Source organism: Protopterus annectens, chromosome 15.part0 (genome assembly GCF_019279795.1).
Source record: "Protopterus annectens isolate FY-2018-M chromosome 15.part0, PAN1.0, whole genome shotgun sequence".
NCBI classification, from domain to species: domain Eukaryota; kingdom Metazoa; phylum Chordata; order Ceratodontiformes; family Protopteridae; genus Protopterus; species Protopterus annectens.
In genome coordinates this window covers 644,069,765-644,141,853 of record NC_056749.1, presented here as the reverse complement: position 1 = coordinate 644,141,853, position 72,089 = coordinate 644,069,765, and positions in this window count along the sequence as shown.

The window sequence follows — 72,089 nt, the reverse complement described above, 5'->3', positions numbered from 1 at the left end:
TTATATTAGATTGTTCATGTATTTATTAAAAGTTTTTTGGATTTAGTGATTTCAGTCAGTAGCTAGGCCCACTCCTCTATTCCATGTATCTCTCATGAGATGAATGTAAGACAGAGCATATAACTCTGGGGACATGTCATATCTTCCTTGTTGGTTCCATCCTTCATTCCTGACCACCTAGCTTAACAGTTGTTCTCTCCCATGTCTCCTGTGTCCCAAACTTCAAGACCATCTGCCAGTGGTAAGCCTTCCATGGGATGGTGATGTATGTTGTTAGGTGGAATCCTAAGATGTATCTAGGTATTTCTGTCAGCCCCCATCTTCTGTAACAGCTGTTAGCCTGCCATGCTGCCAGTGTCCATCCTGCTGTACCTGATACTGCCTTCACCAACATCTGCTATATTCTAACCATTCATTACTTTTCAGGGTCTATTGGAAGATTTTTAATAGCACAGAAAATGTGTAGGATCATCATTGCACTAATACTAAAGATTTTCCTTTGCCTGATTTTGAAGCGGTCAAGTTTAGGTATAAAACTTTCTCTAATTTTCCTTTCTAAATTCTCAAGATCTGTGTTGAAGGTCTCCTCTCATGACCTACCCCACTACATCCAAGCTGAAATAATTAGCACGAGACACCTCCTTAAGGGTTGGTATAGGAAAGGCGCATGAGACGCCTCCTTAAGGGTCGGTATAGGAAAGGCTATCAGACTTCCCTTCCCTGCCCTGATCTTTGCCATTTTGTTCATGTTACATTTTAATACTGAGGCCATACAGCACTCTTTGAAGATATTCAGTACTCTTACTAAATCAAAGTTTTCTGCCAGAAGCGTATAATTATCTACAAATAAATAAAATTTACATTTCACCTGATTACACTCCTATTGCTCCTTTCAATATTGCCTTACTTTATGTGCTAGATCCTCTATCACCAATATACATAGGCAGGTATTACTATTTCACTACATCAAACTGTCACTTCAGTGAATGGCATTTTATTGGCAATGCCATTCATTGAATTCCCCTCATGTGGGGGGGCTGCATCCCCCCACCCCCGCTAATTATATATACCAACTCCGAGATTGCATTACAGTGGGGAAAGGGCAAATGTCTTGATCCACATTGTACCGCAGTCTCAGTATGAACAGTTTGACAAAAGGCAAGTTCAATGTAAGTGCACAGAAAATGCCATTCTCTGAGCTGATTTTTCACTGAACTGATAGGGACCCAGGCAAGTAAGAGGGGGGCTCCTCTAGTTTTCTCTATCTAATCCTTACTATTTCAAGAGAAGAAGGATTAACATATAGCTGTTCTATCCACTGTAGTAAGAGTGATGGCATCCCTCTATAACATAATACTACCTAAAATGGAAAGCAACAGTTGAGAGTACCAAATGCTTCTATGATAATAAATAGTTCTATATCTGCACTGGTATCTGTCTGGGTATATTTTTCTAGGAATTTTGCCAGAGCCCACCAATTAGTTGGGCATTGCTTTCCCAGGATAAAGCCATTTTAACCATGAGTCACTAAATTAGGTAAGTACTTATCTAGACAATCCTCATGCCAAAATTGATTATGGATAGTGGTCTAAAAGTGTTTGGTGTTGGAGTCTTTGAGATACCTTTGGGAATAATTGTAGTTACAGCTTGGTTTCATTCCTGAGAAGCATTTATTTCCCCTCTCATGTTATTAAATAGCCAGACTAGGACCTCTATCAGTATCTCATATCAAGCTTTTACAGTTCAGCAGGAAAGCCATACTGCCCTGAAGCCTTATGTGCATGAAGGTGTTTTATAGCTTTTCTCATCCCCTGAAATGCTATGCTCATATCTAACTCTTCTGCCATTTATTTCTCCATCTTGTGATTGCTGCTTTATATTCCCATTTCTCTAGGTTAATAGTGGAGTTTTAACTGTATACATTGTTATAATACTTTCTAAATTCTTTCCTTATATCATTTTCTTTTATAAAAAGACTGTTTCTTATTCTGTTAACAGAATTTATTATGTTAATGACTTGTATTGTTTAAAGACCTGCAGGATTCCCCTAAGGTATATCTCTCCCTTAAATCACTAGTAATCTCCCTTCCTTCTCAGTTCTTCCTCACTGTGTACTTCCAAAAAATCAGTTTGAGTTTTCAGTTGTTCTCTTTCCTCCTTTAGGCCTTCCATGCATATACCTGCATCAATAACAACAGTCTGTAGTTCAGAGCGTTATTGCCCTTTCTGGGTTATAATGCCCTGCAATTTGTTTTTTCTTTCCCATCTGTTCTCCTCTTAAAGTTGCTTTATAACCTTCTCACCACTTAATCTCCATGCCATCCATAACTTTCATATTTCTTTTGATAACATCTTCTATAGTTTGTTTCAGCTTTGTCTGTTTCCCTTTTGACTGCCATTTGTAGTGTGCACACCTCCATCTCCTTCCCTTCTTTATGGTTTATGGTTATAATTGGCACTATTTTAAAATCTCCTATTAGCATTGAGTAAAACACACTATTGCAAATTTTCCCTGTTAGCATTTTTTGGAAAAAGGATATTCTGCCTTCATTTGGGTGTATATTTTGCTTATGGCTCATTTATTCCATTAATAAGTTGTATCCACAGTACGCACCTCCTAGTCTCACTCCTTTTCCATTCTTTTGCACTGATATCTATGCTTCTATGAGACATAATTATCACTCCCTTTCTTCCCACCCACCCCCTCAGTTTATGATCTACAAATATATTGGGGTACTGTCTTGATCTGAATTTGTTGCTTTTATTTTTTAACTTTGCTCCTCCTAAAACACAATTTGATATCCTTCTTTTTATATCTTCTGCAATACCCACTTTGTCCACACTGGATGGCAATCCCCTCCAATATTCCATGTCAATACTTTAAGTTTATTACAGTCTTGCCTTTTATATTGCTACCTGCTCTTGTTCTATTTGGTCTTTCCTAGTGGCACACATCCTCTACTCCCCTATCTTCCTCCTCCTGGAACTGCCCTAGTGCTGATTGTAGATTTGGTGTAGCCATACAAATGCATTCAATTCAGTGGCACAAGTAGCTATGCTTTAGTGAAGAAACTAAACAGAAGAAAGGATAACCTACTAGTTCCTACAAGGTCTTTCTGCACTTCAGTTTAATTTCTCAGGGCATTATGCCATACTCATTTGTATATGATACATTATGAACTTTAAGAGGTAATTATTAAGTGAAACATTTTAACATGTGTCAATAAACATCATGTCTTACATGCAGCACTTGAGCTGTGGTAGTTACACATATTGGAAGTTACCTTTTTTCATACTGTTGTGTGTGTGAGTACTGTGGATAAAAGGTGTGGGGGGGGGGGAGGTGTATGGCCTGCTACTAATGACACATATTTACATACATACCTAAATTCAGTATACAGATTGTTTCCTTAAAATGGCTTGGCTTTCTTGGGTATTTGACCAGACAATCACTTCCTGTAAACAGTAAATAGAATTCTACTACTTCCAGGTATGAATTATTTTCTGCTTTCATAGATATCTTAGTTTACCTAGGATAGAAAGATTGCACTGTTGGTAACCCCCCCCCCCCCACCTTAACACTTCCCTCACCCATTTGGAGTCCTTTTGCTCACCAACAGTGTTCACCTGCTGTTTTGGAAAACCCAGAAAATATCTCCAACCAAGTTTTCTCTCCATCATTTCACTTATTTGAAATTACTCTGAGTCTCTCAGGTTGGGTTACTTTCTATACCCATTTTTATTCCAGTCAATAAACTGGCTTCCTCCCTATCTCTCCATTTCTGTTCTGAGGCAGAATATCTCTGGTCTGCTGTAGTGGTTTCATTTTGCATTTTAGATGTGGTTGAAATGGGGTTTTCTTGACACTTGGTTTTGCACTCCTCCTTTTTCAGTATGCATGGTTTTACTTTCCTCACACACAAAATGGTCTAGGCCTACATCCACAGCTCTGTGAGGAATTTTTGATCTTAGCTGTCTTGTCACCTTATTTTCATAGGGGAGCCCATCTTTCTATTCTACCTGTGCAACTCCCATTTCATCTCTGATACATAATCCTCATGGTCTGAGCCCCTGTTCAAGTGTACTTGTGTTCATATTTTATCTAGGAGAGCCTGTATTTATGACTCTTTATGTAGATATAAGTTTTGCCTGTTTGACTTTCCCCTACTATTATGGCTGAGTACATCCTGTAGTGCAACTGTTCTAGCTGCTGTCTGTAGCGCAACATTTTTTGCCTTAAGGCAAACATGGTCAGGGAGTAATGTGTCTTCCCCATGTTATTTACTTTGTTCTCCTACTTGTGTTGAAAATCCAATCTCAGGTACGTGACTATTGCATAGCCATTAGTACATGGCAAGGAGAACCATTGTCTACCTTCTTCCCTTTCCTAACTATATGAATAGTTTCTAAGCCAAGCTTTAAGCAGACAGGGATGTGGAGTCTGTCCTGTAATATTTTTTTCCAAGAACTGTTTCTGGCAACCCTTTCACCTGTGCGTTGACTGTCCTTGATCTATTTTCTAGATCGTCTTTTTTTTTTGTGACTGCTGTTGAATGTTCTCAATCAGCTTCTGTAAATTGTCACATGATTGTGTCAGTATTTTGCTGTGTTTGGTGAACCGCTTGATTGTGCTGCCATATTTTATGCTCTAGCACAACAATTCAGTCTTGCTGTTCCTCCATGGCTGCATGGTAGCCTCTATATCTGCAATTGCAAGTGCCAGCCTCTCAAACAGAAGCAGTAATTGTTCATCCGCTGTGGCATTTTTGCACATTTCGATCAGGTGACTTTGATCCTTGTCCTTTTCCCCCTCCAGCGGCCATGTTCCAATCCAAATTTAAACTGCACAACACCATAATTTTAACTGCTTTGTGCATTGCCGTTACAGAGCGTCTTTCTCAAGTGCCAGTCTTTGCCACAGCTAGCCAAAGAGTATGATTCTTGATTATACTTGTGAAGAAGGCAAAAACAGGGTAAATTACAATAAAATCCATACTGCCAAAATAATTTATTGCATTAAATATGCCAGATTCCAAGGTATAAGATATTACACTATGATATACAGTTTTAAGGAGTTGATTAAGCTATTGATGAAAGAAGATGATAGATATGATAGCTGTACCTTTTGTTTATTATATCAAAAAAGTAGAAGAACTATATGTGATGAGAGAGGCCAGAATTTTATGCATCCTCTGTAAAATATTTGGGTAACTTATTTGCTTCCTGTAAGAGAAAATAGGCTGATAAGAAAAGGATGAGCCATTGGAGAGACAGAAAAATGTCAGTACGTTTCTGAGAACAATTAAAATGGAATAAGGACTAGTGCAGTTGGGCCGAGGTGCAACAGTAATATAGGTTAAAGATTTTTATGCAAATTAAGCACAATGCTTGATTAACATGGCTTGACAGTGTAGGGTTAACAGATTTATTAAAAAGAGCATAGTGGCTTAATATTATTATTGGGTGCTAGAGGAGATATTCCACTTGCAAAGATGTTGGTTAAGAGGGCATATAAGGTACTGAGGGAGATCACTGTAAAAAAGTGGCAAAGATTAAGGAAGAGATGAGGCATTTAGAAGTAAAAGTTGGTATGAATACAAGAAAGACTGTTTTATGCCTAGAAATTATACTAATCTGTGTCCTTTATGGAAGCATCTTCACAAGTATTTTAATACACCTTGGATAATGAAAAAGGGATTCATAAATAAAGCTATTCAATGTTGGAGGTGTGAACATGTGCAGGTACAAGGGAAAAAGAAGTTATGTACTCACCATAATGTTTCATCTGTCTTGTTCATTTTCATTCTTCCTCAACTGATAGATTCAGATCTGATCACTCAGATCCAATTCGGCTGTTGTTAATGCTCATGGAGACCTGTAACTCGCGAGCTTCTCCTTACCCACAATGCATCAACCCAAGTTACCTCAAATCTTGTTTGCTGCCTTACTAAAAGATAAAGACAGAAATAATAATGGAAAAGGCTATGTCTGGAGTTATATACATATATGGTTAGGACACACCTCCTGTAAGTACTTATTCTTCCAGAAGTTTTAAAGGATGAGGGTTGGTGAGTTGAGCAAGAATGAAAATGGACAACACAGAACATTATGCTGAGTACATAACTTCTTTATCTGATGTTGTCAGTTTTCATTGTGTCCTCAACTGATGGGACAGAGTCCCAAGCTACCTAATTTCCAGGGCGGACTCAAGAAAGGATATTCCTGAGCACCATAGAACCAAAATATGCCCTTCCTCTGGAGACCATATCTAAGTTGTAATGAGTAATAAAGGCATGGGGAGTAGCCCAAGTAGCCACTGCACAAATATCATCCATGGACATTCTGGACTGAAATACTGAGGAAGTTACCATGGATCTAGTAGAATGAGCATGAATCATTTTTGTCAGAATGATCCCAATTTGTTATACACAAAGGAAATGCATTTTGTTATACATTGTAACTTTGGTAACTGGTTTACCCAATGTGGGTTCTGTAAATGAAATAAACAGTTGATTCAATTTCCTGATGTCTTTAGTCCTATTCAAATAAAAATGCAACTACTTAGGGACATCCAGTAAGTATAGTGCATATTCACATTGGTTGGAAAATTTGGGGAAAAACACAGGTAAATTAATAGATTGATTAATATTTGATTCTAACACCACCTTTGGAAGAAATGATGGATTGGTATGTAAAGTTACTCTGTCCCTATGAAAAATCAAGTATGGGGGGTTTTGAGAATAATGCTTGGATCTCAGAAATTTTCTGGCTGAAGAAATGGATGCTAAGAAAATTGTCTTCAATGAAAGGAATTGAAAGTCACAGGTAGCTGCAGGTTCAAATGGGAGTTGAATAAGACACTGCAGCACTAAATTCATGTCCCAAGGAGGAGTAGAATATTTAAAGGGAGACCTTAAGAGTAGTATGCCTCTTACAAATGCTTTGCTTAACTTAGGAGAAGCTACAGACAAGCCATTTATCCTAACATGAACAAAGATGTTTCTATCTCTTTCTAACATGAACATTTGATATTCCTGTTAACTGGGCTCTAACTGTGAAAGAACTAGCTCCTTCATCAAAGAGATGTGACAAAATAATCTAATATATTATGCATGGGAGTTGTAAAAGGTTCTTTGTTATGTTTTTGAGCCCAAAATCTTTTCCATTTTCTGGAGTAGAGTTTTCTGGTATGGGAAGACATCAAAATATGATGGGCAGGAGAAGGTAGCATTGGCTGCCTGGCTATCAATGGAATTGGAGAAGCCAAGCAGTCAGCCTGAGGTTTGCCAAATTGGGTGTATCATATCTGTTGGGTGAGACAGAAGGTCTGGAGTTGGATCCAGAAACCAAGATGGTTGAATCAGGTGAGGCCAAAGAAAAAGAAACCAAATATGTTTAGGCCAATATGGAGCAGTGAGGATGACCTTGGTCTTCAACCTGGAAGCTTTCTGAAGAAATTTGTGAATTAAAGGATTGGGCAGATATGCATACAGGAGACCAGGGGAGCCAATCATAAAGTACATCATCCCCCTCTGGGAGGGATTAGGGCAAACTAGCTGCTGCACTTTTTATTCAGGGGATAAATGAATAGATCACAGCAAGGCTGGCCCCATTGACAGAAGATCTTGTTCACAATTTTCTTGTTGAGGGACCATTCATGGTGTAGAAGAATGAACCTGCTCAATTTGCCTGCTATCACATTGGATTTCCCTGGGTTGTGTGTTGCTAAGTGAAAGCGTTTGGAAGAGCTCTCCCACGGACGTACCCTGAAAGCTTCTTAACACAATGGATAGAATTTGGTTCTTCCTTGTTTGTTGATGTACCAGACCATTGATGTGTTGTCTGTTTGTATTGCAATGGTCCCTACAGGGACAGCAATTTGGTATGCTTGCAATGTAAACAGCACTGCTGTCATCTCTAGAACATTATGCAATTTGGCCTTCTTGGAGGAAAAGGTGCCTTGGATTGTCTTCCCCAGATAATGCCCCACACCCTAACTGGAAAGTGGCCATGGTCACTATGGCCTTGGGCTGTGGTGGCTGAATGGACAGCCTAGAAGAACTTGATCTGAATGAATCCACCATTCCAGGTGTCTCTTGCATGTCTGGGTGATTCTTATCTGATAAGACATAGAGTGATAAAGAAATGACCATTGTGGGACTAGTATCCATTGAAGAATTCTCATGTAAAATCTGGCTAGCAGCACTAATGTTATAGCTGCTGCCATTGATCCTAGGGCTTGAAGGATCAGATGGACCAAACTCGTGGAGTTGCAGATAATCCTTTTGACTTGTGACCTTATTGTTTGGACTTTCAATAGTGGCAGGGGTGCAATGCTAGTTTTCATATTGAGAATTGCTCCTATAAACTCTATGATCTGAGTAGGTTGTAGATGATTTTTCATAGTTTATGGTTATTCCCATAAATGAACAAGTCTGGAGAACCTGGTTCTTTGCCAATATTAGTTGATGCCTGATCAAAGCAGATATGAGCCAGTCATCTAAATATGGAAACCCTCAGAATCTCTACAGTCTGAGATGAGCTGCTATTACTGCCATGCATTTGGTGAACACCCTGGCAGCTGTGTTGAGTCCAAAGGACAGTACTCTGAATTGGTAATGACTGTCTCTCAGCCAGCAGGGTAAATACCTTCTGGATCATCCGTTCATCTTTATATGATAGTATGCATCCTGAAGATCTGTTGAGCACATCCAGTCTTCCTTGCTCAAAAAAGAGAGAACGGACTGAACTGTGACCTTCTTAAACTTGGTTCTTTGAACTGCCTTGTTTAGTTTAGTTTGGTGAGATCCAGAACTGGTGTCCAGTCCTCTGTCTTCTTTGGCACTAAAAAGAACCTTGAGTAAGTTCGGGACTCTATCTGGTCTGGCGGGACCGCTTGGATTACTCTTTTTTGTAGCAGATGTTGTATTTGAATCACTGCTTGTTTCTTCTGACTGGGTGGAACATCGCAATTTTTCTTGAGATTGGAGATAGAAGGGAAAAGGGTATTATATATCTTCTAAAAATAATCCTCTGCACCCATGTATCTTTTGTTATATCTAGCCAGGCTCTCTGGTGCAGGGAAAATCACCATTGACTGCCTCCAGAGGTGGGAAATTGGGATTCCTTTCAGGAGTGCTGATAGGGCATGTCAGAGAATGAATCTCTGGCACTCTGATTCTGTGGGCCACCTCTGCTGAATGGCCGGCGACATCCATTAGAGCTTTCTCCTCTGCCTCTGGGGGAACCTCCTCTATGTGTATCCTGGAACAGACCTTGAGACTTTTCAAACCACATTTTCTGACCACCTCGCTGATTCCTGGAAAAGATTAATTGAGAGATCAAAATATGTTTGCTTACACAGACAGGGTCTTTCCATCCTTCTCACACCTGGAGACCATGTCCTTTACCTTGCTGCCAAATAAGGATGTTCTGTCAAAGAGAGCATTGATGAAAGAGGACTTAAAGGGCTCCACAAACTCACAAAGGTATGTCCAGGCATCTCTCCTTATAGAAATGCCTGAATCTACCACCCTTGATGTTCCCTATGCTATGTTTGAGCTCAGCCTCATTGATGAATTGGATATGGACTGAATGGTAGTCAGCTGGTAAGGTACAGAGGCCTGAACTTGCTCAGAAACAGTACCCAAGAGGTATCTGATAACTCCTTAATTAAATCCCTTTGTAATCTTGTAAAATGTGCCAAGTAGTTGACAGATCTCAGCACAAAAGTGGATGATGCATATACATGCTTCCCAAATCTGTTCATCGTCCATGACTCCCTGTTGGGGGATAGACAGTGGAACCTCCTTTGTCTAGTTCCTTCTTGGTGGCTGTCACAATGACCATGGTATCAACAGGGACCCATTTATCCAGAAATGTTTGTCTGTGAGTGGTGCCATTATCCTGCCCAGTCTCCAAGGAATGGGTTCTATGGTATCTGGATCCTTCCATGCTTGCCATGAAATCAAGGGGTAGACTGTCCTCTAGGAGAACAGATTCCTCAGATGTTGGGTTGCTGGCTGTCCAGCCACCTGACTGTGGGGACCTTTGCCCTCTTTGAAATCTGTCTCTTCAGTGATGGACTCCTCTGTGGTGTCTAAATGCTTCCTCTTGCAGTTCTTCTTCTTAGGAACCTCTTCATGCTCTGGAGAGGTATCAGAAGAAAAAAAATCAAAATTTCCTGTTGGGAAGCTTGGGGTCTTGGTACTGACTGATCAAGTGGAAAGAACTGGTGAGACTCTGAATGCTGAGACATCAGGGTTAGTGATCTAGGATCTGATGGTGGTAGATCCATCTGTTCTGTCAAAGCAGAGAAAGCTCTCTTTGCAACCTTGAAAGCAGACCACCCCAGAGAAGGAAAAGGCCCTGGAACCAAGAAGGCAAGCTTCCAGAGCTCGGTCCCCCTCCCCACTCCGCAGACAACAACCTTGAGGTTGAAGCAAGAATGGAGCCATCCAATGCTGATGCTGAGAGGTGGAGGGATCAAACTCTCAGAGTCGACCGCAACACCTCGGATCCAATATTTAAGTTTTTGCTCCAAGAGCTCTCCAGATCCAGCAAGGTTGGAGTGCTCAGAGTGAGCTTTTGATCTGAGGGTACAGAGATCCTCAGATCTGAGGTAGACAGATCCAGTTAGGATCCAAGGACTCCAAAACCCCTGAGGGATTCAGAGAAGGAAATTGTAAAGGGGGTGTAGTACTAGAACAGACCTCCTGACCCAGATGGGTAGGAGCTGAAGTGACATCCAACTGTCCCTGCACCACTCTTTCCACTACTTCTTCAGTAAGACTTCTGGAAGAATGAGTTGACAAAACTGAAGGGGATTTTGGTCTATCCAAAAGACGCAAAAGTGCCTGAGGGGGTACCAGATCTAGAAAGGGCAAATACCTCATCCTAGGTAAAGAAGCAGGTTTAGCTGTACTGGATAAATTCAGATCAGAGGATGACTGCATCTGATCCGAAGAAGTCGGATCAATTTTTTTTGTTTCTTTGGATCTGAGGTTGTCAGATCCGATCATTTTAATTTTCTCGCATCTGAGGTTTTTCCTTATACAAGAAAACTCCAAAGCCAATGAAGACGAAGAAGACTTTGGAGATACTGCTGTAACCTTTCCTTTTGATTTGGGGAACTTGACTCCAGAAATGACCTCCAAAGAAAAGGGAAGTAATCCCTTTAATTTCAGTTTATTTTTTCATTCTACAAGGGCCCTGGGATTAAAAGTATGACAAATAGAACAGTCTTCTTGTAGATGCAGAGACCCTAAGCAATAAACATATAAACTATGTGCATCTGAAAGAGTCATTTTATGTCTGCATTTAAAGCACTTTTTAAACCCAGCAACCCCTTTTTCAGAAATGATCTTAATTTTAAACATGACTACCAATGACAGGTGAAAAACAATAACAACTAATGTAAGTCGACACTACAAAAAGAAAAATGTATAAAAGTGTTTTTGTCTGTTTGTTTGTTTTAGAAAAAAGGATAGAGAAGAAATAACAACAATGGTACAAAAGGCTCCAATAATGTAGAAAGGAAGAAGAGTTACTAATGATAGTAACAAAGATTACCAAACATGTAAGAAAGACAACAGGAGAAATCTATATTAACGATAGAATCAAGAACTACTACTGGAAGGTAAGATAAAGGGCGAGGGAGTAAAAGGCTAACAAGATAACAGACTTTTATAAAATATTTAGAAGATAAAGTTTTAAAGCACTTATCATAACCCAAACTTGAGAGAACCAAGAACCACATCTTTCACTGGAAGTAGCAAATGAGATCTGAGGTAATTGGGTTTGGTGCATTGTGGGTAAGGGAAAAGCTCAAGGAGTTCTAGGTTGCCATGAGCTTTAGCAATGGCTGAGTCAGATTTAAGGGACTGGATCCAAACCCATCAGTTGAAACTAGAATGAAAGTCGACAACATTAGATCATATATTCTAATGTCTTTCTCATGTTTATTAACATTTAAAGATGAATTGGCAGATTTAATATCTCGTTTTCTAGAAAAGGACCTGTGGATCCTAACTTATATTACTGGGATGGGATAAAATATTCAGTGTAATTTTAAAAAGAATATAATGCTGCTTTGTTTGTAAATGTTAGTGGATGTGAAAATAATCAAATGACAATCCAAATCTATCTCAGTAGTTGGAGATGTTATAATGAATGTAGATGAATTAGAATTTACAGAATGTTTAATAGCAAAATAAACAACATGGCAAAGTATGTATCTTAGTGGTTACCTTGTAAACACTAAAGAGGAAAAACAAGGGGCTGCCATGAATTACAGGAGGGCAATTAAGTACTGCTAGAACCATTTAATTAGTAAATATGGATTTTATCCTTTATTTATTTGCTAGTATTGAAAATCTTACTGAACCTTTGCTGCAATAAAATTGATGCAGATTATTGTGAAATTCTATATAAAAGACCAACTAATATAAAGGCCAAAACTTTCTAAGAATTATATCAAAAAAATTGTACTGGCTAATTGTTGTTCAGACATGGGGCTGGATTGAAAAATAACCCAGCAATGAGAGTTAACTGCTGTAGCAAAAAGAATCATTTAACGTAATTGTGAAAAACTTGAATTCAAAAGATACTAACTGCAGTCTGGAAAGACCTCATTATCAGTTAATTTGTAAGTGTCTGAATTACACCTTGATCGCTGCAAGTGCAAATAATCACTTTGCTGCAATAATCTCTCCTGACTGCCTATGCATAATGTTGACACAAGTACTATTCACTGACCCCTCACATATGCACAAATTCAAACACACACACACACACACACACACACACACACACACCACTTTAACTTTCAACCACCCCTGCAGTTACAGAATGCCTATGAATTTGCCTCCTTATTACTGCTTTTGTCTCTCCTCATGAACTATTACAGTCTGTCTGTTAAGCCAGACATTACAGTTTCATACTTTGAATGGTTTGGAATATGCTTCATGCTGCCAAAATTGTTGTTTTATTAACATGTGCATCTTTGAGTAATATTGAAAAGTCCCTGATGTCTAGAGATCTACTCCTAGTATTATAGGCTTTGCTTGTTAGTCTAGAGGAGTTTAAGCATACGGCAACTACTCCCCCCATACACACACACACACACACACACACACACACTCACTGCAGATCAGACACACTCATCCTCACCCGATCCCACACTCAAGGACCCACTCACCCATTCTCCCATGTAAACGTATACTCCCCTGAGACCACTCAAATCTACATACATGCACACTCATTGTTGCACAAAAACACACACACCACTGCATCTCCATTAAACTCCCTGACAGTTTCCTCTAAAGTGGTCTCTCTCCTTGAACATAATGGATAAATACAAAGTTTTGGCTGTGCACATGGCTGGAGCTGCTGATTAATGCAGCTGAGCAGTACTGTGCATCAGCTGGCTGCATAAATCACTTACTGCAGATATTTTTTTTCAGATATAATTTTTATTGATTTTGCTTTAAGAAATAACACAAAACAAAGATGATTGTGGTTACAACAATACATTAAAACAGCAGGTATCATTGAATAATAATAACTATCTACACTATATACAGTAGTGCTGTCAGAGGATATTTCAAAGCATGAGGATAATCATACTAAAGGAAAGAAAGTATGCAGGTGGTAAGTTAAGTTTTCTTGAGCCTCGAAGATGGGGGGAATTTAGAGAAGCAGTGATATTTAGGTGAGGAGAGGAAGGGGTATGTGAAAGCGGAGCAAGTAGTAATAGTGTGTAGTCTGATATTTTGATACTTCGTTATCAGCCAAAAGTTCAAAAATGACCTCCCAAAATTTTTGAAAGTATGTGCACTTACATGCATTGGTAATAATGAGCTTTTGAGAAGTAATGTATTTAACAGCCAGATTTTTAAACTCCTCCCAAGTCATTTTAGAGTGGTCTAACCAATTTTTGGAGATATAATATTTAACTAGAAGGCACAGTGTAATTAGGATGTGGAATCTTAATTTTGAAATTTCAAGGTTAGTAATGTGTAATACAGCCATTTCCCAAGAGAGAGTTGATTTGTGGTAACCCACCTTTTCAAGTCTCACCTTTAGAGAGCACCAAATACTGTGAGAGTAGTGGCAGAACCAAATTATATGTAAGATATCAGCCTGGGGTAAAGAACAGCAGGGACAGGCAGGGGATATATTAGGATTAAAGTTGTTTAAATGACTAGGAGTGGTAGTATAGGTTGTTGTTAATTATGAATTGATTACAGATGAGCTTTTTGAAAGGGGAAAATATGAGAGTAGATTTAATAGCTGACACTTTCTGCTCATCTATTAAGATAATTCCTTGTTGATCCCAGAATTTTGCATATACCAATTTATCTTCAAACCTGATTGTATCTATAAGTTTACAAGAGTGTGATAGCATATTCTTATTGTCTGATAAGACCTGAATCAGATTAGAAACCTGTGTGAAATCATGGTCTAGAATCGTGAGGTCTTGAATTAGAGATGTAATAAACTCCTTGATTTGACGCAGGATTATAATGTATTTCTTAAATACTTTTAAGGTGTCTCTTAATTCTACTGGTGAAAGAGCTTTATGTTTGTGGATATCTCATAGCGAGTAGTCTTTTATTAAAGGAAAGTCATCAAGGTTGATCATATTATTATTTAATTTGATATTTGGGTTTAGATGAATGGGATGAAATAGGAGGAGAGCTTTATCTAGCTTCAGGGATTTAAAGAGCTCTTGGAAGGAATTGATTTTACTTTTCAAGATGTAGTGTATTTTAATTTCCTAAGTGTTACTGGGTCTAAAAAGGGGAGAGCCTTAGGATTTAAGTTATTACCCATAATATGACTATACCACATTATAACCCATTATAATTAATGATATACATTAATCTGTTGGCTTGCAAAATAGTATAGTAGAGATGTAAGTCTGGCATACTAAGACCTCCTTTAGATTTTGGGAAGATGAGTCTCTGATATGATACTCTAACTGATTTTGGATGCCAGATATATTTTGCAAAGGCTTTGTGAATTTTATTGAAAATGATTTGGGAATGAAGGAGAGAGATGCATATATGTGATAAAGGAACTTTGGGAGGATATTCATTTTAATAATAGATGCTTTAGATAGTAGGGTCAGTTTCAACTGCTGCAACCTGTTTAAGTCTTGGGATAGTGTTGACCATAGTTGGGAAACATTAGAAAATATTGTAGAAGAGAAAGAGTGGTCATAACATACTCCTAGGTATTTGCAAGAAAAAGATATGTTAAAGGGAGAGACTGGAAAGAGATCTTCTTTGTGAGCTGCTGGATTGATCAGGAATGTGAATGATTCATTAAGATTGATTTTATAATCAGAGATATGAGCAAATGCGTTTATAGTAGCCAATAATTTTTTATAATCAGTCAGAGGGTGTTCAAAGTAAACATTCAGGTCATCAGCAAATGCAGTCAGACTTATACTAGTATTTAGTATTTTAGGTATTGAGTGGTAAGTTGATTATTTAATGGAAAGAAATAGTGGTTCAAGATATAGATTAAAAAGAATGGGTGAAAAGGGGCACCCTTGTCTGGTCCCGGTTGAAATTTTTATTGGCTTTGAGGCTTTCTTATTTATATGCATACACATATATGAACTGTTATACAGAATGTTGATTATATTAATAAAGTTAGAGTGGATATCAAAGTAGGATAAGACTGTGAATAGAAAACTTCAGTTGACCCTATTGAATGCCTTTGAAGCATCCAGAATCATTGCATATCTAAGGCACTTATCATTTTTTGAAAGTCCAATCATAAATTCTACTGTCAGTGTATTGTCTCAGGTATGTCTTTGAAACATAAAGCCTGCTTGCTCTTTGGAGATCAATGAAGTGATTACATTTTTCATTCTTACAGCTAGCAAGGAGGAAAAAATGTTTATGTCAACATTCATTAGAGAAATTGGCCTATAATTAGTCACATTTGATTTATCCAAGTTGTTTTTGGGGAACAATATTATCTTTGAATAGTTGAGATAAAGGTCTGATATTCCATTAAGTGATATATAGTTGAATAGATTAAGCAGAATAGGAGCTAGTACCACCTTAAAGGTTTTATAGAAGTCAGAAGAATAGCCAGGTGGGTGAGTGTGGAAGTGCTTACATGCTGACACCCTGGCTCATTTTAGACTAGGATTGGAAAGCTTGTGTCCGGCATATATAGGGCTATCAAGGAATTTTGCCCTGGTGTTCCAGCAATGTATAACATCACAAACTTGATTTAATAATCTTGCTAGTCATTTATTATGGTGGTTGTAGCTGTTGGGAGAGCAGCTGAGCCAGTTGCTGAGCTCAGAACAAGAGGAGGTTAATTTCAACAAATATCTTGTCTATGTGAAATAAAAGTTAAGTAACTGTTCTAACCAGATGCCATTGCATCTGAAATGGGTGGTGGTTCAATGTACTCTGTTGTGCTTCTTTTAAAAACTAAGACACTAATGGTTTAACACCGGAGCTGCACAACTCTGTTTTTTTTTTTTTCTGTATCTAAGTAAAGTCATACTTCTCCTTACTGCATACTTGGCATGATTATATGTGTGAGGTCTGGATTAGTGATTAATTCATGTTCATGTATCATTTGAAAGTATTTATATAATCAAACAATATATCATGTGCTGGTTTATAGAGCTATGTATCCTTCACCAATTTTAAATCAATAGGCAAACTTACTGACCTGGTAACTGTAATTGCCTTCAGTCTTTGATATGATGATTCATGTGTGCATTTTTGTTTATTTTAAACTGGTGAATATATGCATATAACCTGCTTAACATTGTCTGTAACTAATTGTTGAAACATCTTCATTCTCCTGAACCTTTTTGTAAGACTTTTTATCCACTCCTTTATTTATTTATACTCTAGTTAAAGGTTGGTATTTCTTTGTATACCTCTCTAAAATATAATTTATTTATTTACTTACTGTAACATTAAAATCCTATAAATTCTATCACTACTTAATTTGGCAAAAACCTCACATTAGAGCTTGTTGGATATGTTAGTAGGGTTCCTGATGATGTAATCTGGAATTAGTTTAATATTGTACATAGTATGTAAATTGAGTTTTGTGTTTGTGTTAGCTAATCCTAGTATTGTTCCCAGAATATGTTCACTTGTGGAATTTATTTTTCTTTCTCTCTCGTACTTAGGGCATTTGTGGTTAGGCACAGGGGTTGATTTGCGAGAGTATAGTGCTGCATTATCATTTGTAAAATATTGGTATGCAGGTGGTAAAACTATCTTAAGCCTCATAATAGATCCTGGATTACTCTGGTCACCTCAGATTTGCATCCAACTAAAACTATGCTATACATGAAATATAGGTATGGGGTGGAAAATTTCTTCATGGAATGTTAGAGGACTCCAAAATAAAAATAAAAGAAACCTGTTAATGCACATCCTCTTAAAATCAGACTCAGACATTTGTTTTATTCAAGAGACTCACATGGTTCAAAAGGAATGGGGCAACGAAAAAAAGAGGAAATGGGTTAAAGATATAATCTCAGCAGGAAATAGTTCTAACTTTAAAGGCATAGCTATTATTATTAAAAAGTAATTTACACCTACCATCTTAGACAAGAATGCAGATCATGAAGGAAGGTGGAGTTACTTTACATAACCCCATTACTCCCCAAACCAATATTAGTCCTAAATATATATGGACCATGCTCTGGTCAACATGATTTTATTATGAAGATCTATAACCTCTTACTTAAGTTCCCGAACTTCTATTACATCCTGGGGGGGTGACTGGAATTCTGTAATTGATCCTAACCTTGACCACTCTACTGGATCTAAATCATACAACACACAAGCCTCACTTGCCCTGATGGATTTAATTTCAGACTTTGGACTGATAGACCCTGTTTCCTTTGTGGATAGCATTCATAATAAAAACAATTATACATACTATTTCAGATGTTATAACTCATGGTCCCGTATTGATTTTTTTCTAATTTCCAAGATATTAACAAACTGGCAAATAAAATTCTGTGCTGAACCAAGATTTCTTTCAGAACACTCAAAGATTTCTGTATCTATTAACCCTGTGTACTACCACCCTACAAGCACTGCAGCTTCTAAGTGGTCTTTAAATAACAATTTGTTACATAATTCCTCAATTACCGACGATTGCACTAGCTAAGAGCTCTGTACTGACCCACGCAACGCAGACATTCGTTATGACATCCAAGGGGCGGCATGCAAAACTGTGATCAGAGGTCATAATATACAAAAATGCACATATCTTAAAAAACTAAGGAAAGAGAAAGAAAACTGGTTGATATCTGAAATTATGGACTTGGATGGCAGAATCCAAATCAACCACTCCCCAGCCTTGGAAAAAGAAATGTTAGACAAACAAAATTAATAATTTGACCTGCACCATTCAAATTACTCACTGCAAGAATGAAGAAGAGGGTATATAACAAAGTATTCTGAATGGATTCAAACCCCTTCCAAAGTACTAGCCAGACAAATTGATAATAAACAGAGATCACTCAGGATTAACCTTATCTATCACCAGAACACACTTTACAAATCAGACTCACAAATTATCCAACTATTTCATCAACTTTATTCTGATATCTATGCAAACAACAATCAACATACCCCAATCCCAGTGATAAAAGAGTATCTTAACAACATCACTTTTCCAAAACGTAATGAAGGACAGAAGAAGATCTTACTTGCCCCTATTACCTTACAAGAAGTCCTAAATAGCATTGATAATCTTAAACCAGGGAAAGCTCCAGGGCCCAATGGTTACTGCAGATATTTCAGGGAAAAGCACATGACTCATTATCATATGCCACCTCCTCAGAATGCCTCATTAGCATAACCCACCATATTGATTCTACAGACCTCTTAGAATCACTCCCATACGGCTATATGTGAATCAGAAAGGGCTGCCATTAGCAGAAAACAGCTGTATTAGGGCTTATTGCTTGAGGAAGCCTTTTCTAAATTACAGGGTCTGTATATTTGTGTGTGTATGTGTGTGTGTGTGTGTGTGTGTGTGTGTGTGTGTGTGTGTGTGTGTGTGTGTGTGTGTTATTAAATACTGAAAGCTGTCAAAGTGTGCACAAATAACAAAACAGTGAATTAACAATAGAGGAGAGTGAATGAAGAATGCAACATTTGTACATGTTCTCATGTTTTTCATTTTTATTTTATTAACTTATTTAGTTAGTTAGATTAGAAATTGTCCTATATCTTGATTGACTGGTGAAAGATGAAAAAGGAAAAAAATAATTCTATGAATCCTCATCTTCCTACTGTATGTCCTATAGCAAGTCACTTAAACAACCATTGTTCACAGGTCACCCCTGAAAAGGGACTGTGTCCAATGGGCCTACTTGGTTGTTGATATTATTATTATTATTATTATTATTATTATTATTATTATTATTATTATTATGTGGTGACTGTATCACTCTAAAAGGAGGGATTGGGGAAGTTTAGAGCAGTGGAAAAACACCTCCATAACCTGTACCTGGAATGATGGAGGTTGCTGAATGGATGGAGCTCCTGCCAGCCAGGGCTAGATAAACAAGGACACTTTCGTGTCCCGGTCTGTAGGATAAACCAGACTTGTATAACTTGTGGGATGAAGCCCCCTTGCTCACGGATAAGACAGATAAATAAGACTGCCTGTAGGCATTTAGTCAGGGAAAAGCCATATATTTCTGGCTATAGCAAGGGATGCTCACCTCTGTGACATTGCCAGTGGATGTGGGGGTAGGTGGTGGAAAAACGTGCAATCAAGGATGACTCACTGGTGACCCCATTCAAGCAGTTCTTGCCTGATCCCAAGGGAAACTCCCAAGTAGAAGAATGAATGGGGATGATAGACTGGGAGAAGCATGATAGTCATAAGGCATGGGAGGGGGCAGCTAAAAAGAAAATAAACATCTCAGTTCTGATCACAATGTGGTTTATTGTGATAAGGCTTTTGGGACTGTTTAGTTAACACTCAGTCATTGCTAGAAGGGGATCACAGATACTAATTCTGCTTTATAAGTCCCCAGCAAGACAAACAAGCAGCATGCAACATTTTTTTATTACTTAAGTAACTATTTACTCTAATTAGAATATGTCTCTATAATTAGAGTGTGCAGTTTACTTACCTATCCCCAATCTTTTGAAGCTAGCATTAGAAGATTGTGTCATGGCTTGATCACAGTGTGAAAGATGACATCATCATACATGGTGACCTCAGAATTGATTGACACTTGTATGTTCAATAACCATCCTTCCTTCACCTGATCCTACTGGTCTCAATCAACTCCATACCTTCCTCACCAGATACAAATGCCCTGGAAAACCAATTAATCTACATTGGCTTCTAATCACTAAAAAGTAACAGAATTAACAACTTAGGTCTCTAATTAGATTCTTTGAATGACCACCACCCCACATATGGAATATTGTGTCATTCCAGGGGAAAAATAGTCTGTATATTTTAAAATAGTAAGGAACAAAAATCAGTTTCAAATGTATTATTGTCTTATCATTACAATGCCGGGTTAACTTGCCTACTTTAAAATATCTTCTCTTGTAGGAAGAAATCAATTACTTTAATGATACCTTCATTAATGTTTTAAATGATCAGGCCTTTCGATAAAGCATTAAAGCATGAGCCCTGCCTTCACTAATAGAAGACACAGAATCAGTTATGCAGCAACAAAAAAAAAAGGAAAACATTTGGAAATACTACTAAATGAATAAACCAGAATATGGAGAACTGCAACTGAAAGTCAAACATGCAACTGCTGCTAACAACAAACTGTACTTTCAGAAAAAGTTGGATGTGCATGAAAATAAACCTAAAGACTACTAGCAGTGTATCCCACCACTAATATACGAGGACAAAAGTCCCTGTCATGTCCATATCCCAGCTTGCCCCTGATTAAAACCACTTAGAAATTTAACTCACATTGTCTACCCGTAGCACAGTCCATCTCTCTGTCATTGCACTCTACACCTCCTATGGGGATCCAGGTCTGACTGTCTTCATTTGCTTCCATCCTTTCCCATGAATCTTGTCCATAAATTCCTGAAAAAAAGCTTATGCCAACTTTGCCATGATATTCTAACCTCAGAATATTTAAACCTGTCCACAGACTACTTATTCTACACTTATCTCTTCTTATAAATTGATCCATCCAAGAAAGCTATTTTCCATGAACTTGGAATTCAGCCATTATTGTCATTTTACACAAAGGAGGTAAATTTATTGACTTCATTACTTAAAGGCTTATTGGCATGTTATCCCATCCAAGATATTAGACAGAATGTGCATTTATAAGTCATAGATTATCTCAATATCTGGATTCCATTTTAACCACTGCACCGCTTGAATTCTCCCTAACTTGCAGAAATGTCTTATCTCCCACAAAATCAGGTTTCCATGTTAACCACAGCACAGTTATAGTTCTACAGTCCCTTGCAGAAACTATCCACTATGACTTAATAACAACAGAATCACTAGCACCCTGCTTCTTGGTCTACCTAAAGCATCTGACACTAACCTTTATCTTATCTTATCTCAGCTTGTTGTACCACTAATAACTGCTTTTCCCAAAGAGGTAAATTCCATACTATAACTCTCCTTTTCTAATAAATAGTCCTTGATTTCTAAATCTAGTCTTCTTCTCAACACCTTTAAACCAAGAGCACTCTTCTGTTACTCTCAAAACCTCCCCAGCTCTATGTCTGATATCCTAATCCATTCCAGAGACATGTTTGTTGAATTAATCAGTAATGCAACATTTCTCAGGGTCATCATAAACAACAATTTAAGATTTGGCCACCCCATAAAAACATATTCCAAAAAGCCAGTCAAAGCCTGTTGTGTTCCTTTTATACAGTAAATAAAAGTCTTACTAGATTAACGACTGCCCATAAGGTAATACTTTTAGGTTTAATGTACACCTTTCCCATACCTAGAAGTCTTCATACCACTCAACTTAGTTGGAACAATGTAAGACCAAAACAGCAAAGTTTACTATCATTCTCCCTAGTGTTACTTACCAGTGTATTCCCCTGATGTCATTTAGCTTGCTCAGGTTGCCACATCTCCATACATCTTTTCAATTAAAAACTGCACTGAGGTCATGTATCACCATCAGAAATGCCCAGTCACACATCTTATTCAGTAGCATACCCCAGTCAGGACTGTATCTAAGATTTGCAACACTGAATCTACCTAACACAGGTCAGTAAACCAGCATAAAGACTCATTGTATGAGGTATGTGCAGACGATTTGTGGAACAACTTAATACCTTCTATAAGGCGAATCCCAAGGACTGGATAATTTATACTTGTATTATATACTGAATTAATTTCCTGTCCATGATGCAACTACTGCATTGCCTACACCTGACATAAGCTTGTCATGTTCTACATAACAGTGTATCCCACAAATTCATTCACATCTGATTCTGTCATTTACACAAAGTATTACAGGTAATACAGCTAAACTGTCAAAATAAATTGTGATTAGGAATATTATATAGCAGGCAAAAGCAAGCTATAAGTCAGAGCTCAAGTAAAAGGTCTTATTTAAATGATAGTATTTTAAACTAGTTTATGATGAAAAAATAGATACACGTGTTCACATGTATACATGCATACAAAAATAATATAGAAAATCTTTATTGCCAAAAGAATAACCAAGCGGAAAGAGCTAAGTTAAGAAATTGTAACTATTCTTATACTGCTTTACTAGGTACGTCTAACTCAAACTGCTTAGAAGACAAATATTGTGTCTACCAATTACTTAAAATGGGAGAATGATGTCTATCTGAACTTAATCCTTTTGAATTTTGATTTCAGAAAATAGAACAAAAAATGTAAATGGATATGGCTAAAAGGCAAGTGTCACTGTAGGATAATTTTATAGGTTCATAGGTTGGTAGGCAAGTGCTAGGCAAGCTGCCATTGAGGGCCATTTTAACCCTAGTGAGTTTCCCTTTTGTGATCAAAACAGCCTAGCCCGTTTGGTTATAGATTGGCCTTATATCGATAACTATATATTTCCCCTAATAAGAATAACTGGGATCGTACCGTAGATGCATACAAACAAAAGGAAAGCCCCAGCTTTGTTTGAAGTCACATGGTTTTCAACATTATATATATAAACCAGATGGAGTCTGTTTTCTGTTTTTTAACTTGAAGAAGCATTGTTGTAAAAGCTTGTTAATAAAAGTTTTGCCTGTGGTGATTCCAGATGATGTTTTTGGAGTTTTGTCATAGTACAGATAATTTGATGGAACCCATGCATGGGATAAAGCATTAAGGGGCTGCTTCTGTCCATTAGTAGTACAGGAGGCATGGTAAATTTTCTGTTTACCCTCCATAGGTCCAAGTTATTCTTGAATATGGGCAGGGATGAGCGTTGTTGTATGTGGATGGGGAATCTGTTCCAGAGTAGTGATATCCTCTGTAAGATAAATTTCTACCTCTAAACTGATCTGCTGATGTTGCAAAAGAGCTTTAGATCTTTAGAGCAAGTATTTATGATGCTGTTTGACTTGCTGATGTACAGTAAATCTATCAGTACTAAGTCAGTAGATGCCTTGTATGCCAGACACAGGGCATATTTTAACAGTCTGTGGGACACTAGTGGCAGGGCTTTGATTCTGTCCATGTAGGACGTTATTTCAGCCTTGTATCCTTTTAGTAAGGAATCTCTGTAGGCATTCCAGCTGTTGAATGTATCTGAACAGATACATGCCAAATGGGGTATTATACTCAATGACTGACCTAATGAGGGCTTTGTAAAGAGAACAATAACATCCCTAGATCTAGACACAATTCCTTTGTTTATAAGCTGTATAGTATAGAAGGACTTTCTTATGACAATGGACACATATTGGTTGAAATTTAGGTCAAGTCAACTTAAGGTCTCAAATCCCATACAACTGGGTTAACTATTAGGGGGCATGCTGCCATTGTGGTATGTCTTCTGTCTTATGTCTTCTGGACGTACAGCAACCCACAGAGAAGATTACAGAAAGTAAAAGGGAGTGTGTCATGCAGTATGAAAGATGAGGGTATGTGGGGATTGGGCTTCCCCCACACGGACAAAAAATATACTTTTATTTGTAAGACTGCTGACTGGACATTTGGCTAACATTTTGTTTATTTTGTCCATTTTGGAGGCTTACTTTCATTCAACCACATTTGTTCTATTAATATTATTAATACCACCAATAGGGAAAGAGTTAGATTTTTGGATGAGCATCTAATAAAGCTTAAGATCACATTTATCTTTATACAAAAATCAAAGTAAAAATCTTAGTAAATTTAAAAATCAGTTTGATAGTTAAATGGAAGATTAAAAATACTAACAAGATCTATCAGTATTCAAGGTTTTCATTGACTAAGTTTTTACTTTCATTTTACAGCCCAAAAGTAGGACACAAAACAGCAGTGCTTGTCGACTTTCTAATCCTCAGAAATGAAAACTGTTCTCTAAAATACTGGTCATCCCATTCTTGCAAAAGGACCCCCTCCTTTCTTTGACAAAGTTGCCTGCTGCTTGGGCAAATGATCATCCTCCAGATGTAAAAGTCCACTTTCTGTTCTAGAGCAATTACACTGCTCATGTATCCTTCCATTTTCAGCTATGCTTCTGCTGTTTTGACTGCCATCCTTCTTTCCTTTTTTCATTTCCCGTATGGATTTAAGTCATTATTTACTATTTTATTCTCCTTGCTCCTGGTCTACAGCATAGCACTCCTATGCTCCTCAGATGTTTGCTTCTTATTTATCAGTAATCAGAACACAGATCACTTAGAATTAGGAAGGTGCTTTTTTGTGGTCTGTGTGACGATGTTAGGTATTGCCAGCTATGCCAGGAGAATTAGGCTAGTGGATATGTAATATATGCCAGCACAGCTAGCTGGAATTTTGTAAAAAAATATATATGTCATTTGTATATGAAATGGATTTGTGCAGATGCTTGTGTTTAAAAATGTATTTGTAAAGTTGCTTGTGTTAAAAATGTATCGATAGTGTGCCCTTCTGGACAGAAAAGAAGTATATATTATATCACACTGTACTCTGTTGTAACTGTTTAAATGTATATGTTTTAACATAGGATACTGGACAAGGAGAGGTTAAGCTCAGCTCCAGCTAACTTTGAGAAATACTAAGAAATTGAATTACTGGGCCTAGGCCATAAAGATGTTATTTCACAGTTTTGAATGAAGCCAGAGATGCAATGTCTGTAAGAAGAATGGTTTATTAGCTCCTGTAGGAAGAGGGAGGTGTTTTATAGTTTTATGACTTCCAGGAGCTGCAGCAAATCTTAGCAAGGCTCTGTGTGTGTATTATTGACTCATAGGTGCTAAATCCTGGCAGATTCTAGTAATGAGGGATTGCATGGGAACCAGGAGTCAGATGACTAGATGTATCTCATGTCATTATGGAATCCATCACTAAAATAATGTTTAATACTAGGTGAGTGTGAAGTCTCAGACCATTCTGTTTCTTGAAATCTGACATAAAAGGATCTCTTACCTATTTCATCCTGCCTTGCACTAGTAAGTGACTAGGGAATAATAATTTTCTTTAGATTAGTCAGGAAAACATAGTGAGACTAGTTAAGTATTGTTTTTTCTGTACCTGCGTGAGTCTATTCATCTGTGTTATTTTAATATTTACTGTTGTTGAAACTCTGGTATTTATTGTAAAAATATATTTAGTATTTTCATTTTCTTTTATTATTTATTATTAAATATATTTAAAGTTTTCATTGTGGCTGATCCTTTAGACAATATTTTAACCTTTGAGAGTACTCATATCTGTTGGAAGACTCTGTGGCCACTCCTGAATGCCCTTACTGAAGTGGTCAAACTACCATTTGTATTAATATTAATTCCACTCAATATAATTGGGTACCCTTGTAAGAGCCTTGGAGTAATCTGGCTTGGGAGTGTCTGGTTTTGAACTATTTTAGAGTCTGGGCAGAAGGGGGTATAGCTAGTAAATTTGTGACAGCCTTCCCCAGGTTCTAAAACTAGAAACATAATTTCAAATATCACTCTTATAAACATAAAAAATGGTAGAATGACAAGTTTTGCTTTAACATGCATTTTCTAAAGGATATGAAGCCTGAAACATAAGTATCTGTCATTATTTAGTGAATTGCCAGAAAATCACAAATTTTGTGAGGAATGGAACAAAAATATAAGCCAAAAATCTGGACTTTCTGTGAAAATCTGGATAGTTGAGAGGTATGAAATGCATAAGGGAAAACTTCAATGAACAGACAAAAGAACATAAGAACTACAGTGACCATACCTGACAAAAAATGTAGGGGATGGATGTTTGAAAAAAAAATACTAGCTCTGTCCAGTTAGCCATGTTCATAAAAATATCAAAGCTATCATTAAAATTTTAAAATAAAAGTAAAAGGATCTGTTTTTCTAATCACTCTGCAAACCCTCATAAAATACACTTCATAAAATAAAAACTTGAAACATGGAAGAAAGTATAACCACAAAGGAGTGGCACTATGAAAGATAACTGTCAATCAAGAGCACAAAATCAGGTTGAAAACATTTTAGTAAAGAAGTTTTGGTCCTTGCAAATTCCAATGCAGAAGGCTAAACCCATCACACACATGCTATTTGTTTATATTATTTGCAAGATTACACAAATTTGAATAAAAATGAAAAAAAAAATGAAAAAACACAGAGCTTTAAATGCAAAATAACAGAGGCACATGTTAGATGGCATCACAATGTTGATGACAAACATATTAATTAAGCCTGACATCTCTAGAACACACATATTCTGAGCACTAGCTAATAGATGCTAAGGTAAAAATACAACCTACAGATACAGACAAGAAAGCAAAACAGAAACTGAATTTAATGGAGAATGAATGTGGATCATACATAAAGTTGTCATGCACATAATGCACTGTATATTATCAGTTATTGGAAACAGGCTGTGAACGTTCATCTTAAGTGACTGGCCAAAAAAAAAAAAAATAGAAGTGGTAAAAGGGTATTGCTGATCATCATAAAGTGAAAAAGCAGCTGTTGGATGCAATAAAATTGTGGCTACATCATCCTGGGAATAGATTCAGAAGACAGAAACGTTCTTATCACCCTAGTGAAGAAAGGCTGGAGTAGTCAGAACAGTTTTAGAAACTTACAGGTTCATAAAATGTGCTTCAGTAAACCAGTGGCATTTGATAGCTCTTTGCCACCACCTTGTGTTCATAGGCGGTGTTGCTCCTGTGCTCCTAGCAGACAGATTTAAATAACAGTCATCAACTGATCATTTAACAGTTATACAACCCTTATCATGCAGTTTGGGGTGAGTTATTTATCCAGCATTGCAAGGGTGGGGGTGGGGTAATGCTTTCTGTGTTATCAAATTGCTAAGGGTCTTCATGATCCACATTACAAATCTTTTTAGAGAAACTTTATATCACTAATTATTCTTTATAGTGGGGCTCTCATCATGTGTTCTGCTTCTTTATTTTCTTTTTAGGGATTATGGTATTGATGAATTTGTGTCTGCTCAAGCATATGTTGAAAAATGTGCTAGTCAGAAATGAAAGATACAGGATAGCAGATAATTATGATTGCTGTTATTTGCTTACAAGGCAAGTTATTGTTCTGAATTCTTATTTTACTGCAGTTTGATATATCTTTGCTGTTTCTGCACTTGGGTTTTAGCTATTTTTGTGAATGCATACATTGCTATTATATATTATTTAATGACATACTTGGCATAGTTTATGTAACTGTGCAGTCAGATTATTCTGTATTAGCTGATCAATGCCAGGTATAGGTTCTATCATTTGATCTGCTTTCCCTGATGGAATACTATTGCTGTGGCTGAATTTTGTTTTTTTAAACTATTGTTTGTTTTCCTGTCATATAGTCCCATCAACTTCATGCCTTGTATGTTTCAAAGTGTGATATTAAATAGTATAGTGGATAATAGCTAGGTTACATACTCTTTAGGTTTCATCACTGGATTTGACATGCCACTATGCAAAACATTGCTAAATAAATCAAATAATAATAATATGTAATTGTTAACCAGGTAGGCCCACTGGCCACACATTCTCATTTTGGGGACAACCCAAGAGCAAAGTACGGTTAAGTGACTTGGTCAAGATCAGACAGTGGCAAATGAAAACTAAGGTAGTCAGACCTTGTACTACATAAACTAAAGCACACAGCCTTAACTCTCTGAGCCAACTGCCAGATGGTAATTAAAGGGTCTGTGCCAACTGCCAGATAATAACTGTAGAGTGTAACAGAGACTCATTGATTGGTAATATACCTTTTAGGCAAAATGATGCAAAGGGTGGTAGTAAATGACAGTCACTCTGACCTTGTGGTTATAGTGCCAAAGTGGTACCAAAGGACCAGTACCTGTGCTGGCCATTTTTATTGCCCATATAGGTTGAATGGGAGGGGCTGGAAAGAAGAGTGTGTCTTTCTGTTGATGAGGCAAAGATACATAACAAGGTTAATGCACACAAGAGTGTATAGCAATATAAAGAACTTATGTTCTTACCATAATGTTCCATCTGTGTTGTCAATCTTTATTCATTCTTGACTGATGAGTTTGGTTCCGACCTCTCAGAACTGACTTTGCCATTATACATAGCTCACGCCAGCCAAAAACTCTTGAACTAAGGCTCTACCCACAATGCCTTTCTCCCCACTATCTCAGATCAAGTTTGCCTACTATAAAAGAAATACAGAAGGCCTGTCTAAGGTATAACCCTATAACATCCCAGGACTAGGTTTGGACCTCCAGAAGTCCTTGGTGGGGGCAGGAGAGTGGGATGTCAAGAATGAATGAAGATCAACAACACAGATGGAACATTATGATAAGAACATAACTTCTTTATCTGATGTTGCCAATCTTCATTCAGTCTTGACTGATGGGACAGAGTCCCTATCTACTTTAGATCTTGGGAGGCCCTAAGTAAGGATATTCCTGAGCACTATAGAGCCAAATGATTGCTCTTCCCTGGAGACCATGTCTAACTTGTAATGAATGATAAAGATATGTGGAGTAGCCGAAGTTGCAGCTGCACATATATCTTCCATAGAAGCTCTGGAATGGAATACAGCTGAAGTGGAAACAGATCTTGTAGAATGAGTTCTAACAGTAGATGACAGTCTGAGTTTGTTTTGGTTGTATATAAAGGTAATACAGTCTCTTAGCCATTTTGACAGGGTGACCTTTGATATAGACTTTCCCAATCTGGGTCATGAAAATTATAGAAATAGGGTCTGATTTTGTAGAAGGTTTCGTTCTATCTAAGTAAAAATGTAATTGTGGACATCTGACAAATGTAGACAATACTCTTCTGTGTTTGTAAATTTTGGAAAGAAAACCAGTAAGTCTATGGAGTGGTTGATATTACACTCAGATACTACTTTAGAAGGAAGATGGGATGGTTTTGAGGGATAATCTTTCTTTATGAAAAATGATAGATATTTCACACATAAAGCTTGTAATTCTGAAATTCTTCTAGCAGACATGATAGCTACTATGAACAGAGTCTTCCAAGATAGGAACTTGAGGTCGCAAGTGGCTGGTGGCTCAAAAGGCTGTCGAACTAGACATTGTAAGACCAAGGTCAAATCCCAAGGTGATACAGGATCCTTGAAATGGGGTTTTAAGTGCAGAGTACCTTTAAGAAAACATTTGCATAGATGATGAGACATCAAAGAATGGTCATCAAAACCGTTATGAGAATTTGAAATGGCAGCCAGGTGAACCTTAATTGTAGACGTAGAAGCCCCCATTTCAAACAAGGTAGCTAAATACTCCAGTACCTTGTCAACTGACACCAAGAAAGGTTCTATGTGATTTGTAGAAGCCCAAATTGAAGATATTTTCCATTTGCTAAGATAAAGCTCCCTGTTGCATGGATTATGGGAGGCCAGAAGTATCCTTTGCACTGGAGAGGACAAGTTATTCTGCCTATTAATTACTGGAATTGGAGAAACCAAGATGGCTGCTTGAAACTTTGAAGATTAGGATGCAACAGTCCCTGAGGGTGAGACAGTAGGTTATGAGCTGGGTCTAGCATCCACGAGCGGTGAACCAGATGAGTCCAAAGAAAGGGAAACCAGACTTGATGGGGCCAATACGGTGCAATGAGAATCACTGTCCTTCTCAACTGTTGGGCATTCCTGAGAAACTGGGGGATCAGTGGAATTGGGGGAAAGGCATACAGTAGTCTTGGGGCCAATCAAGAGGAAGTGCATCTCTCGGGGACTCCCCGCAAGGGCGGATCAGAGGAAAGTAGCTCCTGCATTTGTGGTTTATGGGAGAAGCAAACAGGTCACAGCAAGGCTGGCCCCATTGACAAAAGATCTTCATCACTACGTTGGGATTGGCCACTTGTAAAGTAGAGTATACATCTGCTCAGTTTGTCCGCAATCACATTGGAGTTCCCTGGGATATGCTTTGCTATCAGAAAGTGGTTGGAAGTGATTGCCCATTGCCAAATCCTTAGAGCTTCCCGACAATGAGGGTAAGACCTGGTTCCCCCCTGTTTGTTGATATAGCAGACTATGGATATGTTGTCTGATTGGATTGCAGTTGTCCTCAAAGGAAGGGTAGCCTGAAATGCTTGCAGAACTAAAAGCACTGCCCTCAATTCTAGGATGCTGATGTGCAAATTGACCTCTTGCGGGGACCAAGTGCCTTGGACAGTCTGTCCCAGAAAATGCCCCCCCCCCCACCTTATCTGGGAAGCATCCGTGGTCACTGCAGTCTTGGACTGAGAGGGGGCAAAGGAATGACCCCATAGATCATCTTCTGCCTTCATCCACCAAGATAAATCCTTCTTGCAGCGACTTGTTATCAAGACTGGATGGGAAATGGGATGCGTTAGAATTGACCATTAGGTTCATAGGTTGGTACTAGGCTATCAGTCCTAGGGCCTATACAAGTCTAGCCATAACAATTCCCTGGCTATTTCTTCCCACACTATTTACTTCCCTGGACTCCTGTCTAACAGAGCGACTGACGTGATCCCCGGGGTGAATTTCCTTTCTCCCATCCAGTCGTCAAGGTTCCTTTTGAAGGGGGCAAAGAGGCACTCTGCTTGACATGTATGGGCAATCTATTCCAGAGTCTGGGGAGTCTCTGGGTCAGGAACCTATCCCTCCAGCATGTTTTGTTTATTGTGATGACAAGGTTTAGATCCCTGGAGCGTGTGGCTCTGAGGGATTGGGATTTCTTTAAGTGTAGCATGTCCAACAGCTCTGGGTTTGACATGGCCTTGTATGTTAAGCAGAGATCGCCTCTGAGTAGACGATATGTGACAGAGTATAGCTGGAGTTTTTTAAGGTGGTCAGCATAGGGCATCTGCTTTAGGCCTGTGATTCTTTTAGTGAGGTATTTCGGCAGCCTTTCCAGTTGTTGCAGATGTCTTGAGAGGTTGTGATGCCAAGAGCCATTGAAGCAGCTTCATGTGATACTTCACTAGGGGAGCTAACATTATTGTCGCCACCATGGATCCCAGAACTTGTAGTACCAGATGAGCAGGAACTCTGTTTTGGGAAATTATTCCCCGAAGTTGCATTCTGAGTTTCAGCAGTCTGTGTAGAGGATGGGAGGCTACACAGGATACTGTATTTAACCTTGCTCCAATGAGCTCAAGATCCTGTGTAAGAGTCAGTTGAGATTTTTCTTTGTTGTTTGAAATACCTAGTGAGTTGGCAAGATGTAGAGCAGTCTATGGTGTAAAGAAGTAGATGCCTGGAGGTGGTGGTGAGGAGCCAGTCATCTAGAAATGGAAATACGTGGAATCCTTGTAGTCTCAGATGACCTGCTACAACTTCCATACATTTGGTGAACACCCTGGGGGCTGTGGTGAGACCTTATGGCAGTGCTCAAAATTGGTAATGACTGGCTCCTAGCTGGAAGCAGATACCTTCTGAAGCGTTTGTCCATTTTTATGTGGTAATACGTGTCCTGTAGTACTATAGAGCACATCCAATCATCCTTCTCTAGAAAGAGAAATTTGTTCAATAGGCTGAGATCCAAGATCGGTCTCCAGTTTCCTGTCTTCTTTGGCACTAAAAAGAACCTAGAGTTGAATCCGGATCCTATTTGGTCTGGTGGGACTACTTGGATGACTCTTTTATGAAGCAGCTTTTGAATCTCCAGTTTTGCTAGATCCCTCTGACTAGATGGAACATCTGGGATTCGCTTTTGTGACTTTGGGCAAATATTGAAGGGAATATGGTAACCCCTGGTAATTATTTTCTGCACCCAGGTATCTGAGGTTACTGTAAGTCAGGCTGAATGGTGCAGAGAGAACCTGCCCCCCACTGCTTCCAGAGGTAAGCAATTGGACCTCCATTCAGAAGTGCTGATAGGGTTGTCCAAGAAAGGAATCTCTGGAGCCCTGGTTTCGCGGACCCCCTCTGCCATGGGAGTGGTGTCTTCCAGAAGAATTCTTTCCCTCTGCCCCGGGAGGAATACTCATCACATGTGTCCTGAAATGGCCCTTAGATTTTCTTGAACAACATTTTTCAACTCCTCTGATTCCTGGAGTAAGGTTGCTGAGGAGCAGAAAAATGAATGCCCACAGCAGAAAGAGTCTTTTTGTCTTTTTCACACCTCGCTAGTGTGTCTCTGACTTTTGTGCCAAAAAAAGAAAGTACCATCAACAGGAGCTTTGATAAAGGAAGACTTAAAGGGTTCCAGGAAATCAGATAAGTGCATCCAGGCATGATGCCTAATAGCAATGTCTGTACCCACTGCCCTAGACGTCCCTTTGGCTGTATGAGCAATAAGTAGCATGGACAAATTTGAGATAGATGCCAGGGTGGCAAGCTAAGAGGCTACTTTATCTTGAACTCTGTCAGATACTGCTCCTGCAAGGGTATCTGAAAGCTCAGTTATCAGATCCCTTTGGAGTCTGGTAAAATGTGCAAAAAAGTTCAAAGACTGAATAGCAAAGGTCGATGCAGCAAAGATCCGCTTCCCAAATTTATCCATCATCCGAGACTCTCGGTTAGGATGGCTAGGTGAACTCTCCTTGGTGAGTTGCTTTTTGTTGGCCACCACCATCACCATGGTATCCACTGCTAGATCCTTAGATCAACGGGGCTGATCCTCCAGAGCTGAAATAATTTTATCCAGTCTCCAAGAAATAGGCTCTATGGAGTCAGGAGCCTTCCACGCTTACTGAACGATCATCTTAATTAGATCATCAATAGGCGGGGTCACCCAAGAAGTAGAAGGGTGGGCACAGAAAGCTTGCAAGAACACAGACTCCTTAGAGGATGTGTTTGAGGGCTTCAATCACTTCTCTGTTTTAATATTTCTAGGATGTCTCCAAAGGACAGTGACCATGGGGACCCTTCCCCTTCATCGTAATCTGTATATTCAATGAAATATTCATCAGTAGAATCCAGGTGCTTCCTCTTACATGTCCTCTTTTGTGGTGGCTCCTCAGGGAGAGGTGCTTAGGAGGACTACAAAGGGGGGGGCCCTGAACTGGGGTGTCTTGCAGCTCTTGTGCCCACTGTCCTGACATAGCAAATTGTGACAGCTGCAAACCAGAGGAAACAAAAATATGGCACTCCAATGAGGAAGGAACCAGCTGGGAGCCTGCTGAGGCCAAAGTTCTCTCCATGCTCTGAAAGTCTGGCCCTCCCAAAGAGGGATGGGATCCTGAAACCTAGAAAGACAACCTTGGAACCAGGGTCACACCCTGCTCCGATGAGCTGCCACTCAGAATAGGAGACGAGAGAGAGGGCTCGAAACTGCTGTGGCCCTGAGAGCCAAAGATGGCATTAAGGAAATAACTGGCACCAGGCTAAGGATCTCAGAGCTGACAGCCAAACCATGGTCCCAGGTGTGCAATAGATCCAAAGGAGCCGAAGACCACAGAGTCGACTCCAGTACTGAGGTGAGATCCACCGTTGGCATCAAGGAAACTGGCACTGGGAGTGTCAAAGTGGGGTGCTTCAAACCCTGAAAAGAGGCTGAAGGAGGACAAACTGATGGAGTCCATGGAGAATAAGCCTCAGCTCCAGATGGGAGAGAGGTTTGTGATGGTGCAGGGATACCTCTGGCTGCTAAAAGGTAATCCACTAATCTATGTCCAATTCTTATAGACTCCTGGAGGAATGGATTGACATTCCTGAAGGGGACTCAGGCCTATCTATAAAGGGGCTTGGTTGTTGATCCAGAAAGGGGTCCAGTGAAGGAGAATATCTAGTCCTGGGAATAACTGGTAAATCGACTTTCAGCTCCATAGGTTGATGTATAGATGGGAATTGGGGAACCGAATGAGATGACACTGGAGACTGAATAGAAAGTACTGACAGTGCCGAAGCGAAGTAGTGGTCGGGGCCGAATAAATTTTTGTCTGAAATGGTTCAGTGACTGTCGGAACCAAGGAGGACTTACTGTTACTGGTGCTGTAGGTGAAGTTATCATCAATTTCGGTAGCTGTGGTTTTTGTGACTTAGATTCATGTGCTGTAGGGGAGGTCAGCAAAGAGTGATTTCTTTTCTTTGCCTCAGGTTTAGGAGATTTTGAAGTCTCCACCTTAAAAAAAGGACATTTTAATAAGCCTTTCAGAATAAGTTTATTTTTCCTTTCAGTTAAAGTATGGGTGCTAAAGCCCTGACAAATAGTACAAGTTAAGTCCAAATGAGGGGTACACAAACAATACACACAGGAAAAAATACCCATCAGAGTTGGACATCTTCCTGCCACAGTCTTGACACTTAAAATCCAGATGTCCCTGTCTGCTTTTCTGCAATATTGAAAAGTTAGTTTGTCATTAATATATACACACACGCACACTCTTACACAACAGAGAGGAAGGACAGGACAGAGTAGTAGGTTTTTATTTTTTTTTAAATATACCAACATTGATATAAGAAAATACCCAAATGGGTAAAGGGAACAAGAGGGAAAGAAAAAGAAATGGAGGATACCAACAATGGTATCAAAGATTACCAATAGTAATTGAAAAAGGGATGAGGCCTGATACCAGCAGGTAAAAAAGGGTTAGGTATAGCTGGAAACACAGTCACTCAGTAAAGAATGTCGTAAAAATTTCTAGCAAAAATTTTTAAACAAACAGTTTAGAAAGAGAAAATAAAGCACTTAGCTGAGAGCTTCAGCTGATGCATCCAATTTTCTAGGTGACAAACAAGATCTGGGGTAATGGGAAGGGAGGCATTGTGGGTAGAGCCTTAGCTGAAGAGTTTTGGGCTGGCACGAACTATGTATAATGGCCGAGTCAGAACCAAACTCATCAGTCAAGAATGAATTAAGATTGACAACATCAGATTATATTTTATATATATATATATGTGTGTGTGTGTGTGTGTGTGTGTGTCTGTGTATATATCTATATATATATATATATATATATATATATATATATATATATATATATATATATATATATATATATATACACACACACACACATATATATGGGTCTACCTGATAATGCCGAAAGCTCAGAAGAACGACAGTGAGATAACCGATACCAGAAGATTGACAATGGAGAAGACCGAAAGTTGAAAATCACGATGCTGAGAACACCGACATGTTAAGGTAATTGTGCGATAGGGATGGATGTTAGGGTCAGGGTGCGGGTAAGGTAAGTGTGTGATAGTGACAGACTTAAGGGTTAGGGGCGGATTAAGTGAGTTAGAGTTAGGGTCCGGGTGAGGTAAGTGTGCGATAGTGACAGACTTAAGGGTTAGGGGCGGATTTAGTGAGTTAGTGTTAGGGTGCGGGTAAGGTAAGTGTGGGATAGTGACGGACCTTAGGGTTAGGGTTTGGGTTAAGGTTAGTGCATAGATAGTTGTGTATGTAAGGTTTAGTGTAGGTTTGTAAGGTTGTTGGTATGCTTGTATTGTGTGTGTGTTTTTCGGAAAATGTATTTGTTTTGTTGATTGTCGGGATTGTGGTTTGTCGGGCATGTAAAGTTTCATGTTTTTGAACTTTTGGTTTTGTGGTGTCGGTTATTTTATTGTCGGTGTTTTGGCGTGTCGGTGTTATCAAGTAGACCCATATATATATATATATATATATATATATATATATATATATATATATAGATAGATATATACACACACACACACACCCACACACACACAGATATATGCGTTTGAAGATAAAAGGTGCACAACTTAAGGATATATTAGGCAAAGTTAAAGTAGTGGCAACACGTTTCTTAGATTTACTCGTAGTATTTGCTAGGATAAATCACACTGGAATAAAAAAAAAAACAGATAACATAGACTTCCCATTACATTCTTTGAAATGGTACTGTAGCTGCCTACAAATTAGAAAATACTGTGTAAGATGGGATCATAATTTTCAGCATACTATACTATAACTGTAAACAATGGAATTACATATGGCTTCATGTCTGGACCCCTGATATTCGGTCCCAGTGGTAACCCTGTTACTGAGTACTGCAATGCACTATGGGTTGTCCTAAATCCTGATGACATGGTGCTACAACACTCCACCAATAATCACAGTGAGGCTCAACCAAGCTCCATGCAGGTTTCCTCTGTTATATCAATGACTGCAATACTCTCATATTATTCTTAATGCCTTCAAAAATAATGTTTTACTCCAAACTAACTACCAAAACACCCATACCCCTATGCTACAAATTACAAAGCCTTACTTAATACAGTACTTATACTAGTAAAGTAAAATATCTTGGATGTATCCTGAATAGTATACTTTCATTAGAAGACCAGGTAAACACACCATTAAAGAAATGCAGTATAACACCTGATATTATATACTAAGGCTATAAACACTTTGGAACACCTAACTGTAAAGCAAAATATTTTACTTTCCTATTTTATTAGATATTGTTCTATCGTTGCACCATATTTACCTACCTTAAAAATCATCTCCTCAACAAACTACAGCAAATATACCATAAACCAGAAAATTATTTCTTGTGGCACCAGTTAACACCCTCTGATGTATTCAGTTTCAGCAGCTGTCTTGATTTAAATATAAAAATGGGATTATTGTATTATGTGCAGTGCCCATAGATAAAATCTCTCTTGAGTAATATCATCCTACCAGGGACTAGAGCTTATCACACAGCAGAGTAATCAATAAATATAGAACAAAAAACACAGTGATGTAATTTTTGATAATTATGATGGTTAACTGTGGAATAAATTACCCACTGTTAATTACAGCATCATAAATAAAGCTCCATTTAAAATTAAGCAACATTCATTTTTTTTTTCAGTCAAATGACATTTCATTGTTACTTCACACCAACATATCTGTTAAAGGATCACAATGCATAGTCTGCAAAATATTTGCTATGACATTCTGAAAAAGTCATCACCTACTGAACAAAAAAGGTTTAGATAATATTGGCAAACTCTTGAATAATATCTGAATACTTAAAAATGCAAGAATGACATTTTTCTTCAAAGTAAAGCAGTTTGTATATTGGTATGCCATCTGTTATCCAAGATGTCTATTGTACCCGAATATTACACTGTTTTATGAAAGTTTTCCTGCCTTTCACAATCTAAAATTCTACCACTGTAAGATATTACCCATCCACCATGCATGCCATATTTTCATATTATATGTGAATGCCAATTACACCAGCATTATCCATCTACTTCTATTACTGTATTCTTGTGCAAATAGCTTATTCAACTTTATGTTTTTATATTATTTGTGGAACTTTCTCCCCGACGTCCATTGGAAGTGCACCATACCCAAATGGATGGCCCAGTATTGATAGATGGATAGACAGACAGACAGATGGACATATCAGTACTGGACAAGCTGTAAGATTAAAAATACTGTGACAAAATTCAAACCTGCATGAGACAGACAAAAAGTTACATTTTAAAAGGAAAAGTGTGAAGAAATGAAGTTTTGCCTTAATCGGTTACTGATCTTATCATTTAGGTTGGGATATACAGAGATGGTGTAAATAAAATGTTCATTATCTCATTTAAAATCTTTCTATTGTTCCCAGGCCTTACCTCCTTTTGTTGCCTGTGGTGCTTAAGGTATAAGTTACTCCGAGTCAGAATCCCGATAGAGTTACGTAACCTTCCATACTGATGTCAGTTCTTTATGATATTATAGATAGGAATAAGTATGCTCAGGTGAATTAGGTAAGCATGTGTCAAGAGAAAGACATATACCTTCTGTACTGATGTCTGAGTAGAACCTGCGATATTATTCACCAACTGGAATGTGGGTTTTTATGTCATTGTCCCTAACTCCAGACAAATTCCATTTAAAATCGATCAAATCGTTGGTTCTGGCATTTTGTTAAATTAAATAACTTCATCATTCCTGAGACACAAAGTTTCTTCACTCTGTTATTGTTACAGAAAACTTTTAAATTGTTCTTTTACTTTTTGTCCTGTTCTAATGAAGTTCATATTATTAAATGAATGAAAGCACGGACCTTGGGACCCAGGTGGACAGTAGTCTCTCCTTTGATAGTCACATCGCCACAGTAGGCAAGAAGTCCTTCTATGTGACACACCTCATCATAAAAGGGTTCTCATCCAGGAAAAAGAGGTCATTGTTCCCCCTCTACTCGACACTCATTAGACCCATTATAGAGTACAATACCCCTTTTGGAATGTACCTCACAAGACATCTGCAGCAGCTGGAAAGGCCACAGAAGTATCTCACAAAGAGGATTACTGGCCTCAAACAAATGCCTTACACTGACCGCCTCAAAAAACTTCAGCTTTACTCCATAGCATATCACCTACTCCGAGGTGATCTCTGCCTAACATATAAAGCTATGTCAAACCCAGAGCTGCTGGACATGCTACACCTAAAGAAATCCCAAGCCCTCTGAGCTACACTCTCTAGGGACCTAAACCTTGTCACCACAATTAACAGGACATGCTGGAGGGATAGATTCCTGTCCCAGAGACTTCCCATACTCTGGAACAGGCTACCCATCTATGTCAAGCAAAGTTCTTCATTAGCATTCTTCAAGAAAAATCTTGATGAGTGGATGGGAAATATGAAATACACCCTGGAGATCACTTCTGTGTCTCTGCTCGACAGTGGCACAGGAAAAAATCTTTCTTGGGTGGCATAAGCCAAGGATCCATGTTGGCTAGGCTTACATAGGCCCTAGGGCCAATAGCCTAGTACCTACCTATGAACCATACAATTTGTTTGATCTCAGTGACCTGTTGACCATTCTCTTGTTCTGACTGAGCACTTTTAGCTTGTTTTTTAGTTTTTGGTTTTTCAGTAACAACATTCTTTAGATCAAGTGAATGTACACTAAATAAAGTGAGGGATAAAAAAATTAAAAGAAAGATCTTCCTTACAATAATTGTTTAAAACTGACTGAGTCTAACACCAACACTATGAAATGCTTTCAAATTAGTAACTATTATACTAAACTATTATACTAAATGGAGCACAGCATATGTGTCAGAAAATACAGCAACCAAAATTTATTTTTCACAGTTATAAATGTCCAGATGCAGGAGAAAAACACTAAACACTATTCCAATTGTGCCTTTTTCATATTTTAGATCATGCTTAGTTTAACAAATCCTGACGTATAATGTGTAGTAAAAATATGTTTAATAAGAGATCCGATAAAATACAATAAAGCAATATATCAAATTGTCCACAAGATGGCAATAAAATATCAAAAACAAAAACTCAGAATTTAAAAGCTTGATGGTGCAATAAGCAGTGAAGAAAACCAGTTGGGGAAAGAAAACTTGCTTTTAATAAAAATAGTTATTCCCAAGATAATGGTGTACAAATATCTCGACTCTGAAATATTCACTATAGCGTTCAGATTTTGCTCTATAAGACGAGTCAATGGAAGTCCATGAAAATATCATTTCCATATTCAAGCAATCTGCTCCCAAAAATCATCTTTCTCTGTCTATTTTTTGTCATTCACCTAACACATAACAGGGCATACTTATGACTGTGTGAAAACAATGTAGGGCCTTTCTCTGTGTAATATTCTTTAAAACAATCCCATGAGTAGTAATGTAGTGAAAAAGTCTGATAAAAAGCTATGTAGGCTGTTGCTTTTTTTTTTTTTTTTGGTTAATGCATATCCTGTATCATACCTCTTAGCCTCTTAGCATAAGAAATCTAGAAGAAGCCTAAAAAAATGGGGGGACAAAGGTCAAAAAAATAAGGACAGATTTTAACTATTGCTTGAAAAGTTGCTAGAATAAAAAGATTTGTGTTCGCATGTTTTTGCTGAAAGATATGAAGTCTAAAACTCAAATGTGTGTCATTATTTAGTGACGTCAGTCTTCGGTGATTTGCTAGAAAACCACAAATTTTATGAAGAACAGATCAAAGATCAAAATTATGAGGCAAAAATCTGGGTGTTCTGTGAAAATCTGAAAAGGTGAGCGGTATGGTCTGGTATATTCTATTATAGCCTGTATGGGTGTAAATAACCTGCGGCATACCTTACTGGATTATATGAAAACAGACATTGTGAATCTCTTTGAATATGTGTCACAGACAGGTATGAGCCTAGCATTCAGCAACATTCTACCTTCACCAAGAATGACATCACAGTATGAACAGAAAATTATTGATTTTATTTATTGGATTAGTTTCTAGTGTCACTCCAGGGGACCTAATATCTACCAGAATGTAAGGACATGGTTACTAGACCATGTTGGTTTACCAAGGATGGTCTGCACTTGTCCCTGCTGAGTTTTCAGATATTGGCTAAAGCTTTGTCCACTCCATTAGAGCCTTTTTAGGCAATGTCAAAATGACAAAACTACCACCCTAGCAAAAAAACCTCAAAGCAACCTTAAGGTGTTATTACTCAATGCCAGGAGCCTAAATGCAACACACTACAAACTCTCCTCAGTCTGGAGAATGTAAACATCTGCGGTATTACTGATACTTGGTTTAAAGCCACAGAATACACCAGCAGTAGAAGGCTATAGTGCCTTCCACACATTTAGACCAACAGCAGCACAGACAGAATATAAAGGTGGAGTGGTCTCAGTCTACATTAGCAAAAATAAAAGTCTGTGTTGATTAAACAAGATAATGAAATGGAGTGAATCCATGTCCAAGTCTCCATAGCCAAGGTTCTTTACCATGTCCTGGCCTGCCAAAGGTCACTCTCTATGAGCCACAAAGCTCACAGCTTTTACTTAGACCTGCTACTACAGGTGCTCACCATACAATCAAATATTTCTTTATTTATTTATTTCACATTTGTTAACCGGGAATGTTCGACTGAGTATAAGCCCTTTTTCAGTGGAGTCCTGGGGAGGAAAGCTCCATAAAAAGAAGTGATACAAAATAGCAATAGTCAAGATTGTACCCTATTACCCTATTCATACAAATACCCTATTCATGGCAGAATTTAACTACTCAACTACAGAACAGAAAAAATACACTGCATCTAACTCACAGGCACAGCATTTCCTGGACTTTATCAACACAAACACCCTGGTCCAGATAGTGTGTACTCCAACCAGAGGATCAAACATATTGAGCCTAGTACTTACCAGCATAGAAGAGTGTTACACCCCCCCCCCCCCATGTCACATCCTCATTGCTGAGGGTGGACCACAAAGCTGTTGCTCTTGAAATAAAATCAACCCAGAAAACCCAATTAAACCCAGAACAGTTAGTAACTATTCTGAAACAAACTACGTCCCATTAAACAACAATTTCTCAAAGTTCTTGGCTTTCCCAAACCCTGAGAACACAGCTACCTATGGGGAGGTATTTACAGAAACTGTAAAAACATGTAAATGGCTGCATTGAGGCTGCCATACCTACCAGAACCAAAAACAAACCCCATTGGTGGAATTCTTACCTTATCAGGGTATATAACAAAAGAAAAATAGTTATGGCCAAAATCAGAAAAAAACAACTCTCATTGAGACAAGAGACATGGTAAAGAACAAGAAATAAAGATGTCTAATAAAGTCCAACAATGACAATTGTGAGGTCAGACTAGCCTCCCAAGCTAAGGAAAATCACAAGGCCTTTTTTCAGCTATGTCAGGAACGTTAAAGGTAACATTCGGTAGTTTGCAGAACTGGTGGTAAATGGCACAGCCTTCACTGACCGAGGTGATACAGCAAATCTACTTGTTGATAAATTTAGCTTCACGTTCATTACCCACTCCCTCCCACTACCCCCTGTGAAATCCCTTATAGCATATTCCCCCCTGCTATCAAGAGGGAGCAGGTCCTGGTGGCATTCACTAAGGCCAAAAACATTGCTTCAATGGCCCCTGGCAATATCCGAGGTTGCCTCCTAAATAGCCTAAATTATGACCTAACAAGACTACTTGAGGCAGTCTTGAACTGCAGATGTAAAAATCAGGTTACATACCAGGTGAATGGAGGGCCACAACAGTCATCCCTCTTCATAAGGTTGACCATCAACCGACCCCAGGAACTACAGACCCATCAGTCTGACAAGTCTAATATACAAAGCCATGGAATGAATTATCATGGAAGTGATCACCAAGGACATTGACAGCCTACAGATACTGGACCCATCCCAGTTTGGCTTTGTTAAGGGAAGGTCTTACCTACTCTGCCTGCTAGACTTCTCTGAGATGATCAATAAGGCTATGGAAGAGGGGAAACCAGTGCATACCACCTACGTTGAAGTGGTCAATGTGTTCAGTGCAATACCTTACTTAGGTATTGTTCTCAAACTCTCAGAACTAGGCATTAATTCCTACATTATTCACTGGATTGCTGGTTAGATCACAGATAGGACCCAAGAAGTCAGGGTCAGTGAAACTACCCCAAAAAGGGACCAGTCACCAGTGGAGAACCCCAAGGTTCTGTGTTGGGCCCACTCCTGGTTTGGCATCTACTATTTGGAAGTCAAGGCTAATGTCAGAGGCCTCTGGCTTACCAAGTTCACAGATGACTGAAAATTGAGAGCTATAGTAGACTCCCTCATGACACCAACATCCTAAAAGAGGGTCTAACACAAACAAATGACTAGTGCCAAAGCCACAAATTAAAACTCAGTGTGGAGAAATGTATTATAGTGCCCTTTTGGAAATCATTCACTCAAGCTAATTACTCAATCAATAAAACACCCCTAAGAGTTGACTCAAAAGTTAGGGATCTGGGGACATATGTCAACAGTAACCTGGCCTTTGAATAACAGGTAGGCATGATAGTAAAAAAATCATTCTATGTCACCCAACCCATAAAAAGGTATAGCATCTATTCTACTCAGCTCTTATCAGACCCGTCATTGAGTACTATGCCCCCTTTGGCATTTACCTAACCAAGTACTTGCAACATTTGGAAAATCGTCAAAGGCTGCTCACCAGGAGAATACAGGGTATCAATAACCTGTCCTGCATAGATCACCTTAAGGCTCTATCTCTGTTCTCAGTCTCCTACAGGTTACTGAGAGGCGATCGATGCCTAGTTTATAAGGCATTCTTAGATCCAGCTCTGATGGATCTCGTCCACATCTGCAAAACAAACAACACCTGAAACACTAGATTTAAGGAGATAAACTTTGCCTCTGAAATAAATAGAACATGATGGAGAGACTTATATGTGTTTCAGAGGATCTGCATGCTAAGGAATAAACTCCCCATCTATGTGAAGCAGAGTTTATCTCTAAAAGTATTCAGACCTTGATCATTGGATGGAAAATTGCAAATTCACCCCGAGTCTGACTCCCATGTCTTTGATGGACAGAGGTTGACATTAAAGGTAAATGAATTCCCAACTAACATAGCCCCCACACATAACCCTTAGCTATCTCTTTACTAACATATCCCACCATATATGCATCCAAGGACTTGGGGACAAAAACTGGGTTAGGTTGCATGGCTAGGCTTGTTAAGACCTTGATGGACCATAGCCTAGTATAAACCTATGAACCCATGAGTTCAAATGACTATTAAGGCTGCTTTATTAATGTTTGCATAACATTTATTGACCAATAACTCTGCACATAAAAATCAACTACCAATCATTAGCGGACCGGAGTTCCACTGTGGCGACCCCTAACCGGGAAAAGCCGAAAGACACAACAACATCCTGCATCAGAGGATTTTTAGGTATGATTGTAGTTTGTCTAATGATATGGTGTTGTTTACAGTGTTAAAAAAAGAGGAAAAGCTAGGATCTGTAGATAATTGAGGGTTGCCTGAGGTAAATGTTCCAGGGTCAGTTTGTTGGTCAGAGCTATGAATGGAATGTTTTCTTTTTCTTTTTTATGAAGGTAGTTCTGGAACCATTCTTTTGAACTTCAATCAAAGCCAATGTTTTCAACTCAAGATGTGGACAGGGGTATCTGCCTTGTAAAGATCTCACCTGTAACCAGCAATTTTACATATCAGAATGAATTATACCAGTAACTGCACTGGTGACAGTAATTTTTTTTTTTATGTCCAGTTCTAAGGCCACTTAAGGGTCACACAGAAGGCCAAACTAACTAAATACATTTGAAGATTAGTTTATACTGAATTTTCTCAAATATCTTGGTGAGAAGGCATAGTAATAATATGGGTGTGTAGTCATTCGTAGAGGAAGTAGTTATGTTTTTTGTAATAAAAATAATAATGGCATGTGTAAAGCTAACAGTGATAATGCAAGTTGTTAAGGTTAGCTTGAAAATATGTACAAGTTGTTTTGCTGTATAACATGAGATGTGGATAAAAGAGAGAAATATTGAATTTAGATTAGGGTTGCTGTTTTTTTATATTTTGTGAACAGGTTTTTTTTCATACTGATTGAACACAGAAGTCTGAAAGAAAAACACTGGGGCTAATAAGATGGTTACAGATCTGGTAGCTGTAGATGCCAGACTGGTAGAGGGTTATGTTAGACTGATTATGAGGGATCCCTATTTGATGGAAAGAAAATAGACAATGGACTTGGAGTAGAAATATAATTAGCAAAGTCATGTGACACGGAGGTGTCTATATTGGAACTATTTTTGACATGGCCTATGCCATGGAATTAATGTTAACTCTGTATAATGGGCAGTCTATGAGTTATTGTATTAAACTGTTTAATTTGACTGATATTCAATTTTCTGGTGTGCATACTAGATTGCTATGTCTAGGTTTGAATTTTGTACCATCTTGCAGAGCTAATTTGCCCAAAACACTGCTAGAGTTAAGATTTTATCCCAGGAAATTAAACTTACATTATTTGTTACCCAATGTAAGTTTAAACAATCCATTTATCAAACCTTCTAATTATAACCCTAAGTTACATAATGGGCCTAAAGTGGGATAATGTATTAATGTTTTTTTGAGAAAAGCTGTGATGCTGATGTTCTAAAATTGCTTAGTAATAAAAGTAAAAGGTTTTATAATCTTGATGTTAATGAACAGGCAACTTTGGAAGAGTTGAGCTTGAAGCATTTGAGAACAATGAAAGCCAACAAGGGTGGGAGGATTAGTTATTATGTATGAGCAGGATTATGTTCAGCCTATGAAAATTATGTTAAATAATACTGGTGAATACAATGAAGTAACATTGCTTGATATACATCAAGGTTATAAATGTGTCAATACTTTTTGATATGACCTATGAATGGTATGATAGATTATAACCTATATAGTTTTGTGTGTGTATAGAGAATTCTGTCATTAGGGTCCAATTTGAAATACCCAAAATATATAAAAATGAACCGAATCCCACTTTAGGCCCATTTTGTCTGCACCCAGTGCTATTACTGAAGGTCTGTCCTTGTTTATGGATACTATTTTAAATCCCTGGGTTAGTAGCTTACCATCTTTTATACAAGACTCGTGGGATTTTTTTGGAAAATATTAGATGATTCAATGAAATCTATCAATATCAAGATGCTGAAGTAATAATGTGAAAAACAGAAGTTATCTATTGTTTACTAGTATTCCCTGGAGTGAAGGGGTACAATATGTGAGGTCTTACTCAACACATAGGACTTCCTATTCCAATAACAATATTAATCTCTTTTGCTCAATTTTGAAGGTATTTTTGGAACATTATTATTTTATGTTCAATCAGAAATATCATCAGCAAATTAAAGGCATAGCTATGGGGTCAGCAGTTGCCCCAGCTTTTGCTAACGTAGTCTTAGCATGGCGGGAGAATGAAGTGCTCCCAAGAAATGTTTTCTTTGGTAGAATTATATTTTTTATAAGGTCTGTGGCTTATCTATTTTTTATTATAAAAGGTGATTCAACCATCTGTGAATTATTTATTGAAGAATTAAATAAAAGTACAAATTTACTGAAGTTTACCTTAGCTAGTGTAGGTATGAAGATTAATTTTCTAGATATCAGTTTGGAATGGGCTGTTATTCACAAGACTTTTGAAAGTAGTATTCATTGGAAAAATACTTCTACAAATTTTTATTTGCACTATGATAGTAGTCATCCTGAATTTATAAAGAAAAACATACCCAGGGGCCAATATATAAAAGCATCTAGGCTAACTACCAAAGATTTGTTTTTGATGAGTAAATTAAACTTATCACGTCTATGTTTTTAGATAGAGGATACAAGGAAGCTTGGCTAACAAGCAGTGCCAATGAAATTTTCCTTAAAAGTCACATTTATTTTCCCCACATTTTACTTAAACTTTTGTATAAAGTGAAGACAATTACCAATAGTGATAGTACATTACTTTTTAATTTATATATATCCATTGACAATGCTGAAATTAGAAATATTATTTTAAATAATTGGCACATTTTAAAAGGTAATACAAATATTTATAATGTGGTAGGTGATAAACCACATTTAATTTATAAAAAGAATTATAGTTTATAAAAGGTATTACAACATGATAATACCAGAATAAATGGCACCTTAACCAGTAAGGCAGTTGGGACATATATGTGCGGGCTGTGCAGTATGTACAGATGTATTCATGAAGAGGCTTATATTATTTTCTCCTGTGTTAATAGAATAATTACTGCTAAAGAAGGATATACTTGTACAACAAGAGGTGCAGATTATGTCAGTTTGTGTACTGTACATGAGGCTTTCTATATTGGGATGACATCTAGGAAATGTAATAAACAAATAAAAGAACATATTTATGCAATAAAGTTGTATGGATACTGATAACACATTGTTCAAACACAGTGCCACATGCAGTCATTTAAAAAACAATATGTTTTTTGTATTGCAGCAAGATTTAGAGGATAAGAGGGGGGATTTTAAAAATAATATTGAAAAAGAGAAGCAGTTTGGCAGTTGACACTAAAGGCTGCTGAACATCTTGGCCTCATTGAGGTTATTAATATAAAATATTTCTAAAGGACAGGAGATTAGGAGGTACAAAGTTATAATAATTATAAAGTGCGAATATACATTTGATTTGTAATATTTTTTGACTTTTTTTAACACTTATTTGCTGTTTTTTAGTATAATTGTATTATTAAACTGGCAATTGATTGTAATTAAAATTGTATATAGATTGACTGTTATACATTTAAATAGTGGATTGTTTGAAGGCAGTGCTATATTTTGTGATGAAGTGTTATGACAAAAAGTGGAGTCATTAACTTTCTGTACACTTAAAGAAGTGGTTTGTTATTTTGGCACTTACCTCTGGTTCCAGTATTTGGTGCGGTTGTTTTATTTTTTAGTGCACATTAATACCACACATTGGTTTGCTTCATTTGTTTTCTGTACAATAAAAAATAATTTGACACCATCCCACAATGATGTATAAAGGAATGCTTATAGATGTATAAGATACACCCTGCATGGACCAGTTACATAACAGCTGCCATGAAACATTGGCAAGCCACTTTGCATTTGAGCCATGGAAAAGAGTAAATTGTTATCCAAGGAATACAAATTCAAAGGAAGATATTCCAGGATTATGCTTTGTAACTGCTGCTGTTTGTTTTGTCTATAACCCATTCAACTGTTTGCTTAACAAATTAGGCTCCCTCAAACCAACTATGTTTAAAGAGGTCTCATCTACTTTTTATGAATGACTTAAAACTGTATAATTCATCAGGCAAGGAGCTGAAAGCACATCTGCAAGTAGTTAAAATGTTCTCTTGTGTCCACTTTAGAAAACACGCCTTTTTCAGGCAACTAAAGCTGTTTAGTAGCATTATGAAGGAAACTACCACAGCCCTCCACAAAACTACCTGTGCATGTTGTCATACTCTCAGCCCATCTATCTGGAATTTTATAAATAATTCTGTCATTTGTGAATATTGATATGATTTATACAGAACTGTATGCTATGTACTGAGCTAAAATGCAACCACAGCATGCCCTGCTGGCTTAAAACAGAAATGTATATAAACTATCGTAGCTGTGTAAATCTATATACATTTACACAGCTGTGTATTTTTAACAGTGACAACTGGAACATAAAAGATTAATTTGCAAAACTTCAAGAAAATAAGTTGAAATTAAATAGTTTTACGATTGTGCTATAGATATTATCTCTCAGTTTCAGTACAGTAGCAGACACAATGTCTAGAGCTAGAAGTTTTTTGTATTGTCTTGAAAGAGAAGTAATTACTAGCATTGAGACACAGAAGTGTTTTATTGTTTTATGACTTCCAGAGTCTGCAAATTTCTGAGAGATATGCATTTTTCACAGGAAGATACTAAAATTCTTTTAGTCTATGACAAAGGGGGTTTAGCTTGGGAACTGAAAGTCAGGTGATAAAAAGTGATGTCATTCAAGCTAACCCAGCAGTAATATTTGATATTAATTTAAGAACTCTCTCAGAGAGAGACTGTGCATTTTGCATTTTGTCTTTGACCTAACAAGAACATCTACTCATCATCACCTGCACTTGCCTTGCTTTAAGTACGTTTTTAGGGCATAGTAACTATTTCTGATCTAAATAGGAATATAGTAAAGTGTAGCTTAGATGTTTTCTTTACTTATGTGAGACTGTCCTGCAATGTTGTTTTAAATATTTCCTGTGATTTTGAACAATAAAGTAACTGTGTTTGTTTACTGAGAATTGGCTTGTTCTTTTATTATTTATTATTAAACATATTTAAACATTTTAATTCTGGCTGATCTGTTTAGAGATATTTAAGCTCTTAGAGTACTTGCATATGAATTTGGTGACACTATACAGGCCACTCCTAAATAGCCTTAATCTTGGTCAGACTACCATTTGGGTTAATAGAAGCATTGCACAGTAGGACTGGACACCATTTGGTGAGGGCCTTAAAACAGCTGCTAAGGGGTTCTGATGGCAGTGATAACTACCTTATAGTCTGGGCAGAAGGGAGCATAGCTAGTAAACCTGTGCCAGCCTTTCCCAGGTGTGTGTTTGTGTATAGATCAGATCAAATCGCAAAGTGTATGTGTGTGTGTGTGTGTGTGTGTGTGTGTGTGTGTGTGTGTGTGTGTGTGTGTGTGTCAGCTACTTGGACAGTTGCATGAAGCACTGGTTGGACAGAGAGAGTGTTGGGAGGACTTGACTTGGAACCCTGGCTAAGGACTCAACTCTAGAGCTGTGCCAGTGGGGAGTCTTATTGGGGATCTGGAGAGAGAGAGAGAGAGAGAGGGAGAAACCAGCCCCAGACTGACTGTGATCTCTGTGTGCTCTTAAGAGGAATTGCACTTTACTGTGTGTGTACTTGTCATCTTCCCAGTGTGTCCATCCCCCATTGTTGTCAGTGGTGAGGATTGAGGATCCTTGATTACTGGGACAGTGCTGGGGCATCACAGTTGCCATATTGACAATTCATTTGCTCTGCGTTATCTTACATGTTCCACAGGGCTTGATTCTGAGCTTTTGTTATTTTCTGTATATATATATATATATATATATATATATATATATATATATATATATATATATATACCTCTATTGTATGAATGCATTCTTAGGAATGGCTAACAGGCATACCTCTCAACCATACTGAATTACTCGGTAAAAAATGAGTTTTGGGGTCCAAATGAAGGGGTGCCATGATTTCTGAGTGACACCCCTTCATTCCCGATTTTTTTCATTTATTTTTTTAAATTTTTGAATTACCGCACTGTCGGAGCTGACGTCATCACTTGCGCAATGATGTCAGCTCTGTCAGGGCTACCAGCCAGTTGGAATTGAGCTCAAGGAGCTCATGTTGTCATTTCCTGCTGGTCTAGCTCAAATGCAAGCGGGAAATCTCATTCGCGATTACAGGGAAGTGTATTACAGCAGCCACTCCAGCTCTTGCACAAGGAAATTTATTAGCAGCTTTGGTTGGATTTATTAGCTCTGCAGGCCATTTGGATCTAGCTCTGCCATTCGGGTTACAGAAACAGGGAAGTCAGCAGCACAGCACGCTCGTTTGTATCGAGGTTTGGCTTAACTGGTGTGTGTGTTATTTAGACGCACTGGGGCCATAAAATTTGTATCAAAAATACATGAAGAAACAGACATAAAGGAGTGCTATAGAACAATGAACAACATAATTTAGCACATTGCTCTTATATACTTGAGGAAGCAAATTAGTGATTCACATGCCCTTTATATGCTGACAGTATCTGTGTGCATAAGCATGTCTGATAAGCCTGCTGTAGTTTTTGCTGTTGTATAATACTGTACCTTAGGATTGATGCTGCCATGACTAAAATCTTTAAGAGGTCTGCTCGGCGGTTTGGTAGTGAACGATTCTACTATTTCCAGAGATGTATCAGCACCCCATTCCTCCATATCTTGTTCAGTGTCTTTCACCTCCTGCACAGAAGGCAGAAGGGTAGTGAGGTCTCTTGAACATTAACGATAAGTGAACAGAAAAAACAGTTAGACTTTAAACTTTGATGACTATTCTAAATCAAAGTATATAAATTACTTCAGTCTTCTCAAGTTCCCTTAATCTTAGCAATTGGCCTGTGTGAGCCAATGTGCTCTGCTCTGGGGTGACACATTAGTACCACCTCTTGTTTGATCAATATGGCAATGGATAAATGATTGTGCAATGTGGGGCCCGAGAGCTATTTCGCTGTAAAAGGTGACACTGATTTCGCAGTCAAAGTACTTCTGAGCTGGAATGTTTCCTCGTTGTCCTTGTAATGGTTGACGCTTTTCTGACTGGTTATATTACCAATATGTGTGTGTGTGTGTGTGTGTGTGTGTGTGTGTGTGTGTGAAAATGCCACACCTGGTGACTAGAGGTATTTCAGGCTCAAACCCTGTACCTTTAGTACAGGGTAAAAAGAGCCTAAAGTCCCTAGCCACCACCATTTCTCAGCTTTGTCCAGATTTGTTGTACTAAGAGTTGAGAAGAGCTATGATGGGAAGTGAGAAGTGAATTTGTATTCCCCATTATTGGCTTTGTTTGTCCAGGTTTTTTTGTGCTAAGAGGTTGAGAGCTATGGTGATTAATGAGAACTGAATTCACTAAATGATAGCTATTAAGTTTCAGTCTTCCTATATTTTAGGAAACTGCTGATTTGGAATAGTGGTATGTTGCTCTGACTGTAGTGCACAGGGTCCTAGGTTCGTGATATGCATGGTGGTAACATTTTATTCTAGCAACTTTCCAAAATTATACAAGCAATGTTTAAAATGTGTCCCTGGTTTTTGACCTTTTGCCCCCCCCCAAAAAACTGAACTTGAAAATAAGTGTGCGAGAAGCTGTGCAAGATGCCTATGGCTTACACTGCTGTCATTCTATTTATAGTGTGGGTATAGAAGTAGACTTTTATGATGGATATGTTCTGAATTGGGCAGTTTTGTCATTATTGGTTCATGCATTTTGTTTCATTGCCTACAGTACAGCCTACTGGAAAAATGTTCAAACAATAAATTTAAAATGCGCTCTAACAAGTGTGTTGTATTATATACAAAGAATATAACTTAATAAAGTCTGGAAGGTGTAACAAAGAAAAGAACAGATATGTTTCTTGTTTTGTGTGCAAGGGGCCAATGATTTGAAAACAGCACAAAGGTAATCTTTATTCCCCACTGGCCAGATGCATTTTCTTTGGCTGTGGTGTGGGTTTCAATGTTATTTCAATGAATGTGAGTTTCAAGGGCAGAGAAGTTCTAATGCCAAGTCTATTTTCATTGACAGTATTGCTTTGTTAGATGTCAAAATAAAATCCAAATAATCATTGCAGAAGTAAAGCAGTATGCACACATGAGTGTTTATGGTAAATGGGGTGAAATCACCAGGTAATGGGACACTGGAATGGTTGCAGGTGGTGGTGCCTTATTTTGGTTGTCTGTTCTTCAGTTTGCATTTGAAATTTGATATCCCACAATTCCATGGGAGTGGGTGGGGTTACATAATTATGTATGCAAATCAGATGTTAATCAGCGAACAGATTTGTATCCATTTTTCATGGGCCTTGTCCAGATTTTTGATGTTTCCAGGTTGAGAGGTATGCTTACAGTATTACTGCTTTGCAGGTAATATTCATTTTTTACCTCTTTTTTCCCCATACCATGAGGTAAGAGTAACTACCCAAGACTTGGCACCTCCAAGACACTGGCCATGATATTCACATAAATCTCCACCAATCAACTTTTTAATCATATACATAAACTGGAATTTGTTACAAAGATGAGGAATCTTGGTATGACTTTCTTTTTAATCTAGGAAATTTTATCATCAATGAAATTTTACCAGTTTTGATTAAGCTGTTTCAGGAATCACTGATTTGGGAGTAAGTACCAGAATATTGGATACAAGCATGTGTTATTCTTCTGCATAGAGGGAGAATTGAATAGCATTTCTCAATTTGTAGTCCAGTAAGTCTCATGTTAGTTACAGAGAAATGTTATGTATGTATTCTTTTGAAAATTATATCATCAGCTAGTTATTTAAAACAAGATATATTTCGGGATTAACCCAGCTGTTAAAGATTTTGCTTTTTAAAACCTGTCCAGGCTTTTTTCAATATTACTGACACTCTGCCTGTTGAGATTCCTGTTGATATAATATACCTGGACTTATGCAAAGCATTATACATATTTCCAAACAAAGGTATCCTTGAAGGTCTTCACTGTGTATGGATGGACCTGTCAACTGTGCTTTGGACACCAAAATGGTTATCCAGTATATTTCTTCTCAAGTAGTAAATATAAAAAGCTTTCTGAGTTAAAACAAATCAACTGCGGAGTGCTCTGATGGTCTGTTTTTTTTTGCTTTGTTTGGTTTAAACTTTTAATTAAGTATATAGATGATATTAACAATAATAGTCAGAAGAATTGGCCAAGACACAATACCTTGACAATAATTTGACAAGTCTTATTAAAAACATCATCACTTATAGTGAATAACAACATTGACAATGATCACAATTATAAATAAAACACTTCATGTTCGATATTGCAACATTTCAAAAAAGAATTTACATCTAATGCCCCTAATATACAATGACCAAACACATTTTTACAATGCTGCAATAGTAAAACTACTCTACAGACACTACACAAACATGATGCACTATTTTTAATTAGGTGGGTGGGATTCATCATAACTTACTTATAGTAAGTCTATAGTCTCATTCCTGTAAGCAAACTAAAATAACCACAAATTATGCTGGCATTGATAAGTCAACTTCAGTATAATTTGATCTAGTTTGATAGGCAGTGGTTTGTACAACAATATCTGAATATGCAAAAGAACTGTATAATTCAATGAAAGATACTATTATATATCTATTTGTATGTATGTACAAATATGTACATATATGTAACTATCTATAGGTGAATATATGAATATACATATATATATATATATATATATATATATATATATATATATATATATATATATATATATATATATCTCCTAAATAACAGGCAGTCAAGCAGGGATTCCAGACCATGAAGACTCTCAAAACGACCTTTATTGAAATAACGAATGAGCACTTTCTTCCAGCTTAACTGGACTTCTTCAGATTCAAATAAACATTAATTAATTCCATTCTTATATACACTTGACTACAGGAAATTAATTAAAGTAAACAGGAAATGATGCAAAGTCAATAAAAATACTTATTTGTCATCAATTTCATATGTATATATAAAGTTAAATATATATATATATATATATATATATATATATATATATATATATATATATACTCAGCTAAATAAATATGTAATAATAAAATATCTGTATAAAAAGATGTATATATATTGCCTTTGCTTACAGAATGGGATAATAGATATGTACTCGATAGTGATTTTAAGAAGTATTTTACATTATACTTGCAATTCCGGGACAAAGTTTTTATTTTATGGAAAGGAGATAAAGATGTTATACATCAATTTGTAGATTACTTAAATAATATTTGTCCACATTTTAAGTTTACATATACATCTAATGAATTTGGTTTGCCTTTTTTGGATGCTTATGTTTCACACACACCCCAAGGTTTTAAATCTAATATATATCGTAAGCCCACATTCAGCAATTCATATTTGGAATTTAACAGCTGCCATCCTTTCTTACAGGAAAAAAGTATCTTGAAAGGACAGTGTATATGGGCAGCTAGAATGACATCTCATCAAGAAGATGTTGTTGATGAACTTAGGCTGATAGGGAGTATGTTTTTGGAAATAGGATACCCCACCCCACTAATTGATGAAACAGTGGACTATGTATTATCTCAATGATTGTTGGGAGACAAATTTGTTTATAAAGAAGATAATAATAAAAACAATTCTAATTACCCCAGAGCTATGGTTTTAAAATACAGTCCTTGTTCATCCACTATTAAGGAAATTATATGTATGAATTGGAATATCCTAAGAGGGGACACTGATGTTTATAATTATTTAGGAAATCAACCAAGTTTCGTGTACAAGACTGGGAGGAATATAAAACACCAGTTGGGAAATAACTGGAAGAAAAGGAAAAGTAATGTAGTCAAAGGAACTACAAAATGCGGAGCTTGCAATCAGTGTACATATATATATATATATATATATATATATATATATATGAGGGGAAGTTCATACATTTAGAAAATGAGTGTAAAAAGAAAAGATAGAATTGCAGTTAGGGAATTGCAATACAAAAGGTGTGGTGTATTTGGCTATATGTTCAGCCTGCCCAGCCTTTTATGTTGGGAAGACGGACAGGCTTTTGAAGAATAGAATTTATGAGCACATACATAATATAAAAAGGGAAAATGTAAATAATGCTTTGTTTAGACATATATCATCAAATAATTCTGATCACACCTTTCGTTTTGCTATATTGGATAAAGTACACTATAATCCAAGGGGTGGTGACATCAAATCTTTGCTTGAGGAAAAAGAAGTTAAATGGCAATTGAAGTTAAATGCTGTCAACCCCCCCCCCCCCCGAGTATTAATGAATGCATCTCCCTGAAACCTGTTTTAAAGTCCAGGACTTGATTGATTCAGTTTTTATGTATATTTTTTATGCTTAAGTACCTTTTATACAAGTTGGTATGCACTATTGAAGTATTTAATATATATACATATTTTTATACAGATATGTTATTATTACATATTTATTTAGCTGAGCATATATATATATATATATATATATATATATATATATATATATATATATATATTTAACTTTATATATACATATGAAACTTATGACAAATAAGTATTTTTATTGACTTTGCATCATTTCCTGTTTACTTTAATTAATTTCCTGTACTCAACTGTATATAAGAATGGAATTAATTAATGTTTATTTGTATCTGAAGAAGTCCAGTTAAGCTGTAAGAAAGCGCTCATTCGTTATTTCAATAAAGGTCATTTTGGGAGTCTTCATGGTCTGGAATCCTTGCTTGACTGCCTGTTATTTAGTGGAGTAGTGGTTCGATAGTGTGAATTTCATTTATACATATATATATATATATATATATATATATATATATATATATGGGAAAAAAAACATATATATATATATATATATATATATATATATATATCTACAGATTCATAGGTTTATACTAGTTTTTGACCACCAGTGTCTTTATAAGCCTATCCTTGCAATCCAACCCAGTTTTGTCCCCGAGTATCTTGAACGCCTATATGTTGGGGTATGTTAGTAAGGAGGTAGCTAAGGGTTACGTGGGGGGTATGTTGATTGGGGATTAGCTTACTTACTGTTGACATCTGTCCATTAGAGACATGTGGGCTAGACCAAGGGTGAATTTGAGATTTTTCATCCAATAATCAAGATTTTGTTTGAATAAGGTCAGGAATGAACTCTGCTTCATGAGAATGGGGAGCTTATTCCAATATTAAGGGATCCTTTGAGACACATATCGTTCTCTCCAGCATGACCTATTTATGTCACAGGCAAAGTTCAGGTCCTTAGATCCAGAGTTTAATCTGAAGATGCGTCATATGCCAGGTATAGATCGCATCTCAGTAACTTGTGGGAGACTGAGTACAGAGAGAGGGCCTTAAGGCCATCTGTGTGGGACAGGGTATTGATACCCTAGACTCTCCTGGTGAGAAATCTTTGAGAGCATTTCAGCTATTGTTAAGTGCCTGTAAGGTATGTGCCAAAGAGGGCATTGTACTCCGTGATGGATCTTATAAGGGCTGAGTACAGTGGTACTATAGCTTCCTTGGACCCAGGTGCCATACTTATGCTTGTGAACTGCACAACACAAAATGATTTTCTTACCATCTTGGCTACATACTGACAAAAGGCCAGATTACTGCCTCCATATGTTCCCAGATCTGTAAAGACCAGATCAGCTCTTAAGGATGTTTTATCGATGGAGTAATTAGCTTGGGTAGATGATTTTCCAAAAGGCACTATAATACATTTCTTTCTATTGAGTTTTAATGTGTGGCTTTGGCGCCAGTCATTTGTTTGCTTTAGATGCTTTTGGAGGATGCAGGTGTCTTGTGGGGACTCAATGATAGTTTTCAATTTACAGTCCCTTGCAAACTTGGTGAGGCAGAGGCCTTTGACATTAGCCTTGACTTCCAAGAAGTAGATACCAAACAGGAGTGGGCTCAACACAGAGCCCTGGGGCTCTACTGGTGACAATTCTCCTGCTGGAGTGGTCTCAACCATCCAGTGAGCCACCCAGCAATGCAATAAATTATGTATGGATTTATCCCTAGTTCTGAGAGTTTGCCAATAATACCTGAGTGGGTTAATGTATTGAGTGACTAACCAGGTCAATGTAGGTGGTATGCACAGTTCTCCCTTCATCCATAGCCTTAGTGACCCTCTCAAAGAAGTCTACTAGGTTGAGTAGGCAGGACTTTCCCTTAAATAAGCCAAACTGGGATGGGTCCAGAGTCTATAGGTTGCCACTGTTCTTACTGATCATTTCCATGGTAATGCATTCCATGAGTTTGCATATTAGACTTGCCATGCTGATGGACCTATAGTTTCCGGGGTCAGTTGGTGGTACACCTTTATGAAGAGGGATGACTGCTGCAACCTTCCATTCACCTCACATGTAACCTGTTTTGAGGCTGTAGTTCAAGAGTGCCTCAAGTGGTCCTTCTTGTTCATATTCTAAGCTATTTTGGAGACAACCAGTGATATTTTGGGACCCATTGAAGCAGTATTTTTAGCCTTAATGAGTGCTGCCAAGACCTACTCCCTGTTAATAATTGGGGAATATGCTAGAAGGGATTTCACAGGGGGTAGTGAAGGTAGAGCTAAATTTATCAAGCTGTAGATTCACTATGTCACCCTGGTCAGTGAAGGTTGTGTTATTTATTATCAGGTTTGCACACTGTTGAGTGGTACCTTTAAGGTGGTCAGTGAAGGTTGTGTTATTTATTATCAGGTTTGCACACTGTTGAGTGGTACCTTTAAGGTGGTCAGTGAAGGTTGTGTTATTTATTATCAGGTTTGCACACTGTTGAGTGGTACCTTTAAGGTGGTCAGTGAAGGTTGTGTTATTTATTATCAGGTTTGCACACTGCTGAGTGGTACCTTTAAGGTGGTCAGTGAAGGTTGTGTTATTTATTATCAGGTTTGCACACTGTGGTACCTTTAAGGTTTCTGATATAGCTGAAGAAGGCCTTGTGATTGCCATTAGGCTGAGAGGCTATCCTGACCTTGTAATTGTCCTTGTTTGACTTTATTAGGCCTGTTAGTTTCTTATTTAGTTGAATCAGAGAGCTCTTGTTTCTGTAAGAGTTGCTCTTTCTGATTTTGGTCATGACCTTTTCTTTTGTTATGTATCGTATTGAAGTAAGGATTCCACAAGTGGGTCTTGTTTTAGTGTTAGATCTGTACTTACTTGTGGTAGGCGCAGAAGCCTCAATGCAGTCATTTCTATGTTTGCACAGGATTTCTGTGACTAATTCTGCAAAGGTAGCTGTGTTCTTTGGGTGTGGGCGAGCTGTGAATATGGACAAACTATCACTTAATAGGATATAGTTTGCTTTAGAGTAGTTCCTAACTATTATGGGTTTAGTTAGGTTTTCTAGGTTGATTTTTATTTCAAAGACATCTTTGTGGTTCAGCCTCAACAGTGAGGACTTGACACAGAGTATGGTGCAATGCTGCCCCATGTTGGTGAGTACTAGGTCCAGCATGTTTTATCCTAGGGTTGTTTATGTTGCTAAAGCTCAGGAAAATTCCTGTGAGTTATAGGCAATGTATGTTTCCCGGTCTATAGAGTGGTCGTTAAAGTCTACCATGAATAGAATATTTGGTTGGATGGTGAGCATCTCTTGTAGGTCTAACTAAGAGTTTTGAGCTTTGTTCATCACTGTGGGTGGGCTGTAGTGGGCCAGGACATAGTAAGGATCCTTGTCTATGGAGACTTGAATGTGGATGAACTCCAGGGCATCATCCTGTGTAATCAAGCTGCAGTTATATTTGTTGCTATTGTAGATCAAGAAACCCCTAACTTTAACCCCTGTCTGTACTGCTGCTGGCCTAAATGTGTGGAAGGCACTGTAGCCTTACACTGCAGGAGTACTTTCTGTGACTTTAAACCAAGTCTTTGTAACAGCACAGATGTCCACATTCTCCAGAGAGAGGAGAGCTTGCAAGGTGTGGAGTTTCTTATTTAGGCTTGTTTAGATTCCAGTGTTTGGAAGTAATAATTTAGGGTGAGTTTTCTTTCCTGTTGGTAGTTTTGACATTTTGACATTGCCTAAAAAGGCTCTAAGGGGTGGATAAAGTTTTAGTCACTATCTATAATGCCTCTTTCATGTAGTCCAGTGAGATACAGCTCAGGTCAATTACACTCACATGGACTATGATAGAATCATATCAGTACCTGTGGTGAAGCGACTTGAGTGCATGCATGATATTATAGATAGACAGCTAACTGCTATATTCTCCTTTTAAAGCCTGGTGAGAGGGGTGAATTTCACAGAATCACCTATGAAAAGAGTTCTAGGTAAAGTGTTTACTTGTCTTATGGGCTTTATTTTTGGGGGATCATTGGGTGTATGCTTGTGTGTGTGGCATTAGGTTTTGCTTTTACTGTTTGTTTTATAAGAAGGCCAATGTATATAGTTAGCAGTATGTGTAATGCATGCAGTGTGTGTGTATTTTCTTGACAACCTTGTATGTAATCAAGATTTTTGCCTTGAAGGAAGTTATGTATTTACATCTCTCATATAATGTGTTAGTTTCTTTAAGAATTAAAAGCTTGTCTGAGTACATAAGACTATTGCTATATTATCTCAGGATGCTCATGTTTACCCAGCTGGCCACAGAGACATTAGAAAATTGCTAATATATGTTCTCAGGACCTATATTAGGGTTGGGCTATTATGGTTTAGGGACTTGGTTTTACATGGGTCATCTGAGTGGTGTCTAGGGTTAAGGCTAGATGTTAGATAGTGCTGTGATCTGGGTATTGGTGATGTTTGATGCACTAAATAGTTGCCTTAAGCTTAGCTTCATGAAAATCCTTTCTATGATACAGGTTATAGTCTTAAATACTAGCTTTATAGGCACATTTTACAAACTATGCATTTGTTACTATACAGTGCACTGCTGACCACCACTGCACTGTGAGCATCACTGCACAAATGCACCTAATTTATAGCAAACAGAAAAAAAGATCAAAACTACCATCTGTGCCCACTTGTTAATAAATGATGACACGTTGATCACCCTGGAGAGCTTCCCAACTCAGAGATACAAGGAAAACACCTTCTGCCTCAGTGTAAAAGCACAGCAAAAGTAGCTCTCAAGTGCAGACTAACACCAAACAGCTGAGACCCTAAAAACACCTTTAGGTGATGAAACAATCTCACTCCCTCTGTGTTTCCTAACTCAGACAGACCAAGCTACCTTTCTACTGCTACTGGAATTTTAATCCTGGGCTTCTTAATGTAAAAATACACTTTGGTTAGCCAAAAGTGAAAAGGAATTAAGTATCTACAAATAATTGTCGCTTTAAGTCCCCCCTCCCCATGTGTTTCCTGGCTCAGACAGACCAGGCCTCCTTTCTACTACTACAAGAATCAGTCTTTCTAATGTAAAAACACGCTTATGATAGCTAAAAGGGAAAAGGTATCAGAAACAAATCAAATAGCTAGCTGCAAAAATGTAATTCACTCTGTAAGCCTCCCTGTATGTTTTCCAACTCAGACAGACCAGGCTACCTTTCTACTGTCACTAGAATTGCAGTGCCAGTCTTCTGCGTGTAAAAACATACTTTAGTTATTTCAAAGTGAAAAGGTATCAGAAACAGCTCAAACAACTAGTTACAATAAGTAATTCTCACTTAAGCCTACCTGTGTGTATCCCTACTCAAACAAGGCTACCTTTCTACGGCCACCACAATTGCAATCCATGTCTTCTTAATGTAAAAACACACTTTAGTTAGCCAGAAGTGAAAATGTACCAGAAACAAATCTACTAACTAGCTACAAGTAATTACAAAATGATTCAGAAGCAAACTAACCGGAAATGAGGAACATAAACACTTTAAGACAACTTCAAGGTACACTAACAGTCTAAGGGGAGGTTCTATTTCAGACTGGAAGGAGCTACCAGGGCCAGATATACTGTAGAGGTGGTGCCCTAAAGCAGAAAAAAATGTTTTAAGTTGTATTATCACCTATAAATGTGAACTGTTACTTAAATACAGTTTACATATGTATGTATGCAAGCTCATTTTGTTTTCAGGGTTTGCAAATGTTCCCCAGTACACACTCAACACTACACTTTGCATTCTATTACTTCATTATGTGTAATGGAAAATTTTTCACAAAGATGAAGTTGTCATTAGTATTTCCAATTATAATGTGAACTAAATCTGAAGTGCAGTTTGCATGCATATGCAAGGTCAGTTTATTTTCTGCATTTGGCAAATGTTCTCTGTAGTGTACTTTGTTTACGTTCTATTTCACAGTTTAACACAAATGCAAAGTTTGCACAAAAAATAATACCTAACTTATGTCAGTTAGAATGTGTATTAACCTGCGTGCAGTTTGCATATTCTTCCATTGTCATTACATATATAAAATAAAATGACTCAAGCATGTGTATGCATATATACTCTGCAATGTCCTCTGTGTTTAATATTATGACATAACTATAAAACAATCTTTCTCATGATCAAGACAGGCAGGAAATTAAATTGAAGACTAATTATGGCTGGGATTCACAGTCATGCTTTGTGTGATTGTGGAACACTTATACTCAGAACTTTGCTTTACAAGGGTGGGTCTCTGCTAAGAAAATAATGTATTACGTATTGTCCTTATAGCCTCACAAGCCTGCTATATGGCTATGATTCCTACTCCATGAATTCTTTAGTTTAATGGCTTTTCAGGTGTGCTATCAGAAAATGCAAGTTTTACGGGAATAGGAGTTTACTGTTGCTCATGCTAAATCTGTTTTTGGTGTTAAGATTTACTGTTTAGTGGCTGCAGTGTTTTTTGGTCAATAATGGGAAATAAAAAAAATAAATTATATCCAAATCTCTGTGATCACTGAAAATATAATGAATGAAACTATATGTAAGCTAATAGCTTTGAACACTTGCTTTATGGTAATTTGAGAAAGATAGCCAAATAAGCAGATATTGGTATGGTGGCGGGCCTGATCCAATAGCCTGCATTGGGCTCCATTTGACCATGGTCCAGCTCTGGGTACAGTGTATGAAGGTTCCCTATGTCCTGATTGATACTTCCTTGATAAGTCATTCCATTGGTTTGCATATGGGGCTGGTAAGATTTATGGGTCTATAGTTGCCTGGGCCTTTGAGAGGTCCTTAATTATGCAGAGGAATGACTGTAGCCATTCTCCATTCAGTTGAAACAAAACCTGGATAGAGCCTGAGACTGAATAGTGTTCTTAGGGATGTAGCTACATTGTGTTTCATGTTATTTAAGATGCATCCAGGGATATTGTTACGACCAATTGATACAGTATATTTAGCTTTTGATAGCACTTTTAGGTCTTGGTCTTGTGTGATATTTGGAAATAAAACAGATTCAGGTATATCTTGAGAGACAGATAAAGGGGAGAGTGAGTAAAGTTAGAGCTAAATTTATCAGTCAGTAGGTTAGCTATATCTTCAGCCTCATTGTAAGTAACATCATTCACAATCAAGCATTGTGCTTTTGAGATTGTGAACATAACTAAAAATGCCTTTTGACTGTCTTTGGCTTGGGAAGCTATTTGAGCCACAATAAAGGAGCCAGTCCAGAATAAAAACAGAAATACCAAATGTCTGGACACTACACGTGAGACACCACACAATGAATTGCTATAAATGAATTTGCAGCAAATCATTGTGTGGTGGCTCACATGTAGTTTCCAGACATTTACTATATCAAGCTATTTGAGCCCCAAACTTGGCTTTGGTGGATTTTATTAAGCTCCTGTGTTGTTTATTTTAGTGACAAGGGCGCAAAAACTCTGAGAGTTACTCTTCTTCCTTTTGGTCAAAAGTTTATAATTATATAGATTTTATTATAAAGATTATTGATATTATGGTTTCACCATGTGGGTTTGCTTCTCGGATTTGCCATGCACTTGTTTCTACGAGGAACAGCTGCGTCAGCACAGCTGTTTACATGCTGGTATAGTGTGGTGGCATATTCTTCTGCATATTTAGTGGAGTTAACTGGGTTTGGAGGGAATTTGAAGCTTGCTAACATATAATTTAGGAATAGGTAATTTGTCTTAAAAACATTTCTAAAGGTACCTTGGGTGGAAGGGATCCCTGGTTTCAATTTTATTTTGAAGGACACTGCTTTATGGTCAGACCTAACAAGAGATGAAAGTATACAAGGGATGGTGCAAGATGCTCCCACATTAGTCAGGTCCAGATCCAAAATGTTATTCCCCCACTGAATACTCTAACTAATTGTTCCAGAGCATTTGTATAGGCAAAGTCCAAGAATCTCTATGCTTGTGCATTAATGCTAGCGTAGGTTTCCCAATCTACAATTGGATAGTTTATATCACCTAGAAAATGGTATTTGGTTTAATACTGAGTGATTCTAGTTCCTGTAGACAGATGATGTGGCTTTCTTGTGTCATAGACAGAGTTCTCTAGATGTCTAATATATATATATATAGTACTGGACCTTTCTGATGGTTATTTGGACATAAAGAGGTTCTAGTCCATCATGCTACTTTACCAGCCTTGATGTGAGTCTCTTCTGGATGTAGATTGAGACACCTCCACCTTTTATACCCTCCTAATCAGTAGCTGGTCTAAACATGTGATAGGCATTATATCCCTGCACAGCCAGAGTGCTATCTGCCATTTACTACAGAGACATTGTTGAACTCCAGGATAAAAAAAGGGCTTGTAGGAATGAAAGTTTCCTTTTAGGCTGCTAGCATTGATCAGTAACGCCTTCATATTTTTCTTTGCCAGTTTCATTATGTTGAACGTTCTGTCAGGTTGTCATTACCTAAAAGCTACTATAGGGGTGGACAATGTCTTTGTTGGTAACTGAAAACCTAGAGGGGACAGATGCAGGCCATCCCCATGCTAGTTTCTTGCTTAAACTTTTATTTGTGTAGATTCTTGAATTGTATGTAATTCTACTATCTTCTTGATTAAACTTTGTTTTATGATGTTTTTAATCATTGTACAATGTTTGGAGCTTTTCTCCTCAGGCCTTCACTGAAAAGGAGTTTTTGCCAAACCTAGTCAGACTTTCCCAGTAAACAAAGACAAATAAATAAATGATCCCTTACCCATTTTCAAACGTAATGCAGATATATTAACAGAGATGAATATGTTTACGGCAAAATAAGTAGGATACATACTCCTATATATTATTTCAAATGCTTAGAACCTATAACACATTATACAATGACATTGTAATTTATTTGTGCATCGGGGAGTATATCATATGCTGTAATGTGAAACTCTTATATTGAATTCCTAATATAATACAGAGACATTGTCTTTACCATTCTGCTTATAATCCATTTTTCACAAAATATATCACTGCTGCTTTGTTAGTTGAACAGATCATATATGTATGCCTGTTTGATGTTATTGTATTACTAGTTACTGTTGTACATAGTTCTGCAACTTCTTTTCTTGAACATTTCCCCTGGATTTGTTCATAGTGGGTGGGTATTACATGTCATTTAGTGTGCTTATCTAGAAAAGTAGAGCATTTTCAAAATTACAGATAGATAAATGGGTAAAGTGATAGATAGATAGATAGATAGATAGATAGATAGATAGATAGATACATACATACATACATACATACATACATACATACATACATACATACATGAATATATGCATTGATTTACTGACTGATTGATTTATTGTTTGGTAAGTTCCAAGCCATTTTCTGTTCTAAGCAAATTATCCTGATGCAATAAATGACTTTCTAGGAAAAAAATACAGGCAAGATATGAAGTCTGAAATATGAGGAACATGAGGAACATTTATTGTTAAACATTGTTAAACATGGCATAATAATAATATCTCAAAAATAATGCAATCATGTGAAACAATTATATTTTAGAAGAAAACATGGTTGTGATGCACACATTTCTGGTGACACATCTCTAAATATCACTGTGCACTATTCTGTGTCACAAATACATATCCTTTTGTTTACATTTCTCCCAAGGCTGTGGAGCCGTATTTTTCAATGTAACTATGGTAACATCTGCTGCACTTGTCAGCCTTGTACTTGACGGTAAACAGACCACATTTGCCAAGGATATTCTTCTTAGCAGTGGAAGTTAAATGCATTTGAGTTTTATTACAGAATGTAAAATTGTACTTAATCAGGTTTAAGTGCAAGAAGGTGAATTTTAAAAAAATTAATAATGCACACTTTTAATAGCAAAAGATAAGTCTGTGTCTTCTGCTTCTGAGTTTAATTTTTAAGTATGAAGTGCTGACAGTTTTTAAAGTTTTTGGAGTGTAACGTAAGCAACAAACAATTTAGACAAACTACTGACATGAAAAAAATGTCATCATTATGCAGTGTAAACAAATCTTTATAAACATAAATTGATTAACATGAGTATCAGTTATCTAGTTTTTCTTTACAGTAACGCTGTACTATAATACATATTTTCCCTTTTATTTGTAAAGGTAATAAATAACATTCTCTGATATATAGCTCAGGAGAGAATTCAGTCATAATTATTCAACAAAATGGCTTTATACAAAATTTTATTGCTAGACAAGTTGGAAATACCTAATCAAATTCAATACCTCTCAACTGTCCAGGTTTTTGCAGATTGTCCAGATTCTTGCCTCATACTGTTGGTCTTTTCCTCATAAAATTTGTAGTTTTCTGGCAAATCAATGAGGGCTGACATCACTAAATAATGACATACATTTTAATTTCAAACTTCATATCCTTTAGAAAATGTATTCTAATGCAAAGCACTTTATTATAACTTTTTAAGTTTCTATGGGCAATTATTAAAATCTGTCCCTACTTTTAGTGTTTGCCCCACCATTATTTTGGGCTTTGTACAGATTTCTTGTGCTAAGATATTGACTGGAATGGTGTATGTTGATAGAAAATACTTTCTGTCCACATTAAGATATCAAACAAAGTATGGGGTATAATAGGAACATATGGATAGTGTGACCATAATTTGAACCATGTACACGGTGTAATGATTACTTTTTTCACAAAGCACAATTTAACTGTTTTGAGCATCTCAAGGGAACTATAACAAAACTTCTAGTTTGTTCTTCACTGTTTGTGTTTTGCAGCTGTGTGACTACTGAAACACTTTTAACACAATGATTATTTGCCTGCCTATTAAACATGCTCTTTTAAAAGACAAAAATTTGTCTTTTAATCTTATTAAAATGTTTGCAATTATATTAAAAGATGGCAGGACCCAGAAATGGCAACTAGTCCAACTTTATTGACTAAAACAATCATGATTAGCGCTTTCGTCTGTGATAAACAGACTTCATCAGATGAAATACACTTGACTATTACACCATATTTAAAACACATCCCATCTTTATGTGACTTCCAATGTATCACATTTAAAGAGCCCACACACAATTATAAGCATTGTGTAATATACCACATAATACTAACAGAACCACTTAAAAACATGCTTAGAAAAGATGAAAAAAGAACTAAACAGCCATTAAAATAATTATATATATATATATATATATATATATATATATATATATATATATATATATATGGGTCAATATTACATTGTTGACACGACAATAGCGAATGCTTAGAATATTGAACGTGTAAACGGAAATCTCCGTAAGGGGAGATTTCCATTTACTTCAATGTAGTGAGGTCTCAGAGTTGGTATATTTAAGTAGCGGGGGTGTGGGGGTGCAGGGGGCTTGCCCCCCTGCCTACACCCTTTTGTTTTATTTGTTTTGGTTTAATAACTGTTTTCATGATGATTGAATGTTTTACTACTTCGATCAGTAGTGTTCGATGTATACTGATTCGAAGTAGTGAAACTTTGATCATCTGATATAGACCCATATATAGATAGATAGATAGATAGATAGATAGATAGATAGATAAATGCAAACACTCATCTCTGAAAAGCTTTAAGCTTTAAAACTGGCTAAACAGATATCAACTCGTTTAAGCCTGGGCTCACACTTGCATTAAATTTCAATTGCCACAGCAGTTATTTTTTATCCAAATGCAACCCCAATGGACCACTCTTTGAATTTTCAATCTACTTCTCAAAAACAACAAATTTAAAGCAATGTGTATGATGCAATTTAATGTGCCTAGCCAAAGCATTTGTTTCTTGTGCTTTAGAAACAGCATATACATGTTCCCTTATTCTATCTTTTACCACCTTTTTTGTCCTGCCCACATTAAAAGCAGTGCAAGACTCACATAGGGCTGCATACACCACTCTTTTTGTATTGCAGTTATAATTACCTTGCATTTGATACATCTTCCCATTGATAACAAATGCCTGGGTAAATTTTACATAGGGGCAAGCGCTACAAAACGCAAAACTTTTCATAGTAAATCTTGATTGTCTGAGGAAGAAATAACAGGCATTTCCAGGAAATCGTTTAAGTTTTTACCTCTCCTGAAAATTATTGTTGGCTTGTCTCCTAACTTGCTAGCCAACTCATGATCTTCCTTAATAATTACCTAATTTTTCATAGTTATTCTTCTAATGTCTGCTTGATCTAAAGAAAAAGTGGTGACAAAGGAACTCTTGTACATCTCAATCGGAGCCAAAACAGTTCCACTGACTGGAGTCATTACTTCAGGCCCCCCATTAAATGATGACTCCCCCAGCTTACTAGTGGGTGTCAACTGTGGCTTTAAAATAAGAACATGTACATTGGTCAGTCTTTGAATCATGACTTCATCTACAGATGAATCAACAAAGGCTTCAGGATATCCATATCCCAAAAACATGGATTTTAACAAAAAACATCCTTCCACAAAGTCTTCATATGATGATGTAATTCATGCTGCCCAAACCAACTGTCCTGTTAAAACTGCATTTTTTCCTGCAGGAGAGGATGAAAACTTTCAAAATGTAAAAACAAAAATTGAATACATGGGCTTCCTATATATTTTATATAAAAAGGAACTGCTGTGGCAATTGAAATGTAATGCAAGTGTCAGCCCAGCCTTAAATCTGTACAGCCAGTTTTAAAGCTTAAAGCTTTTCAGAGATGAGTGTTGTATGTGAGAGATTGTGTCTGTGTTCCTCTCTACTGTCCAGATTCAGCCTCATAGTTTTGGTCTGTTTCTCATAAAATTTATGATTTTCTGGTAAATCATAGTCGACAGAAGTCACTAAGCAATATATATATATATATATATATATATATATATATATATATATATATATATGAGTTTCAGACTTCATATCCTTCATAAAATGCATACTAACACAAATCCTGTTATTCTATCAGCTTTCTAAGTTTTTAGAGTAATATTTTAAATTCTGTCCCTATTTTTGGCCTTTGCCCTCCCATTAACCTAGTCTTTGACCATATTTCTTGTGCTAAGAGATTGAGAGGTATGGCACTGCGGAATTTAGAATTTACCAATTTATTATGTTTTAAATGTAAAAAAAAATGTTATTTTGTTTTGTTTTGAAGTTGCATTAAACACTAAGTGATGCAGTTATCAAAGAGGAATGCTGCAAACAGCAAGGGGCTTCTCCACACTCATGTTACTTAATTATATAGTCTGAGATAACCGTACCACAGAATACATTTAATTCTCCAAGATACCACACTCTTGATGCTGATATACATATCTTGTAGGTTCATAGGTGTTTACTAGACTAATGACCACAAGGGCCTTTTTAAGCCTAACCATGCATCCTAAATGTCTGACAAGTTCTGATACCTTTGATAAGTGTAAGTATGGGCCTGGGAAATGAACCATTTACAGGTTACCTGTGTTCATTAGAGACATAGCTGCCAAATCAGGGATGAATTTCCGGTCTCCCATCCAGTTGTCCAAGTTGTGCTTGAATTGGGTCAGGAAGGAACTCTGCTTCACATGGATGGGAAGCCTGTTCCATAGACTGGGTAGTCTCTGGGATACATACCTATCTCCCCTGTAGGTTCTGTTTATATCACAGGCAAGTTTTAAGTGTTTAGAATGGATAATTCTGGTGCTGTTTGTTTTGTGAATATGCAGGAGGTCCATCAGAATGGGGTCTGACAGCACCCTGTATGCCAGGCATAGATCTCCCCTCAAAAGCCTGTAGGAGACAGAATACAGGGATGAGGCCTTCAGGTGGCCTGCTTAGGACATATTACTTATGCCCTGTGTTCTTTTATCAACCAGATGTTTGCCATCATGTATCAGTGTTGATCACAGCTGTTTCATTACATGTATGTGGTATTATTTGTGCTGCTTAATAAAATAAGACATTTAACAGTGCATCGCATTCCACTGTGAAATGTTTTACAGTATTTTTGACGTGGTATTTTAAGCACACATTGGGTACTCTTAAAGAACAAAACTGCTGCATCTTCTACATATATAATGAGTACAACACTACTGCTTTACAATTTAGTTAGTTTATACATTCCAGAAACATTACTTTACTGTTTTATTCAGTCATTCTCCTATATTTAATTTAACCAATTCAGTGTTGTGAGGGAGCAGGAGCCCCTCATAGCAAGCAGTGGGTGCAAGGTAGACAAATCATGGGTACAGTGTCAGTCTATAATAGCAGACGCACACAGACACATATGCACACACAAATACATATGTCATATTATATACACTCTCAGACAATTTGGAGGATTCTCAGTTTACCAGTAGCCTGCCTTTTGGCGACAATTAGAGGTATGAGTCAGTACCCAGCATCAGCAGCTACCATATTTGTTTACAAAACCTACTAATGCACATTGGTATTTACATAACTACAACAGCAGAAGGTTTCTGAATCAGATTTATTTTGTATTGATGCACGTACATAAGGTAACATTCGATAAACACATATCACTCGCAATTAAAGAAGTTCACATCAAGCTCGGTGCATTATATAGGGCCAAACCTTACCTCACTCAAAACGCCAGACCACCCACCTCCTATCTACTCTCTTCTACTGTTCTCAAAGTTTCACTAATCTGCACATGTCTGATTTACATCCACTTGATTCCTGCTATAATAAAATATCAATATTTGCTGCTAATATACCCAGCAGGACCCATCATTGCCTTGCTCTTCAAAAATTACACTTTCCTAATCTGTTATTTCTCAATCAGCTCACCACTGTCCACTCCATTATCCACAAACCTGAAAACTGCCCTGCACTCTCCAACCTAGTGCAACAAAATACCAACCCCAAGACCCTTAGATCATGCGATAATCTTATACTCAAGGCAACAAAGTCCCATAATTACCTTGGTGACTCCATTGTCCTTTTATAAATTAGCCAGACAGTGGAACCTCATACCCGAGAATATCCTAAAAAACACAGATAGTCATAGCTTCAAACAACTCCTAAAGAAATACCTTACTCAACAATGGCTATGCTCTTGTAATACTCCTGGCTAGTTTCTCATACCGTCAATCAAATGTTTCTCTTCTGCTATCTTCTCCTTGTCTTACTTCTACCAAATGAAAATACCACAATGGTTTTAGTTATGTATCTAATGAGTTTCATACTACTATCTGTAGTAAGGCTTAGGAAATATAATGTTTTTTATTTACATTCTCTTTCTTGTAAATTGTGATTGTAGGCAACTGTTTTTTGTCTTTGCAAATTTTTTGTAATCTTTTTTGCACTATTGTTATGGAGCTTTCCTCCCCGGGTCTCTGATGAAAATAGGTTACTTGCCAAAGTGGACACTACCTGTTTAACAAATGTAAAATAAAATAAATAAATAAAATACATTGACAATAACAGTGGCTTGTTATACCAATGACTGTTATGGCAGACTTTAGTTTCATATTAAGATTAATAGAGTGCACAGTTCTTTTATATATGTTACACTTACTGTTGTATGTTATTTTAATGAATTTTTGCAAGGGTGCAGCTAATGTGACATCAGTGTATAGATGCTAGAAGTGTGGTAGGGCAGAAAGTAGAATGCAGAGTGTTTTATATTCCTATTACCTACTACGTCCCTTAAGATTTTTTTATTAATGCTGTAAAGGGACTTTTAATGTCTGTTTCTGTGTGAATGTAAATTTTCAGACTTTGTTAAATTGTGAAACATTTTCACAATTATTTGAATGTTGGTATCCCACAATTCCATTGAAGTGGGCGGAGATATATTATTATACATGCAAATTTTATGTTGATTAATGTCCAGATTTTTGGCCAGTTGTACCTACTTTTCATGAGCCTTTGTCCAGATTTTTGATGTCTCCAGTTTCACAGGTATGATTCATAATAGATCATTAGAATTAGTTTGGAGCATAATTTATTTCATTTCTTTAGCACTGCAAGGAGGTGAAAGCTAATGATGACCAGACTCTGGCCCTGACCTGGTACTGTGGGACTTTCACCAACTAAAACACCCCCTAACACTGGGATAATTCTAGCCTGACAGAGATCATATCCTTACCTTGCCGTATAATAAACGGCATTGGTTTTCCATACCACTGTCAATCAGAATTCAGCTCATCACTCATTGATTTAACACCCAACATGCCAACACACTGCACCAAGCAGGACTCTTTGGGTGGATCTATGATCAACAAACTTTTGTCTTGATAATTTTTTTGTCATGTTCTATTTAAAATTCTTTTCAGATTTCGATTTTTAGTTACTGAAGATAGATAAAATGTGATAGTTTTTTATAGGTCTTATGCTGCTGGCTGTGTATGATTTGGTTTAATTATTATTTGTGACTCTAGCTAAAAAAGATCTTCTCCTTTTGGTTGCACCTGTTAGGGGTCACCACAGCAGATCATCAGTCCACAGAACAAGTGGCAGTAGTGTTTTACAGTATTGAGTTGCCAGCCTGGTGCCCAACCTTCCGCAGAAGGTACTCACACACCTAGGGCCAATTTAGAATGTCCAATCCACCTGCAGCATGCCTTGGGAATGTGAGAGGAAACCCATGCAAACACAGGGAGGACATGCAGATTCCACACAGAAGGCACCTCAGCCGAGAACTGAACCAGAGAACCTCTTACTGTGAGATGATAACACTAACTACTGCACCACTGTGCTACCCAGCTATAAAGACTAGTTTGCTGGAGATTTTCAACTGTTA